Here is a 72089-nt window from a genome sequence, read left to right on the forward strand (position 1 = left end):
TATACTTAACCGAACCTTAAATCTCACCCTAACCCTAACCCTAACCGTCACCCAAACCCTAACCCTCACCCTCATCCTCACTCTCAGCCTAACCCTAAGCCTAAGCCTTACCCTAACCCTAACCTTCACACTCATCCGAACCCTTACACTAATCCTAATCCTAACCCTTAGACTAAACCTCACCCTCACCCTAACCCTCACCGTAACCCTAACTCTAGCATTAACCCTAAACCTAACCCTCAACCTTACCCTAACTCTAACCCTAACCCTAACACTAAACCTCACCCTAACCCTAACCCTATCCCTCAACCTCACAGTAACCGTAACCCTAACCCGAACAATAACCCTAACCCTAACCCTCACCCTAACCATAACCTTCACCCTAACATTAACCCTCACCCTAACACTTACCCTCACCCTATCACTAACCCTAACCCTCACACTAAATCTTACACTAACCCTAACCCTCAGCGTAATCCTAAACCTCACCCTAATCCTAACCTTAACTCTAACCCTCACCCTCACCCTAGCCCTCGCCCTAAACCTAATTCTAACCTTCACCCTCACCCTTATCTTAACCCTCAACCTCAGCCTAAACCTCACCATTACCCGTACCATCATCCTCACCCTGTCACCCTAACCCTAAACCTCATCCTAACCCTCAACCTAAACTTAAACCTCACCATCACCCTAACCCTAACCCTCACCGTCAACCTCATGCTCAGCCTAACCCTAAGCCTAAGCCTAACGCTCACTTTAATTCTCACCCTCACCCTAGCACTCACCCTAACCCCAATCCTAACCCAATCCCTCATCCTAACCCTAAACATAATAGAACCTTAACTCTCAAGCTAACACTAACCCTAACATTCACCGTAACCTTAACCCTCACCCTCACCCTCACTCTCAGCCCAAACCTAAGCCTAAGCCTAACCCTAACCATAAACATCACACTCACCCTAACCCTTGCCCTAATCCGAATCCTAACCCTAAGCCTAAGCCTAACCCTCACCCTCAAAATCACCCTAATCCTAACCCTCACCCTAACCTTAACTCAAACACTAACCCTAACCCTAACCCTCAAACTCAGCCCCACGCTTACCCTAACTCTAAACCTAAACCTCACCCTTGCCCTAACTCTAACCCTAACCCTAAACCTAAACATTACACTAAACCTAACACTAAACCTCACCCTCAACCTAGCACTCACCCTAACCCTAATCCTAACACTAACCCTCATCCTAACCCTCCCCATAACCCTAATCCTAAACCTCACCCTCAACCTAACCCTAACCCTAAACTTAACCCTAACCCTAACACTAACCCTAACCCTAACCCTAACCCTCAACTTAACCCTCACACTAACCCTAACTCTAACTCTAAACATCACCCTCTCCCTAACCCTAACTCTAACCCTTACCCAAAACCTAAACCTGACCATAACCCTAAACCCTAACGCTCACCCTTTCTCTCAACGTTACCTTAACCCAAAACCCAACACAAAAAATAACCCTAACCCTAATCCTAACCCTCACCCTAACCAAAACCCTCACCGTAACTCATAACCTAACCCAAACACTAACCCTCACAGTAACCCTAACACTAACCTCACCCTATCCCTAACTCTAACCCTAACCCTAACACTAAAAACCTCAACCTAACCCTAACCCCAACCCTCACCCTCACCCTCACCATAACGGTAACCCTAAAAATAACCCTAACCCTAACCCTAATCCTAACCCTCACCCTCACCCTAACCCTAAACCTAACCCTAACACTCACCCTAACCCTAACCCTCACCCTTACCGTAACCCTAACCCACATCCTAACACTTACCCTAACCCTAACCCTAAACCTCACCCTAACCCAAACCCTACCCCTAATCCTCAACCTAACCCTAACCCTCACACTCAACGTAAACCTAACCCTAACCCTCACCCTAACTCGAAACAACCTGAACCCTAACTCTCCCCCTAACCCTCACCCTCACGCTCACGCTCAATGTAACCCTAAGCCTAACGCTAACCCTAACCTTGACCCTCACACTCACCCTAACCCTTACCCCAATCTTAATCCGAACCCTAACGGTTACCCTCACCCTCACCCTAACCCTAACCCTAACCCTAAACCTCACCCTAACCTCACCGTAAACCTCACCCACACCCTAGCCATTACCCTAACCCTAATCCTAACACTAACCCTCATCCTAACCCTCTCCTTAACCCTAACCCTAACCCAAACAATAACCCTAAACATCAAGCTCACCCTTAGCCCAAACCTAAGCCTAACCCTAAGCCTAACCCTAAACTTAACCACAACCCTCACACTCATTCTGCACCCTCACCCTCACCATAACTCTAACCCTAACCATAAACCACAGCCTTACCCTATACCTAACCCTAACGCTAACCCTCAACCTCACCCTAACCCTAACACTAAACCTAACCCTAACCCTCACCCTAACAATCACCCTAACCCTATATCTAACCCTAAACCTCACCCTAAACCTCATCCCAACCCTAACCATAACCCTAAACCCCACCCTAACCCTAACCCTAAACCTCAACCGCACCCTCACCCTCACCATAACTCTAACCCTAACCCAAAAAATATCACTACACCTAACCCTAACCATCACCCTAACCCGAATCCTCACCCCACCCTCACCCTCAGCCTATCCTTAAGCCTAAGCCTAAACTTTACCCTAACCCTCACACTCATGCTCACCCTAACACTAATCCTAAACCTAACCCTAAACCTCAACCTAACCCTCACCCTCACCCTAACCCTAACACTAACCCTAAACCTAAACCTCATACTAACCCTCCCGCTAACCCTAACTCTAAACCTAAAGCTCAACCTCACCTTAAACCTAACCCTAAACCTTACTCTAAACCTCACCCTAACCCTAACCCAAACCCTCACCCTCAACCTCACCGTAACTCTAACCCTAACCCTAACAATAAAACTAAACCTAACGCTAACCCTAACCCTAAACATAACCATCACCCTCAGCCTCACCCTCACTGCAAACTTCACCCTAACCATAAAACTAAAAATAACGCTAACCCTAACCCTAACCCTAATCCTCAATCCCACATGAACCCTCAGCCTAAACCTAACCGTAAACCTAACCCTAACCCTCACCATAACCCTAACCCTAACCCTAACCCTAACCCTAAGACTATCCCTAACCCTAATCCTAATCCTCACCCTAACCGTAACCCTAAACCTCACCCTCAACCTAGCCCTCAGCCTAAACCCTAATCCTAACCCTAACCATCATCCTAACCCTCCCCATAACCCTAATCCTAACCCTCACCCTCAACCTAACCCTCACCCTAACCCTAACCCTAACCCTAACCCTAATCCTAACCCTCAACCTAAACATCACCCTAAGCCTAACTCTAACCCTAAACCTCACCCTCACCCTAACCCTAACTTTAAACCTTACCCAAACCCTAAACCTCACTTTAACCCTAAACCATAACCCTTACCCTTACCCTCACCGTAACTGTAACCCTAAACATAACCCTAACAATAACCATAACCCTAATCCTAACCCTCACCCTTACAAAAACCCTCACCGTAACCCATACCCTTACCAAACACTAACCCTCACACTAACCCTAACCCTAACCTCACCCTAACCCTAACTCTAACCTTAACCCTAACACTAAAAACCTCAACCTACCCCTAACCCTAATCCTCACCCTCAACCTCACCATAACTGTAACCCTAACAATAACCTTAACCTTAATCCTAACCCTCACAGTCATCCTAACCCTAAACCGAAACTTAACCCTCACCCTAACCTAACCCTCACACTTACTGTAAACCTAACCCTCATGCTAACCCTCACCCTAACCAGAACCCTCACCGTAACCCATACTCTAACCCAAACACTAACACTCACACTAACCCTAACCCTAACCTCACCCTAACCCTAACTCTAACCCTAACTCTAACATTAAAAACCTCAACGTAACCCTAACCCTCACCCTCACCCTCACCATAACCATAACCCTAACAATAACCCTAACCCTAACCCTAATCCTAACACTCACCCTCATCCTAACCTTAAACCTAACCCAAACCCTCACCCTTATCGTAACCCTTACCCTCATCCTAACACTCACTCTAACTCTACCCATGAACCTAAACCTCACCCTAACACTAACCCTAACCCTCACCCTCAACCTAGCCCTCAACCTAACCCTAATCATAAACCTAATCCTCATCCTAACCCTCACCCTAACCCTAACCCTAAACCTCACCCGAAACCTAAACCTAACACTAACCCTCAACCTAAGTCTAACCCTCACACTCAACGTAAACCTAACCCTAACCCTCAACTTAACCCTAAACTTAACCTGAACCCTAACTCTCACCATATCCCTAACCCTCACCCTCACCCTCAGTGTAAGCCTAAGCCTAACCCTAACCCTAACCCTAACATTCACACTCACCCTAACCCTTACCCTAATGCTAATTCTAAACCTAACCCTCACCCTCAGCCTCACCCTAACCCTAACCCTAACCCTAAACCTCACCCTAACCTCACCTTAAACCTCACCCACACCCTCGCCATTACACTAACCCTAATCCTAACACTAACCCTCATCCTAACCCTCCACATAACCTTAACCCTAAACCTCACCCTCACCCTAGTCCTCACCCTAACCCTAATCCTAACACTAATACTCATCCTAACCCTCAGACTAACCCTAACCTTAACTCTCACCCTCACACTCACACTAACCATAACCCTAACCCTCAACCTAACCCTAACCCTCACCCTCAATGTAACCATTACCCTAACCATCACCCTAACCCTAAACTTAACCCGAACCCTAACTCTCACCCTAACCCTGACCCTAACCGTCACACTAACCCTAACCCTCACCCTCACCCTCACCCTCAGCCTAAACCTAAGCCTAACCCTATCCTTAACCCTAACCCTCATCCTATCCCTCAACCTAAACCTAAACCTAATCCTAATCCTAACCCTAACCCTAAACCTCACCCTCACCCTAACCCTCAACTTAAGCCTAACACTAACATTAATCCTAAACCTAACCCTTACCCTATACCTCAGCCTAAACCCTAAACCTCACACTAACCCTCACACTAATCCTCAACCGAAACCTCACCCTAACCTTAATCCTAACACTAACCCTAACATTAACACTCAACCTAACCCTACAACTAACCCTAAATCTAACCCTAAACTGCCCCCCATCCTAAACCTAATCCTAACCCTAACCCTAAACCTCACTCTAACCCTAAACCTAACCCTCAACCTCACCCTCACCCTCACCATAACTCTGACCCTAACCCTAACAATAACACTAATCCTAACCCTAAAGCGAACTCTATCCCTAAACCTAAACCTAACACACACCCTCACCCTAACCATAATATTAACCCTAACCCTCAACCTAACCCTAACCCTCATCCTCACAGTAACACTAACCCTCACCTAACCCTAACCCAAATCCTAACCCTAACCCTAAACCTTATCCTAACACTAACCCTAACCCTCACCCTCACCCTAGCCCTCATTCTAACCCTAATCCTAACCCTAACCCTCACCCTACCCCTAAACATAATCTAACCCTAACTCTCACCCTAAACCTAACCCTAACTTTCACCCTAACCCTAACCCTCACCCTCACCCTCACTCTCAGCCTAACCCTAAGCCTAACACTAACCCTAACCCTAACGATCACACTGACCCTAACCCTTACCCTAATCCGAATCCTAAACCTAAGCCTAATCCTCACCCTCATCCTCATCCTAATCCTAACCCTCACCCTAAAACTAACTCTAACACTAACCCTAACCCTCAACCTCAGCCTAACCCTTAACCTAACTCCAAACCTAAACCTCACCCTTACCGTAACCTAACCCTAAACCTAAACCTAACCCTAACCCTAACACTAAACCTCACCCTCAAACTAGCACTCACCCTAACCCTAATCCTAACTCTAACCCTCATCCTAAACCTTCCCATAACCCTAAACCTAAACCTCACTCTCAACCTAACTCTCACCCTAACATTAACTCTAACCCTAACACTAACCCTAACCCAAGCCCTCAACCTAACCCTCACCCTAACCCTAACTCTAACTCTAAACCTCAACCTCACCCTAACCCTAACTATAACCCTAACCCAAAACCTAAAACTCACACTAACCCTAAACCCTAACGCTCACCCTTACCCTCAATGTTACTTAACCCAAAACCTAACCCAAATAAAAACCCTAACCCTAATCCTAACCCTCACGCTAACCACAGCCCTCACTGTAACCCATAGCCTAACCCAAACACTAAACCTCACAGTAACACTAACCCTACCTTCACCCTAACCCTAACTCTAACCCTAACCCTAACACTAAAAACCTCAACTTAACCCTAACCCTAACCCTCAAACTCACCTAAATGTAACCCTAAAAATAACCCTAACCCTAACCCAAATCCTAACCCTCACCCTCACCCTAACCCTAAACCTAACCCTAACGCTCACCCTCACCCTAACCCTAACCCTCACCCTTACCATAACCCTAACACTCATCCTAACCCTCAAAATAAACGTAACCCTAACCCTAAACCTGACCCTAACACTAACCCTAACCCTCACCCTCACACTAGCCCTCACCCTAACCCTAATTCTAAACCTAATCCTTATCCTAACCCTCACCCTAACCTTAACCATAACCATTACCCTAACCCTAAACCTAAACTTAAACTTCAACCTAACCCTAACCCTCACATTTACCTTAACCCTTAACCTCATCCTAACCCTCACCCTAACTCTAAGTCTAATCCTCATCCTAACCCTCACCCTAACCCTAACCCTAAACCTCACCCTAAACCTAACTCTAACCCTCACAATCAATGTAAACCTAACCCTAACCCTCAACCTAACCCTAAACTTAACCTGAACCCTAACTCTCATCGTAAACCTAAACCTCACCCTCACCCTCAGTGTAACCCTAAGCCTAAGCCTAAACCTAACCCTAACCCTCACAGTCACCCTAACCCTTACACTAATCCTAATCCTAACCCTAACCCTAACCCTCACCCTCAGCCTCACCTTAACCCTAACTCTAACCCTAAACCTTAACCTCACCTTAATCCTAACCTGAACCCGAACCCTAAACCTCACCCTAACCTAACCCTAAACCTCACCGTCAAACTAGCTATCACCCTAACCCTAGTCCAAACATTAACCCTCATCCTAACCCTCCACATAACCCTAACTCTAACAGTCACCCTAACCCTAAACCTCATCCTCACCCTTAACCTAACCCTATGCCTAACCGTAAGCCTCACCCTAAACCTAACCCTAAACCTCACACTCATCTGCACCCTCAACCTCACCGTAATTCTAACCTTAACCCTAACCTAAACCCTAAACCTCACACCTACCCTAACCCTAACCCTAACCCAAACCCTAACCCTCATCCTAACCCTAACCCTAACACTAAACCTAACCCTAACCCTCACCTGAACCCTCCCCCTAACAATAACCCTAACTGTCACACTAACCCTAATCCTCACCCCCACTCTCACCCTCAGCGTAACCATAAGCCTAAGCCAAACCCTCACCCTAACCCTCACACTCCCCCTCACCCTAACCATAATCCTAAATCTAACCCTATCCCTAAACCTCAAACTAACCCTCAAACTCACCCTAACCCTAACACTAACCCTAACCCTAAACCTCCCCCTAACCCTCCCCCTAACCCTAACTCTAACCCTAAATATCACCCTCACCCTAACCCTAACCAAAACCCTAAGCCTAAACCTCACCCTAACCCTAACCTCACCCTCACCCTCAAACTCACCGTAACTCTAACCCTAACCCTAACAATAACACTAACCCTAACCCTAATGCAAACTCTAAACATAACCCTCACCTTCAGCCTCACTATCACTGCAAAATTAACCCTAACTATAACACTAAAAATTACCCTAACCCTAAGCCTAACCTAACTCTAAATCTAATCCTAACCCCCACCCTCAGCCTCAGCCTAACCCTAAGCCTAACCCTAACCCTAAACCTAACCATAATCCTCAGCCTCAGCCTCACCCTAACCCAAACCCTAAACCTAACACTCACCCTAACTCTAAGCCTAACCCTAACCCTAACCCTCACACTCACCCTCAAACTAAACCTAATCCTAAACCTAACCCAATCCCTAACCCTAACCCTCACCCTAACCCTCACCCTAGCACTTACCCTAACCCTAAACCTAACCCTCACCCTCAACCTAGCCCTCAACCTAACCCTAAACCTCACCCTCACCTTAACCCTTACCCTAACCCTCACTCTAACCCTAAACTTAACCCAAACCCTAACTCTCACCCTAACCCTAACCCTAACACTCACCCTAACCCTAACCATCAACCTTACCATAACCCTCACAGTCAGCCTAACCCTCAAGTTTGCCCTTACCGTCACCCCTACCCTAACCCTCACCATAACCCTCACACTCACCCTAACCCTCACCCTAAAACTAACTCTACCCCTAAACCTCACCCTCACCCAAACCATAACTCTAACCCTAACCCTAACACTAAACCTCACCCTAAACATAACCCTATCCCTCAGAATAACCCTAACCCTCAACTTCACGCAAACCCTCAGCCTAAACCTAAGGCTAACCCTAACCCTAACCATAAGCCTCACACTCTCCATAACCGAACCCTAATCCTAATCCTAACCCTAAACCTAACCCGAACCCGAATCTACAGCCTCACCCTAAATCTAATTCTAACCATGAACCTCACACTGACCCTAACCCTAATCCTAAAACTGACCCTCACCATAACGGAAAACCTAAACCTAACCCTTAACTTAACCCTAACCCTAACCCTAACCCTAACTCTCACCCTAACCCTAACCCTAACACTAACCCTAACCCTTAACCTCACCCTAACCCTCACCCTAACTCTAACACTAACTGTAAACCTCACCATCATCCTAACCACCACTCTAACCCTAACCCAAACCATAAACCTTACCCTAACCCTAACCCTAAAAGTCACCCTCAACCTCACCGTAACCAAAACCCTAAACCTAACCCTAACAATAACCCTAACCCTAATCCTAACCCTCCCCCTAACCATAACCCTCATCCTAACCCAAACCCTCACTGTAAAACTTACCCTCACCCTAACACTAACCCTAACCGTAAAACTAACCCTCACACTAACCACAACCATAACCCTAACCCTAAACCTCAAACTAACCCTCACCCTAAGCCTAACTCTAACACTAACCCTATCCCTAACCCTCACCCTAACCCTCCTCATAACACTATATCTAACCCTAAACCTCACCCTCACACTAACCCTAACCCTAAACCTAAACCATACCCTAACCCTAACCCTACTCCACACCCCCACCCTCACCCTCACCGTAACTCTAACCCTAACCTTAACAGTAACACTAACCCTAACCCAAACCATCAGCCTAACCCTAATTCTCACCCCCACCTTCGCACTCAGCCTAAACCTAGGCCTAAGCATCATCCTCACCCTAACTGTCACACTCACCCTCACCCTACCCCTAATAATAAATCTAACCCTATCTGTAAACCTCAACCTAACCCTCCCCCTCCCCGTAACCCTAACACTAACCCTAACCCTAAACCTCACCCTAAATCTCACCCTAACCCTAACCCTCACCCTCACCCTCAATCTCACCATAACTCTAAACCTAACCCTAAACCTAACACTAACACTAACCCTAACCATAAACATAACCATAACCCTCACCTTCAGAATCACCCTCAGCTCCAACTTAACCCTAAACATAACACAAACAATAACCCTAATACTAAACCTAACCCTAATCCTCAACCCCACCCTCACCCTCAGCCGAATCCTAAGCCTAACCCTAAGCCTAAACCTAACCCTAAACCTAACTGTAACCCTAACCCTAACCGTAACCCTAACCCTAAACCTAACCATAAACCTAACCCTAATCCTCAGCCTCACCCTCACCCTAACCAAATCCCTAACCCTAACCCTCACCCTAACCCTAAGCCTAACCATAACCCTGACCCTCACACTCACCCTCAACCTAACCCTAACCCTAAACCTAATCATATCCCTAAACTTAAACCTCACCCTAACCCTCACCCTAACACTAATCCTAACCCTAAACCTCATCCTAACCCTCACCCTAACCGTAACCCTAAACCTCACCCTAACCCTAAACCTAACCCTCACCCTCATGCTTGGCCTAAGCCTAAGGCTAAGCCTAAATCTAACCCAAACATTCAACATAACGCTAACCCTAGCTCTAAACCTAATGCTCACTCTCACACTAAACCTAACTCTAACCCTTACCCTAAAACTAAACCTCATCCTAACACTAATCCTAAACCTCACCCTCACTGTAATCCTAACCCTAACCCTAACCCTAACAATAACCCTAACACTAACCCTAATCATCAACCTAACCCTAACCCTCACCCTAACCCTAACCCTCACCCTAATACTTACCCTCACCCTAAAACTAACACTAATCCTAACACTAACCCTCACACTTACCCTAACCATCACCCTAACCCTAAACCTCACCCTAAACCTAAACCTAACCCTCACCTTCACCCTAGCCCTCACAATAACCCTAATCCTCATCCTCACCCTAAACCTCACACTGACCCTAACACTAATCCTCAAGCTAACCCTCACCCACACCCTTCCCCTATCCCTAACCTTCCCTCTAACCCTAACCCTCACCCCACTGTAACCCTCATCCTCAGCCTTAACCTCACGTTTACCCTTACCATCACCCCCACGCTAAACCTTACCCTAAACCTAACCCTCACCCTAATCCTCACCCTAACCCTAATTCCACCCCAAAACCTCACGCTCACCCTAACCCTAACCCTAACCCTAACCCTATCCCTCATCCTCACCCTAAACCTCACACTAACGCTAACCCTAAACCTCAATTTAACTCTCACCCTAACCCTAATCCTAACCCTTACCCTAACCCTAAACCTAACCCTAACACTCACCATTATCTTAATCCTCATACTCAGCCTAATCTTCACCTTTACCCTTACTATCATCCTCACCCGAAACCTCCCCCTAACTCTAAACCTCATCGTAACCCTCACCCTAACCATAAACCTAACCCTCACCCTAACCCTAACCCTCAACCTCAACCTCACCCTCAGCCTAACCCTAAGCCTAAGCCTAAACCTTACCATAATCGTCACCCTCACCCTAGCCCTCACTCTAACCCTAATCCAAACCCTAACCCTCATCCTAATCCTCACCCTAAACCTAATCCTAACCCTCACCATCACCCTCACCCTAACCCTCATCCTAACCCTAAGCCTCAAACTAATCCTAACCCTCACCCTCACAGTAACTCTTTCCCTGACACGCACCCTAACCCTAAACTTAACCCAAAACCGAACTCTCACCCTAAACCTAACCCTAAACCTCACCCTAACCCTAACGCTAAACTTCATCCTCACCCTAGCACTCACCCTAACCATAATCCTAAACCTAACCCTCATCCTAACCATCCTCCTAACCCTAAAACTAACTCTCACCCTAAACCTAAACCTCACACTCAACCTCACCCTCATCCTAACCCTAACCCTAAACCTCCCCCTAACTCTCACCCTAACCCTAACACTAACACTAATCCTAACCCTCAACCTAACCATCACCCTAACTCTAACTCTAACCCTAAACCTCACCCTCACACTAAATCTCACCCTAACCCTAACCCTAACCCTCACCCTCACCCGCACCATAACCGTAACCTTAAACCGAACCCTAACAATAAACCTAAGGCTAATCCTAACCCTCACCCTAACCATAACCCTCACCCTAACCCTAAAACTAAACCTCACCCTCACCCTAACTCTCACCCTAACCCTAATCCTAAACCTAACCCTCATAATAACCCTCCCCCTAAACCTTACTCTAACCCTCACCGTAACCCTAACCCTCAACCTCAACCTCACCCTCAGCCTAACCCTAAGCCTAACCCTAAATCTAAAACTAACACACACACTCACCCTCACTCTAACCCTGATCCTGTCCCTAACCCTAACCCTAACCCTCATCCTCACTCTAAACCTCACACGAACGCTAACCCTAATCCTCAATCTAGCCCTCAACCTAAACCTAAACCAAACCCTAACCCTCACCCTTATCTTAACCCTCACCCTCGGCCTAAACCTCACCTTTACCCTTACCATCATCCTCACCTTAACCCTCACCCTAACCCTAAACCTCATCCTAACCCTCACCCTAACCGTAAAAATAACCCTCACCATAACCATAACCCTCACCCTCAAACTCACCCTCAGCCTAACCCTAAGCCTAACCCTAAACCTAACCCTAACACACAAACGCACCCTCACCCTGACCATAATCCTAACTCTAACTCCTACACTCCCCATAACTATCACCCTAACCCTAACCCTAACACTAACCCTAACCCTCAGCCTCACTCTCACCCTAAGTCTAATCCTATCCCTAACCCTCCCCCTAACCCTTACCCTAAACTTCACCCTAAACCTAACCCTCAAAGTCAACCTCAACCTTAGCCTAAACCTTAGCTTAAACCTAAACCTAAACCGAACACACTCACTCACCCTTACCCTAACCCTAATCCTAACCCTAATCTTCACCCTCAACCTCACCCTTAGTGTAAAAATAAGCCTAACCCTAACCCTAACCATCACACTCACCCTAACCCTTACACTAATCCTAATCCTAAACCTAACCCTAAGCCTCACCCTCAGCCTCACCTTTACCCTAACTCTAACCCTATACCTCACACTCACCTTAACCCTAACACTAACCCTAACCCTAAACCTCATCCTAACCCTCCCCATAACCCTAACCCTACCCCTCACCCTAACCCTAACCCTCAAACTCACCCTGAACCTCAGCCTAAGCCTAAGCCTAAACCTAAAACTAAACCTAACACCCTCAATCACCCTCATCCTAACCCTAATCCTAACCCTATCCTTCACCCTCACCCTCACCCTCAGTCTAAACCTAAGCCTAACCCTAACCCTAACCATCACACTCAACCTAACCGTTACCCTAATCCTAATCCTAACCCTAACCCTAAGCCTCACCCTCAGCCTCAACTTTACCCTAACTCTAACCCTATACCTCACACTCACCTTAACCCTAACCCTAACCCTAAACCTAAACCTCACCCTAACACTAACCCTAAACCTCAACCTCACCCTAGCACTCACCCTAACCCTAATCCTAACCCTAACCCTCATCCTAACCCCACCCATAACCCTAACCCTAACCCTCACCCTAACCCTAACCCTCAAACTCGCCCTCAACCTCAGCCTAAACCTAAGCTTAACACTAAACCTAACACTAACCCTCACACTCACCCTTACCATAAACCTAATCCTAACCCTATCCCTCACACTCACCCTAACGCTCACCCTACACCTAAACCTAAACCTAACAATACCCCTAACCCTAAACCTCAACCTCAGTCTCACCCTAACCCTAACTCTAACCCTAAACCTCAAACTCACAGTAAACCTAACCCTAACCCTAACCTTAAACCTCACACTCACACTCACCCTTGCCCTTACCCTAACCCTAATCCTAACCCTAACCCTCATCCTAACGCTCCCCCTAAACCTAACCCTCACCCTCAACCTCACCCTCAGCCTAACACTAAGGCTAACCCTAAACCTAAAACTAACACACACACTCACCCTCACTCTAACCCTGATCCTGTCCCTAACCCTAACCCTCCCCCTAACTATCACCCTAACCCTAATCCTAAAACTAACCCTTAGATTTACCCTCAACCTAAACATCACCCTAACCCTAACTCTAAACCTAAACCTCACCCTCATTCTAACCCTAACTCTAACCCTAACCCAAACCCTAAACCTCACACTAACACTAATCCTAACACTAACCCACACCCTCACCCTCATTCTAATCCAAGCCTAACCCTAACCCTAACACTCACACTCACCCTAAACCTAACCGTAAACCTCACCCTCACCCTCAAACTCAGACTAACACTAATCCTACTCCTAACCCTAAACCAAAACCTCACCCTCAACCTAACCCTCACCTTAAGCCTAACCCTAACATTAATCCTAACCCTAACCCTCACATTCAGCCTCACCCTAACTCTACTCTAACACTAAAACTAACCCTGACCCTAACCCTAACCGTAACCCTATCCCTAAACCTCATCCTAGCCCTAACCTTAACCCTAACCCTCACCATAACCTTAACCCTAACCCTAAAGCTAAAATAAACCTAACCCGAGCCCTAAACCTCACCCTAAACATAACCTCACCCTAACCCTAACCCTCACCATAGCTCACCCTAACACTAACCCTAACCCTAACACTAAACCGCACACTAACCCTAACCATCACCCTAACCCTAAACCTCACCATAACACTAACATTAAACCTCACCCTCTCCCTAGACCTCGCCCTAACCCTAACCCTCAATCTCACCCTAAACTGCACACTAACCCAAACACTAATCCTCAATCTAACCCTCACCCTTAACCTATACCTAACTCTCACCCTCACCCTAAACCTAACCCTCACCCTAACACTAACCCCCAACCTCACCCTCACCCTCAGCCTTACCCTAAGCCTAACCCTAACCCTAACGCTCACACACCCTAACCCTTACCCTAAACCTAATCCTAACCCTAAGCCTAACCCTCATCTTCAACCTAACCCTAAATCGAACACTAACCCTAAACCTCACCCTCACCCTATCCCTCACCCTTACCATTACCCTCCCCCTCAGCCTAACCCTCACCTTTACACGTATCGTCAATCCCACCCTAACCCTCACTCTACCTCTAACACTCACCCTAACCCTAACTCAAACACTAACCCTAACAATAACCCTCAACCTAACCCTAAGCCTAACCATCACCCTAACCCTAATACTCACCACCACCCTCACCCTCATCCTAACCGTAAGTAAGTCTAACCCTAACCCTAAACCTCACACTCACCCTCACCCTAACCCTAACCCTAACCCTAACCCTAACCCTAACCCTTAACCTTACCGAAACCCTCAGCCTAAACCTCAACCTTACTCTTACCGTCACCCTCAAACTAACCCTCACTCTAACGCTTACCCTCACCCTAACTATAACTCTACCCCTAAACCTCAACCTCAACCTAACCCTAACTCTAACCCTAACACTAACACTAACCCTCACCATAACCCTAACCATAACCATCACCCTAACCCTAATCCTCACCCCCACCTTCACCCTCAGCCTAATCCTAAACCTAAACCTAACCCTAACCCTAAACCTCAAACTCACACTCAGCCTAATCATAATCCTAACAATAAGCCTAACCCTAACCCTCGACCTAACCCTCCAACTAAACCTAAATCTAACCATAAACCTCACCCTCACCCTAACACTAATCCAAACACTAAACCTAACCGTAACACTAAACCTCACACTAACCGAACCCTCACCCTAATCCTAATCCTAACCCTAACCCTCATCCTAACCCTCACCCTCAGTGTAAGCCTAAGCCTAAACCTAACCCAAACACTCACACTCACCCTAACCCTTAACCTAATCCTAATCCTAACCCTAACCCTAAGCCTCACCCTCAGCCTCAGCTTAACCTTCACTCTAACCCTGTACCTCACACTCACCCTAACCCTAACCCGAAACCTCACCCTAACACTAACCCTAAACCTCAACCTCACCCTAGCCCTCACCGTAACCCTAATCCTAACACTAAAACTCATCCCAACCCTCCCCATAACCCTAACCCTAACCCTCACCCTAACCCTGAACCTCACCCTCACCCTCACCCTCAGCCTAACCCTAAGAATAACCCTAAATCTAACCCTAACACTCACACTCACCCTAACCCTAACCCTAATCCTAATCTTAAACCTCACCCTCACCCTAACTCTCCCCCTAAACCTAACCCTAAACCTAACACTAACCCAAAACCTAACACTAACCCTAACCCTAACCCTCATTCTCAGCCTCACCCTAACCCTAACACTAACCCTAAACCTCACCCTCACCCTAACCCAAACTCTAACCCTAACCCAAACCCTAAACCTCACCCTAACACTAAACCTAACCCTAACCCACACCTTCAGCCTCAGCCTAATTCTAAGCCTAACCCTAACCCTAAACCTCACACTCACCCTAATCCTAACCCTAAACTTCACCCTAACCTTAACCCTCACATTCACCTTAACACTAATCCTAATCCTACTCCTAACCCTAACCCTAAACTCACCCTCACCCTCACCCTAACCCTAACCCTAAACCTTACCCTAACACTAACCCTAAACCTCACCTTCAACATAGCCCTCACCCTAAACCTAATCGAAAACCTAATCGTCATCCTAACCCTCACCCTAAATCTAAGCCTAAGCCTAACCCTAACCCTAACCCCAACCCTCACTGTAACACTAACACTAACCCTAACACTAACACTAACCCTAAATCTAACCCTAAACCTCAGCCTCACCCTAACCCTAACCCAAAACCTAAACCTATCCCTCATCCTAACTCTAAGCCTAACCCTAACCCTAATCCTAACCCTCACACTCGTCCCCACCCTAAACCTAATCCTAAACCTAACCCTATCCCTAATCCTAACCCTCACCCTAACCCTCAGCCTAGCCCTCACCCTTACACTTATCTTAACCCTATCCCTCACCCTAACCATTACCCTCACTCTATACCTAACCCTCACCCTAACACTTACCCTCACCCTAACACTAACCTTAACCCTAACACTAACCCTCAAACTAACCCTAAACATCACGCTAACCCTAAACGACCCCCTAACACAAACTCTAACCCTCATCATCACCCTAGCCTTCATCCTAACCCTAACCTTAATCCTCACAATAAACCTCACACTAACCCTAACACTAATCCTGAATTTAACCCTCAACCTCACCCTAACACTAACACTAACCCTCACACTAACCCTAACACTCACACTTACGGTAACCTTCACCCTCAGCCTAACCCTCACCTTTACCCTTACCATCACCCCCACGCTTACACGCATCCTAACCCTAACCCTCACTCTAACCCTAAATATACCACTAAACATCACCCTCACCCTAACACTTACTCTAACCCTAACCCTAACACTAAACCTCACTGTAATTCTAACCATAACCCTCACCCTCACCGTAACCATAACCCTAACCCCAAACCTAACAATAACCCTAACCCTAACCCTAAACATAACCCGCACCCTAACCCTAACCCTCAACCTAACACTTATCCTCACCCTAACACTAACCCTCACATTAACTGTAACCCTCACCCTAATCCTAAACCTCACCCTAACCCTAAACCTAACCCTCATCCTAGCCCTCACCCTAAACCTAATTCTAACCCTCACACTCACTCTAACCCTAACCCTCATCCTCACCCTAAACCTCACACTAACCCTAACTCTAATCATCAATCTCAACCTCACCCTCACCCTAACACTAACCCTTGCCCTAAACCTAAACCTAACCCTAACACTCACCATTACCTTAACCCTCACCCTCAGCCTAAACCTCACTTTTACACTTACCACCATCCTCACCCTAACCCTCACCTTAACCCTAAACCTCATCCTAACCCTCACCCTAACTGTTAACCTAACCATCACCGTAACCTTAATCCTCACCCTCACCCTAGCCCTAAACCTAACCTTAATCCTAATGCTAACTATCATCCTAACACTCACCCTAACCCTAACACTAACACTTAACCGAAACCTAACTCTCACCCTAAACCAAAACCTAACCCTCAACATCTCCCTCATTCTCAGCCTAACCCTAAGCCTAAGCCTGAGCCTAAACCTAAACCTAACCCTCACACTCACCCTAAACCTTACCCTAATCCCAATTCTAAACCTAATCCTAACCCTCACCATCACCCTCACCCTCACCCAAACCCTCAACCTAACCCTAACCCTAACAGTAACCCTACGACTAACCCTCAAACTCAGCCTCACCCTTACCCTAACTCTAACCCTAAACCTCACCCTCACTCTAACCCTAACTCTAACACTAACCCTAACACTGAACCTCACCCTAATCCTAACCCTAACCCTCTCTCTAACTATAACCCTCACCCTAATATTAACCCACACCCTAACCCTTACCATCACTTTAACACTAACACTAACCCTAACACTAACCCTCACACTAAGACTAACCCTCCTCCTAATCTAAAACCTCACACTAACCCTAACCTTAGTCCTCAATCTAACCCTCACGCTAACTCTAACCCTAACCTTAAACCTAACCCTAACCCTCACCCTTATCTTAACCCTCACACTCACCCTAAACCTCACCTTTACCGTTCCCATCATCCTCACCCTAACCCTAAACCTCATCCTAAACTTCACCCTAACCATAAACCTAACCATCACCCTAACCCTAACCCTCACACTAAACTTCACGCTCAGCCTAACCCTACGCCTAAGCCGAACCCTTACTCTAACCCTCACCCTCACCCTAGCCCTCACTCTAACCCTAATCCTAAACCTTTCCCACATTGTAACCCTCACCCTAACCCTAACTCTAACAATCACCTTAACGATGATCCTCACCCCCACCCTCACCCTCAGCCTAACCCTAACCCTAAACCTAACCCTCACATACCCTCACCCTAAACATAACCATAAACCTTAACATCACCCAAACACTCACCCTAAACCTCACCCTCACCCTAGCCCTCATCCTAAGCCTAACCCTAACCCCAATCCTCATCCTAACCCTGATCCTAACCCTAAACCTAAACCTCACCCTAATCCTAAGCCTAATCCTAACCCTCACCCTAACCCTAACCCTCATGCTCATTGTAACCCTAACTCTAACCCTCAGCCTAGCCCTAAACTTAACCCGAACCCTAACTCTCACCCTAACCCTACCCTTAACACTCGCCCTTACCTTAACCCTCACCCTCACCCTCACCTTCAGCCTAACATTAAGCCTAACCCTAACCCTAACCCTAACCCTCACACTCAAGCTAACCCTAAACCTAATCCTAATACTAACACTAACCCTAAACCTCACCCTCACCCTAATCCTCACCTTAACCCTAACCGTAACATTAATCCTAACCCTAACCCTAACCCTAAAACCCAACCTCACCCTAAACCTCACACTAACCCTAACACTAATCCTCAATCTAACCCTCACCCTAACCCTAACCATAACCATAAACCTAACCCTAAACCTCACCCTTATTTTAACCCTCAACCTCAGTCTAAACCTCATCATTAGCCTCACCATCATCCTCACCCTAAACCTCACCCTAATCCTAAACCTCATCCTAACCCTCACCCTAACCTTAAACCTCACCCTAACCCGAACCCTCACCCTCAAGCTCATGCTCAGCCTAACCCTAAGCCTAAGCCTAATCTTATTCTAACCCTCACCCTCATGCTAGCCCTCACCCGAACCCTAATCCTAACCCTATCCCTCATGCTTACCCTCACCCTAGCCCTAACCCTAACCATCACCCTAACCATAATCCTCAGCCCCACCCTCACCCTCAGCATCACCCTAACCCTAAGCCTAACCCTAACCCTAACCCTCACATACCCTAACCTTAATCCTAACCCTAACCCTAAACATCAACCTAACCCTCAAACTAACCTTAACCCTAACACTAATCCTAACCCTAACCCTCGACCTAACCCTCCCCAACCCTAAATCTAAACCAAAAACTCACCATCACCCTAACCCAAATACTAACCCTAACCCTCACCCTAACCCTAACCCTCACACTCACTGTAACCCTCACCCTCATACTAACCCTCACCCTAACCCTAACACTAACCCTAAACCTCACCCAAACACTAACCCTAACCCTCACCCTCACCCTACCCCTAATCCTAACCCTAATCCTCATCTTAACCCTCAACCTAACCCTAACCCTAAACCTCACCCTCACTGTAACCCAAACCCTAAACCTCACCCAAACCATAAACTTAACACTCATCCTAATCCTCACCCTAACCCTTACACTAACCCTAACCCTAATCCTCACCCTAACACTAACCCTCACACTAACCCTAACCCTCACCCTAACCGTAAACCTAAACATCAACCTAACCCTATCTTCACCCTCAAACTCACACTCAGCCTAAACCTAACCCTAAGCCTAACCCTGACTCTAACAATCACCCTCAACCTAGCCCTCACCCTAACCCTAATCCTAACCCTATCCCTCATCCTAACCCTAACCATAAGCCTAACCCTAACCATCACCCTAACCCTAATCCTCACCCGCACCCTCACCCTCAGCCTAACCCTAACCCTAAGCTTAACCATAACCATTACATACTCTCACCGTTACGCTAACCCTAACCCTAACCCTAAACCTCAACCTAACCCTCACCCTAAACTTATCCCTAGCACTAAGCTTAACCCTCGACCTAACTTTCCCCCTAACACTAAATCTAACCCTAAAACTCACCCTCACCACAACTCAAATCCTAAACCTAACCCTAATCCTTACCCTAACCCTCAACCTCACTGTAACCCTAACCCTCAAAACCCTCACCCTAAACCTAACCCTAAACCTAAACCTCACCCAAACACTAACCCTAACCATCACCCTCACCCTAGCCCTCACCCTAACCCTAACGCTAATCCTCATCCTAACCATCACCCTTAGCCTAACCCTAAACCTCACCCTAATCCTAAACCTACCCTAACCCTCAACCTAACCCTATCCCTCATGCTCACTGTAAACCTAACCCTAACCCTCACCCTAACCCTAAACTTAAACAGAACCCTAACCCTCACCCTAACGATACCCCTAACTCTCACCCTAAACCTAACCCTTACCCTCACCTTCACCCTCAGCCTAACCCTAAGGGTAAACCTAAACATAACCCTAACCCTCACACTCATACTAACCCTTACCCTAATCCTATTCCTAACAATAACCCTAACCCTCACAATCACCCTAACCCTCATGGTAACCCTAACTCTAACACTAACCCTAAACCTAACCCTCAACCTCAGGCTACCCTAACCCTAAACCTAACCCTAAACCTCACCCTAATCCTCACCCTAAACCTCACCCTCAACCTAGCCCTCACCCTAACCCTAATCCTAACCCCAACCCCCATCCTAACACTAACCCTAAAACTCACCCTCACCCTCACCCTAACCCTAACCCTAACCCTAACCCTCATCCTAACCCTAACCCTCAACCTCACTGTAACCGTTACCCTAACCCTCACTTAACCCTAAACTTAACCTGAACCCTAACTCTCACCCTAACCCTAAACCTAACCCTCACCCTAACCGTAACCCTCACCCTCACCCTCACCCTCAGCCTAACACTAAGCCTAACCCTATCCCTAAACCTAACCCTCATCGCATCCCTCACCCTAACCCTAACCCTAATCATAATCCTACCCCTAACCCTAAATCTCACCCTATCCCAAACCCTCAAGTTAAGCCTAACCCTAACATTAATCCTAACCCTAACCCTAACCCTAATCCTCATCCTAAACCCTAAATTTCACTCTACCCATCACACTAATCCTCAACCTAAACCTCACGCTAACCTTAACCCTCACACTAACCCTAACATTAACGCTCAACCTAACCCTACATCTAACCCTAAATCTAATCCTACACCTCCCCCTCATCCTAACCTTAATCCTAACCCAAACCTAAACCTCACTCAAACTCTAACTCTAATCCTCACACTCAAACTAGCCTTCACCCTAACTCTAATCCTTACCCTAATCCTCATCCTAACCCTCACCATAACCCAAACTCTAACACTGACTCTAACACTAACCCTCACCCTCAGCCTCACCCTAACTTTAACTCTAACCTTAAACCTCACCCTCAACCTAACCTTAACCCTAAACCTAACACTAAATCTCACCCTAACCCTAACCCTAAACCTCACCCTAACACTAAACCTAACCCTCACACTCACCCTCACCATAACTCTAACCCTAACACTAACAATAACACTAATCCTAACCCTAAACCTAACCATAACCCTCACCATAATCCTAACACTCACCCTCACCCTAACCATAATCTTTACCCATACCCTCAACCTAACCCTAACCCTCACCCTCACCATAAACCTAAGCCTCATCCTAACCCTAACCCTAAATCTAGCCAAAACCTTACCCTAACACTAACCCTAACCCTCACCATAACCCGAGCCCTCACCCTCACACTAATCCTAGCCCTTACACTCACCCTAACCCTATACTTAACCGAACCTTAACTCTCACCCTAACCTTAACCCTAACCCTCACCTAAACCTAACCCTCACCCTCACCCTCACTCTCAGCCTAACCCTAAGCCTAAGCCTAACCCTAACCCTAACCTTCACCCTCAACCTCATGCTCAGCCTAACCCTAAGCCTAAGCTTAACACTTACTCTAACCCTGACCCTCACACTAGCCCTCAGCCTAAACCTAATCCTAATGCTATCCCTCATCCTAACCCTCACCCTAACCCTAACAATCACCCTAACCCTAATCCTCACTCCCACCCTTACCCTCAGCATAATCCTAACCCTAAGCCTAAGCCTAACCCTAACCCTCACATACCCTAACCCTAACCCTAATCCTAATCCTAAACCTAACCCTAAACATCAACCTAACCCTCACCCTAACCTTAACCCTAACATTAATCCTAACCCTAACCCTGGAACTAACCCTCCCCCTAACCCTAAATCTAACCCTAAAACTCACCATCATCCTTACCCTAATCCTAACCCTAACCTTCACCCTAACCCTAAACCTCACCTTCACTGTAACCCTAAACCTCACCCTTACCCTCACCCTAACCCTAACCCTTAGCCTAAATCTCACCCAAACACTAACCCTGATCCTCACCATCACCCTAGTGCTCACCCTAAACCTAATCCTAACACGAAGGTGAACCCTTAACCTCACCCTAACCATTGCGGTAACCCTAACTCTAACACTGACCGTAACACTAACCCTCAACCTCATTCTCAACCTAACCTTAACTCTAATCTTAAACCTCACCCTCACCCTAACCTAACCCTAAACCTGACCCTAAAGCTCACCCTAATCCTAAGCCTAAACCTCACCCTAACCCTAGCGCTCACCCTAATCCTAATACTAACCCTAAACTTCATCCTAAGCCTCACCCTAAAACTAACCCTAACCCTCACCCTCACCCTCACCCTAACCCTAACTCTAATGCTCAACCTAACCCTATCCCTCACCCTGACTGTAACCCTTACCCTAACACTAACCCTAACCCTAAAATTAACCGAACCCTAACTCACACCCTAACCCTAACTCTAAACCTCACCCAAACCCTAACCCTCAACCTCACCCTCACTCTCAACCTAACCCTAAGCCTAATCCTAAAACTAACCCTAACCCTTTCCCTAATCCTAATCCTAACCCTAACCCTAACCCTCACCCTGTTGCTCAGCTTAAGCCTAAGCCTAAGCCTAAGCCTAACTCTAACCCAAACCCTCACCCTAGCCCTAACCCTAACAGTAACCCTAACTCTAACCGTAAACCTCGCTCTCACCCTAACCCTAACTCTAACCCTAACCCTAAACCTAAACCTCATCGTAACCCTAACCCTAACCCTCACCCTCACCCTAACCGTAACCCTAACACTAACCCTAACAATAAACCTAACCCTAAACCTCAACCTAACCATAACGCTCACCCTAACCCTAACCCTCAACTTAGCATTTACCCTCAACCTAACTCTAACCCTAACCCTAACCCTCACCCTCACCATAACCCTAAACCTAAACCTCATCCTAACCCTAACCCTAACCCTCACCCTCACCCTCACCATAACCGTAACCGTAACCCTAACCCTAACAATAAACCTAACCCTAACCCTCAACCTAACCATAACGCTCACCCTCACCCTAACATTTACCCTCACCCTAACCCTAAACCTAACCCTAACACTAACCCTCACACTAACCCTAACCATCACCCTAACCCTAAACCTCACCCTAAAACTAAACCTAACCCTCACCCTCACCCTAGCCCTCACCCTAACCCTAACCCTCATCCTCACCCTAAGCCTCACACTAAAACTAACACTAATCCTCAACCTAACACTCACTCACACCCTTCCCCTAACCCTAACCCGCACCTAAACCCTAACCCTCAGCCCACTGTAACCCTCACCCTCACCCTAACCCTCACATTTACCCTTACCATCACTGCCAAGCTAAACCTTACCCTAACCCTAATCCTCACCCTAACCCTCACCCTAACCCTAATGCTAACCCTAACCCTCAACCTAAACCTAACCTTCACCCTCATCGTAACCCTTTCTCTAACCCTCAACCTAACCGTAAACTTAACCCGAACACTAACTCTGACACTCATCCTAAAACTCCCCTAACCTTAGCCCTAAACGTAACCCTAACCGGAACCCTAACCCTCAACCTCATGATCAGCCTAAGCTTAAGCCTAACCCTAAACCTAACAATCACTCTAACCCTAACACCAAACCTAACTCTAACCCTAAACGTCATCCTCAACCTAATCCTAACTCTAACTCTAACCCTAACACTAAACCTGACCCTAACCCTCACACTAACCCTCATCCTCACCGTAACCGAAACCCTAACCCTAAACCTAACAATAACCCTAACACTAACCCTAACCCTCAACCTAACCATAACGCTCACCCTAAGCCTAACCCTCATCCTAACCCTTACCCTCACCCTAACCCTAACACTAACCCTCACACTAACCCTAACCCTCACTCAAATCCTAAACCATACCCTAACCCTAACCCTGAACCTAACCCTAAACCTCATGCTCAGCCTAACCCTAAGCCTAAGCCTAACACTTACCCTAACCCTCCCCCTCACCCTAGCCCTCACTCTAATCCTAATCCTAAACCTAACCCTCATCCTAACCCTCACCCTAACCCTAACCCTAACCATCACCCTAAACCTAATCCTTACCCCCACCCTCACTCTCAGCCTAAGCCTAACCCTAATCCTAACCCTCATACTCACCCTCACCCTCACCTTATCCTAAACCTAACACTAAACATAACCCTAAACCTCAATCTAAGCCTCATTCAAACTTTAACCCTAATACTAAACCTAACCCCAACTCTCGAACTAACCCTCCAACTAACCCTAAATCTAACACTAAACCTCACCCTCATCCTAACTCTAATCCTAAACCTAACCCTAATCCTCACCCTAACCCTAACCCTAACCCTCACCCTCCCCCTCAACCTCACCATAACTCTAACCCAAACCTTAACAACAACACTAACCTAACCATAAACCTAACCCTAACCCTAAACATAACCCTAATCCTAACACTCCCCCTCACCCTAACCGTAATCCTAACCCTAACCCTCACCCTAACCCTAAACCTCACCCTCCCTGAAACCCTAACCCTCAAGCTAACCCTCACCCTAACCCTAACCCAAACCTAAACCTTAATCTAAAACTAACCCTAACCCTCACCCTCACTCTAGCCCTCATCCTAACCCTAATCCTCATCCTCACCCTCACCCTAACCCTAAACCTAACGCTAACCCTCAACCTAACCCTAACCCTCACGTTCACGATAACCCTAACCCTAACCCTCACCCTAACCCAAAACTTAACCGAACCCTAATTCTCATCCTAACCCTAACCCTAACTCAGTCGAACCCTAACCCTAACTCTCACCCTCTATGTTAGACTAACCCTAAGCCTAAACTTTACCCTAACCCATACAGTCACACTCACCCTAACCCTTACCCTAAACCTAATCCTAACCCTAAGTGTAACCATCACACTGAACCTAACCCTCATGCTAACCCTAACTCAAACAGTAACCCTAACCCTCAAACTCAGCCTCATCCTAACCCTAACTCTTACCCTAAATCTCACCCTCACTCTAACCTTAAACCTAAACCTACATTTCACCCTAACCCTAACCCTAAGCCTAAACGTAACCCTAACCCTGACCCTTACAGTAACATTCACCCTCAGCCTAAGCCTCACCTTTAACCTTACCATCATCCTCACCCTAACCCTCACCCTAACCCTAAACCTCATCCTAACACTCACCCTAACCGTAAACCTAACCATCACCCTAACCCTAACCGTCACCGTCAATCTCATGCTCAGCCTAACCCTAAGCCTAAGCTTAAGCCTAACCCTTAGCTAAGCCTCACCCTCACGTTAGCCCTCACCCTAACCCTAATCCTAACCCTAACCATCACCCTAAACCTAATCCTTACCCCCAACCTCACTCTCTGACTAATCCTAAGCCTAAACCTAACCCTAACCCTAACCCTCACACTCACCATTACCCTCACCCTAATCCTAACCCAAACCGTAATCATAACCCTAAAACTCAACTTAACCGTCACCCCAACCTTAACCCTTAAACTAACCCTAACACTAACCCTCGACCTAACCCTCCAACTAACCCTAAATCTAACCTTAAACCTCACCCTCACCATAACCCTAATCCCAACCCTAACCCTAAACCTCATTCTAACCCTAATCCTAATCCTCACCCTGACCATCACCCTCACCATCACCATAACTCTAACCCTAACCCTAACAATAACACTAATCCTAACCCTAAACCTAACCCTAACCCTAATCCTAACAGTCTCCCTCACCCAAACCCTAATCCTAACGCTTACACTAAACCTCACACTAACCCTAACCCTAACCCTTACCCTAGCCCTCACCCTAACCTTAATTCTAACTCTCACCCTCACCCTAAACCTGACCCTCATCCTCACCCTAAACCTCACACTAACACTAACACTAATCCTCAATCTAACCCTCATCCTATACCTAACACTAACCCTTACACTAACCCTAAACCTAACCCTAAACCTCACCCTTATCTTAACCCTCACCCTCAGCGTAAACCTCACCTTTACCCTTACCATCAACCTTACCCTAACCCTAACCCTCATCCTCACCGTAAACCTAACCCTCAAACTAACCCTCACCCTAAGCCTAACTCTAACCCTAACCCTTAATCTAACACTAACCCTAAACCTCACCCTCAACCTAGCCGTCACCCTATCCCTAATCCTCATCCTTACCCTCACCCTAACCCTAATCTTAACCCTTACCGTAACCCTAATCCTAACCCTAAGCCTCAACCTAACCGTAACACTCAAGCTCACCATAAATCTAACCCTAACCCTCACCCTAACCCTAAACTTAACCAAACCCTAACTCTCACCATAAACCTAACCCTGACCCTGACTCTGAACCTCACCCTCAGCCTAACCCTAAGCCTAACCCTAACCATAACCCTCACACTCACCCTAACCCTTATGCTAATCCTAATCCTAAACTTAAGCCTAACCCTCAACCTCAACCTAACCCTCACCCTAACCCTAACTCTAACACTAAACCTAAACATCAATCTCAGCCTCACCCTAACTCTAACTCTAACCGTAAACCTCACCCTCACCCTAACCCTACCCCTAACCCTAACCCTAAATCTCACCCTAACTTTAACCCTAAAGCTCAACCTCAAACTAGCCCTCACCCTAACCCTAACCATAAAACTAACCCTTAACCTAACCCTAACAATCACCCTCACTTTAACCCTTACCCTAACCCTCAACCTAACCCTAAACTTAACACGAACCCTAACTCTCACCCCAACCCTAACACTAACCCTCACCCTAACCCTAACCCTCAACCTTACCGTAACCCTAACCCTCAGCCTAACCCTCACCTTTAACCTTACCGACACCCTCACCCTAACCCTATACCTAACCCTAAACCTCAACCTAACGCTAACCCGAAACCTCAACCTCAAACCAGGCCTCACCATAACCCTAATCCTAAACCTAACCCTCATCCTAACCCTCACCCTAACACTAACCCTAACCTTCACATTCACCCTAACCCTAATCCTAACACTAACCCTCAACCTAACCCTAACCCTCATCCTCAACATAACCCTTAACCTAACCCTCAACCTAAACGTAAACTTAACCCGAACCCTAACTCTCACCCCAACCCTTACTAACGCTCAGCCTCAGCCTAACGCTCACCTTTAACCTTACCGACACGCTCACCCTAACTCTATCCATAACCCTATCCCTAACCCTAAACCTCACCTTAACCCTAAACCTCACACTCACCATCAACCTCACCATAACTCTAAACCTAACCCTAACAATAACACTTACCCTAAACCTAACCCTAACCCTAACCCTAACCAAAACCCTCACCCTCAGCCTCAACCTCAGCCTAAATGTAAGCCTAAGCCTAACCCTAACCCTAACCCTCACCATAATCCTAACTCTAACCCTAAACTTAACCTTAACCCTAACCCTAATTCTAACCCTCACCCTCACCCTAAACCTGACCCTCATCGTCACCCTAAACCTCACACTAACTCTAACACTAATGCTAAATATAACACTCTTCCTATCCCTAAACCTAACCCTTACACTAACCCTAAACCTAACCCTAACCCTCACCCTTATCTTAACCATTACCCTCAGCATAAACCTCACCTTTACCCTTAAAATCATCCTCACCCTAACCTCACCCTAACCCTAAACTTCATCCTAACCCTCACCCTAAACGTAAACCTAAACATCACCCAAACCCTAAACCTCACCCCCAACCTCACCCTCAGCCTAACCCTAAGCCTAAGCCTAAACCTAACCCTAAGCCTCACACTCAACCTCACCCTCACCCTAATCCTAACACTAACAATAACCCTAACCCTAAACCTCATCCTAACCCTCATCCTCACCCTCACCCTCAACCTCACTGTTACTCTAACCATATCCCTAACAATAACACTAATCCTAACGCTAAACGTAAACCTAACTCTAACACTAACCTTAATCCTAACACTCACCCTCACCTTAACCCTAATACTAACAATGAACAACACTCTAACCCTAACCCTCACATCACCATAACACTAACTCTCATCCTAACCCTCACTCTAAACCTAACCCTAAACCTAAACCTCATCCTAACACTAACCCGAATCCTCACCTTCACCTTAGCCCTCAACCTAACCCTAATCCTAACCCTAATCCTCATCCTAACCCTCAACCTAACCCTAATATTAACCCTAACACTCACCCTAACCCTCAACTTAACCCGAACCCTAAGTCTCACCCTAACCCTAACCCTCACTCTCATCCAAACCCTAACCCTAACCCTCACCCACACATTCAGTCTAAACGTAGCCTAACCCTAATCCTAAACCTAACCCTCACACTCACCCTAAACCTTATCCTAATCCTAATCTTTACCTTAAGCCTAAAGCTCACCCTCACCCTAACCCTCAGCCTAAACCTAAATCTAAAACTAACCCTAACCCTAACCCTCACCCTCAGCCTCACCCTAACCCTAATTCTAACCCTAAACCTCACCCTCACCCTAACCCTAACCCTAAACCTAAGCCTCACCTTAAACCTAACCCTAAACCCCACCCTCACAATAGCCCTCCCCATAACCTAATCCTAACCCTAACCCTTATCCTAACCCTCACCCTAAACCTAATCCTAAACCTCATCCTCACACTCACACTAACTCTAAACCTAACCCTAACCCTCAACATAACCCTAACCCTCACCCACACCATAACCCTTACCATAACCCTCACCCTAACCCTAAACTTAACCCAAAACCTAACCCTCACCCTAACCCTAACCCTCACCCTCAACCTAACCCTCAGCCTAACCCTAAGCTTAAACTTAAACCTAACCCTAACACACACACTCACCCTCACCCTGAACCAAATCCTAAACTTAACCCTAACCCTAACCCTAACCCTCCCCCTTACTCTCACTGTAATCCTAATGCTAACACTAACCCTAACCTTTTCCTAACCGTCACCCTAACCCTAACTAACTCTAAACCTCCAGCTCACAATAAACCTAACTCTAACACTAACCCAAACCCCTAAACCTCGCCGTAACCCTAAGCCTAAAACAAAACCTCACCCTAACCCTAACCCTAAACCTAAACCTCATCCTAACCCTAACCCGAACCCTCAACTTCACCTTCACCATAACCGTAACTCTAACCCTAACCCTAACAATAACCTCACCCTAACCCTAACCCTCACCTTAAAACTTACCCACACACTAACACTAACCCTAACCCTAACACTAACCCTCACACTAACCCTAACCATCACCCTAACCCTAACCCTCATTCTAACCTTATCCCTAACCCTCATCCTCACCCTAGCCCTCACCCTAACACTAACCCTCATCCTCACCCTAACCCTCAACCTCACCCTCACCCTAAGCCTAACCCTAACACTAAACCTAATCCTAAACCTATCCCAAACCCTCACCCTCACACTAACCCTCACCCTAACCCTAACCCTAAAACTAACACTATCCCTAAACTTAACCCTCACCATCACCCTCACCCTAACCCTAACTCTAAATCCGAACGTCAAACCTAACCCTAACCCTAAACCTCACCCTCACCCTAGCCCTTACCCTAACTCTAATCCTAACCCTAACCCTCATACTAAACCTCTCCCTAACCCTAAACCTAACCCTCACCCTAACTCTCAACCTCATGCTCACCCTCAGACTAAACCTAAGCCTAACCCTAGACCTAACCCTAACAAACACACTCACCCTCAACCTAATCCTAATCCTATCCCTAAACCTAACACTAACCATAACCATCCCCCTATCACCCTAACCCTAACCCTAAACCTCACCCGAACCTTAATTATAACCCTAAACCTCACCCTCACCCTGACCCTAACTATAACTGTAACCCCAACCTAGACTTCAACCTAACACTAACCCTAACCCTCAACCTCACATTAACCGTAACCCTAAACCTAACCCTAACAATAAACCTAAACCTAATCCTAACCCTCACCCTTACCATAACCCTCACCCTAACCCATACCTTCAACCTAACACTTACCCTCATCCTAACACTAACCGTAACCCTAACACTAACCCTCAAACTAATCCTAAACCTAACCCGAAACCTCAACCTAACCCTCACCCTCAACCTAATCCTAACATTACACCTAATCCTAACACTCACCCTAACCCTCCCCCAAACGGTAAATCGAAACCTAACCTCCACCCTAACCCTAACCCTAACCCTCACCCGCCCCCTCACCTTCACTGTAACTCTAACCCTAACCCTAAAAATAACACTAACCCTATCCCGAACCATCACCCTAACCCTAATCCTCACCCCACCCTCACCCTCAGCCTAACCCTAAGCGTAAGCATAACCCTCACCCAAACCCTCACACTCACCCTCAATCTGACCCTAATCCTCAACCCTCAACCTCAACCTAAACTTCAACCTCAAACTAACCCAAACACTAATCCTAACCCTAAACCTCACCCTAACCCACGCCCAAACAATAACTCTAACCCTCAACCTCAACCTCAACCTAACCCTAACCCTATCCCTAAACCTCACCCTAACCCTAACCCTCACCCTCACCCTCAAACTCACCATAACTCTAATCCTGACCCTAAGAATAACACTAATCCTAACCCTAACCCTAACAATAACACTCACCCTCAGCCTCACCCTCACCGCAAACTTTAACCTAAACATAACCATAACAATAACCCTAACCCTAAGCCTAACCCTAACCCTAACTCTAATCCTCACCCACAACCTCACCCTCAGCCTAACACTAAGCTTAACCCTAACCCTAACCCTCACCGGAACCCTAACCCTAACCCTAACCCTATGAGTAACCCTAAACCTAAACCTAACCCTAAACTTAACCCTAATCCTCAGCCTCACCTTCACCCTAACCCAAACCATAACATTAACACTCACCATAACTCTAAGCCTAAGCCTATCCCTAAACCTAACTCTCACACTCACTCTCACCCTAACCCTAATCCTAAACCTAACTCGATTCCTATACCTAGCCCTCACCCTAACCCTCACCATAGCCCTCACACTTACCCTAATCCTAACACTAAACCTCATCCTAAACCTCACTCTGACATTAACCCTAACCCTCACCCTCACGCTCACACTCAGCCTAAACCTAAGCCTAACCCGAACCATAAACCTAACCCTCACTGTAACCCTAACCCTAACCTTAACCATGACACTAACCCTAAACCTAAACCTAACCATAAACCTAACCCTAAACCTAACCTTAATCCTCAGCTTCACCCTCACCCTACCCCAAACCCTAACCCTAACCCTCACCCTAACCCTAAGCCTAAACTTAACCCTATCCCTAACCCTCACCCTAACCCTCCAACTAACCCTATATCTAACCCTAAACCTCACCCTCACGCTAAGTCTAATCCTAACCCTAACCCTCCCCCGCACCCTCACCCTCACCTTAATTCTAACACTAACGCTAACAATAAAACTAACCTTCTCCCTAACCATCACCCTAACACTATTACCCACCTCCACCCTCACCATCAGCCTAAACCTAAGCCTAAGCCTAACCCTCACCCTAAGCCTTACGCTCACCCTCACCCTAAACCTAATCCTAAACCTAAGCCAATCCCTAAACCTCAACTTAACCCTCACCCTCACCCTAACCCTAACACTAACCCTAACCCTAAACCTCACCCTAACCCTCCAACTAATACTAACTCTTACCCTAAACCTCACGCTCACACTAACCCTAACCCTAACCCTAAACCTCACCCTAAAACTCAACCTAACCCTAAACCTCACCCTCATGCTCAACCTCACCGTAACTCTAACCCTAATCCTAACAATAACATTAACCCTATCCCTACCCCTAACACTAATCATAACCCTCACCCTCAGCATCACCCTCATCACAAACTTAACCCTAACCATAAAACTAACAATACCCCTAATGCTAACCCTAAACCCAACCCTAATCCACACCCCACCATCACCCTTAGCCTAAGCCTAAGCCTAAGCTTAAGCCTAACCCTCAACTTAACCCTAACCATAACCATAACCCTAAACCTAAACCTAACCCTCACCCTAAACCTAACCCTAATCCTCAGCCTCACCCTCAACCTAACCCACAACCTCACCCTAAGCCTAAGCCTAACCCTAAACCTAACTCTCACACTCACCCTCACCCTAAAGCTAATCCTAAACCTAACCCTATCCCTAAACGAAACCCACACACTACCCTCATCCTAGCCCTCACCCTAACCCTAATCCTAACCCTAAAACTAATCCTAAGCCTCACCCTAACCCTAACCCTAACCTTCACCCTAACCCTAACCCTAAACCTCACCCTCATTCTCTGCCTAAGCCTAAACCTATCCTAACCCTAACCCTAACGTTAACCCTCATGGTAAAGATAACCCTAACACTAACCCTACCTGTAACCCTAAATCTCACCCTCATCCTAAACCTAACTCTAACCCTAACCCCAAACCTAAACCTCATCCTAACCTTAACCCTAAACCTCAGCCTCACTGTAACTGTAACCCTAACCCTAACCCTAACCCTAACAATAACCCTAACCCTAACCCTAACCCTCACCCTATCCCTAACCTTAAGTGAACCCTAACTCTCACCCTAACCCTAACCCTCACACTAACCCTAAACCTCACACTCACCCTCATCCTAAATCTAAGCCTAACCCTAACCCTAACCCTCACAATCACCCTAACCCTTACCCTAATACTAATCCTAACCCTAAGCCTAACCCTCACCCTCTACCTAACCCTCACCCTAACCCTAACTCTAACACTAACCCAAACCCTAACCATCAACCTCAGTCTCAACCTAACCCTAAACCTAACCCTAAACCTCACCCTCACCCTAACCCTAAACCTAACCCTAACCATAAAGCTCACCCTAACCCTAAACCTAAACCTCACCCTCACCCTAGCCCTCACCCTAACCCTAATACTAACACTAACCCTCATCCTAACCCTCACGTTAACACTAACCCTAACCCTCTCACTTACCCTAACCCTAATCCTAACCCTAACCCTCAACCTAAACCTAACTCTCACCCTCACCCTAACCCATACCCTAACCCTCACCCTAACCCTAAAATTAACCCGATCCCTAACACTCACCGTAACCCCAACCCTAAACCTCACCCTAACCCTCACACTTAGCCTAACCCTCACGTTTACCCTTACCTTCACCCCCACCCTAAACCTCACCCTTACCCTAACATTCAACCTAACACTCACCCTAACCCTAACTCTACTCCTAAACCTCACCCTCACCATAACCCTAACTCTAACACTATCCCTAACACTAATCCACAACCTAAAACTAACCTTAACACTCAAACTGACCCTAACACTCACCCTCACCCTCACCCTCAGCCTAAACCTAAGGCTAACCCTAACCCTCACACTCACCCTAACCCTAACCCTAATCCTAATCCTAACACTTACCCTAACCCTCACCCTCTGCCTCAGCCTCACCCTAACCCTAATTCTAACTCTAAACCTCAACCTCACCCTAACCCTAACGCTATTCCTAACCATAACCTTAACCCTAACCCTAACCCTACCCCTAACTTTCACCCTCACCCTGACCCTAAGCCTAAACCTAACCCTAACTCTAACCCTCACACTCCCCCTCTCCTTAAACCTAATCCTAATCCTAACCCTAACCCTAAGAGACACCCTCACCTTAAACCTCGCTCTAACACTAACACTAAGCCAAACCCTCACCCTAACACTCACCTTAAACCTATCTGTAACACTAAACCTCAAACTCACACTGACCCTAACCCTAACCCTAAACCTCACCCTAACCCTAACCCTAAACCTCACCTTCAACCTAGCCCTCACCCTAAACCTAATCCAAAACCAAACCTTCATCCTAACACTCACACTAACCCTAACCCTAACCCTCACCCGAACCCTAACCCTCCCGCTCAACCTAACCCTCAGCCTAAACCTAAGCCTAACCCAAAACCTAACTCTAACCCACACACTCACCCTCACCCTAACCCTAATCTTAACCATATCCCTAACACTTAACCTCACCCTAACCCTAAACCTAAAACTAACCCTAACCCTAACCCTCATCTTAAACCTCACCTGAACCCAAAATCTAACCTTAAACCTCACACTCACCCTAACCCTAACCCTAACCCTAACCCTAAACCTAAACCTCCCCTAACCTTAACCCTCATCCTCACCCTCACTGTACCCCTAACCCTAAACCTAAAAATAACTCTAAAACTAACCGTAAACCTCACCCTAACCATAACCCTCACCCTAACACTAACCCTCACCGTAACCCTAATTCTAACCCTAACCCTAAACCTCACCCTAACCCTAACCCTACCCCTCAGCCTCACCCTAGCCCCCACAATAAACTTAATTCTAACCCTAACCCTCACCATAACCTAACCCTCATCCTCACCCTAAACCTCACACTAACCCTAACCATAATCCTCAATCTATCCCTCACCCTCATCCTAACCCTCACCCTAACCCTTACCCTAACCATCACCCTAATCCTAACTCTGACGCTTAGGGGAACACTCACCCACAGCCTAACCCTCACCTTTACTCCTATGGTCACACTCATCCTAACACTCACCCTAACCCTAACCCTCATCCAAACACTCAACTTTAACCTAACCCTATCCATCACCCTAACCCTAACACTCACCCTCACCCTCACCCTCAGCCTAAACCTAAGCCTAAGCCTAACCCTAACCCTAACACTCACCCTCACCCAAGCCCTCAGGCTAAACCTAATCCTATCCCTACCCTCATCATAACCTTCACCCTAACCCTAATCCTAAACATCAACCAAAATATATTCCTCACCCCCACGATCACTGTCAGCCAAAACCTAAGCCTATAACTAACCCTAGCCATAACCCTCACCCTCAGCCTCACCCTCACTGCAAACTTAACCCAAAACATAACACTAAAAATAACCCTAATTTAAACCCTAACCTAACCCTAATCCTCACCCCCACCCTCACACTCAGCCTAAACCTAAGCCTAAGCCTCGGACGAACCCTAATCCTCACTGTAACCCTAAAACTATCCCTAACCCTAAACCTAAGCCTAGTCCTCAGCCTCATCCTCACCCTAACCCAAAACCTAACCCTAACCCTCAACCTAACCCTAACCCTAACCATAACGCTCACACTCAACCTCCCCCTAACCCTAATCCTAAACCTAACCCTATCCCTAACCCTAACCCTCACCCTAACCCTCACCCTAGCCCTCATCCTAACCCTAAATCTAAACCTTAACGTCAACTTAACCCTAACCCTAACACTAACCCTAACCCTCACACACATGCTCAGTCTAAGCCTAAGCTTAAGCCTAAGCCTAACCCTAACCCTAAACCTAACCCTTACACTAATCCTAACCCTAACCCTCACCCTAAACCGAACACAAACCCTAAATCTAACCCTAAACCTCACCCTCACCCTAACCCTAACCATAAACCTAATCCTAAACCTAAACCTCATCCTAACCCCAACCCTAATCCACACCCTTACCCTCACCGTAACCCTGAACCTAACCCTAACCCTAACCCTAACCCTAACCTTCAACCTAACCCTAACCCTAACCCCAACACTAACCCTCACACTAACCCTAACCATCACCCTAACCCTAAACCTCACCCTAACACTAACCCTAACCCTCACACTCATCCTAGACTTCACACTACCCCTAACTCTCATCCTCACCCTAAAACTCACACTAACCCTAACACTAATCCTCAATCCAACCCTCACCTTCACCCTAACCCTAACCCTAACCCTCACCCTAACCCAAACCCAAACCCTCACCCTTACAATAACCCTTGCCCTCAGCATAAACCTCATTTTTGGCTTACCATCACCCCCACCCTAACACTCACCCTAACCATAACCCTAACCCAAACCCTCCTCCCTAACCCTAACTCTACCCCTAAACCTCACCCTAACCCTAAGCCTAACTCTAACCCTAACCCAAACACTAAACCTCAACCTAACCCTAACCCTCACACTCACCCTCACCGTAACCATAATACTAGACCTAAATATAACCCTCACCCTAACCCTAACCCTCGACCTAATAATATCCCTAACCCTCACACTCACCGAAAAACAAACCCTAATCCTAATCCTAACCCTAAACCTAACCCTCAGCCTCAGCTTAACCCTCACCCTAACCCTAAACCTAACACTCACCCTAACCCTAGTCCTCACCCTCAGCCTCACGCTAACCCTAACTCTAACCCTAAAACTCACCCTCACCCTAACAGTAACCCTAACCGTAAACCTCAACCTAACCCTAAGCCTAAAACTCACCTTCACCCTAGCCCTTACCCTAACCCTTATCCTAACGCTAAGCCTCATCCTAAACCTCCCCCTAACCCTAACTCTAACCCTAAACCTCACCCTCACCCTAACCATAACCCTAACCCTAACCCTAAACCTCACCCTAAACCTCACCCTAACCAAAACCCTCACTCTCACCCTCAACCTCAACGTAACTCTAACCCTAAACATAACAATAACACTAACACTAACCCTAACGCAGACCCAAACCCTAACCCTAACAATAACCCTCACCCTAACCCGAACCCTCACTTTAACACTTACCCTCACACTAACACTAACTCTAACCCTAACACTAACCCTCAAACTAACCCTAAACATCACCCTAAACCTCACTCGCAATCTAACCCTTTCCCTAACCCTCATCCTCACCCTAACCCTAACCCTCACCCTCACCCTCAGCCTAACCCTAATCCTAATCCTAATCTTAAACCTATCCCTAAACCTCAACCTCACCCTAACCCTCACCCTAACACTAACTCTAAAACTAACACTAACCCTAAACCTAACCCTCACCCTCAGCCTCACCCTAAACCTAACTCTAAAATTAAACCTCAGGGTCACCCTAACCCAAACCCTAAGCCTAAACATAAACCTCACCCTAAACCTAAACATAAACCTAAACCTCACTCACCCTAGCCCTTAACCTAACCCTAATCCTAAACCCTACCTTCATTCTAATCCTCCCACTAACCCTAAACCTAACCCTCACCCTAATCCTAAAACTCAACCTCACCCTCACCCTCAGCCTAAACCTAAGCCTAACCCTAGACCTAAAGCTTACACACACACTCAGCCTCAACCTAATCCTAATCCTATCCCAAACCCTAACCCTAACCCTAAACCTCCCCCTAACTATCACCCTAACCCTAACCCTAACCCTCACCCTAACCCTAACCCTATAAACCTATAACCCTAAACCTCAACCTCAACCATACCCTAACCCTAACCCTCACCCTAACCCTCACCCTAACCCTCACCCTCACCCTCACCCTAACCCTAATCCTAAACCTAACCCTATTCCTATCCCTAGCCCTCACCCTAACCCTCACCATAGATCTCACCCTTACCCTATTGCTAACATTAAACCTCATCATAAAACTCACACTAACCCTAACCCTAAACCTCACCCTCAGCCTAACCCTAAGCCTAAGCCTAACCCTAAACCTAACCCTAACCCTAAACCTCACTGTAACCCTAACCCTAACCCTAACACTAACACTAACCTTAAACCTAAACCTAACCCTAAACCTAACCCTAAACTTAACCCCAAACCTCAGCCTCACTCTCACCCTAAACCAAACCGTAACCATAACCCTCAAACTAACTCTAAGCCTAACCCTAACCCTAACCCTAAACTTCATGTTAACCCTCACTCTAAACCTAACCCTAACACTAAACCTAACTCTATCCCTAAATCTCACCCACATCCTAAACCTAACTCTAAACATAACCTAAACCTAAACCTCATCCTAACCCTAACCCTAACCCTCACCTTCACTGTAACTGTAACCCTAACCCTAAAAATAACCCTAAACCTAATCCTAAACCTCACCCTAGCCCTCAACTTAACTGAACCCTAACTCTCACCCTAACACTAACCTTAACCCTCAACTTTACCCTAACCCTGACCCGTACCCTCACCCTCAGCCTAAACCTAAGCCTAAACCAAAACCTAACCTTAACACGCAAGTCACCCTAACCCTTACCCTAATCCTATTCCTAACTCTAAGCCTAACCCTCATCCTCAACCTAACCCTCACCCTAACACTAACTCTAACACTAACCCTAACCCTAACCCTCAACCTCAGTCTCAACCTAACCCTAAATCTAACCCTAATCCTTTCCCTCACCCTAACCCCAAACCTAACCCTAACCCTAAGCCTCACCCTAAACCTAATCCTAAACCTCACCCTCAGCCTACCCCTCACACTAACCCTAATCCTAAACATAACCCTCATCCTAACCCTCACCGTAACCCTCACCCGCAGCCTCACCCTCACCTTAACTCTAACACTAACCCTAACAATAAAACTAACCTTAACCCTAACCATCACCCTAACCCTATTCCTCACCCCCACCCTCACCCTAAGCTTAAACCTAAGCATAAGCCTAACTCTGACCCTAAGCCTTACACTCACCCTCACCCTAAACCTAATCCTAAACCTAACCCTATCGCTAAACCTCAAACTAACCCTCACCCTAACCCTAACCCTAACTCTAACCCTAAACCTCACCCTAACCCTCCCCCTAACCCTAACTCTAACCCTAAACCTCAACCTAACCCTAACCCTCACCCTCACGCTCAACCTCACCGTAACTCTAACCCTAAGTCTAAAAATAACACTAAACCTAACCCGAACCATCACCCTAACCCTAATCCTCACCCCACCCTCACCATCGGCCTAAACCTAAGCGTAAGCCTAACACTCGCCCTAACCCTCACACTCACCCTCAAACTGACCCTCATCCTAAAGGTAACCCTATCCCTCAACCTCAACATAACCTTCACCCTCACACTAACCAAAACACTAACCTAAACTCTAAACCTCACCCTAACCCTCCCCCTAACAATAACTCTAACCCGAAACCTCACACTCACCCTAACCCTCACACTCACCCTCAAACTCACCGTAACTTTAACCCTAACCCTAACAATAGCACTAACTCTAACCCTAACCCTAACGATTATCCTCACCTTCACCCTCACCCGCACCGCAAACTTAAACCTAATTATAACTCTAACAATAAACCTAACCCTATGCCTAAGCCTAACCCTAACTCTAATCCTCACCCCAACCCTCACCCTCAGCCTAACGCTAAGCCTAACCATAACCCTAACCCTACCCTCACCGTAACCCTAACCCTAACACTAACCCTAACCATAAACCTAAACCTAACGCTAAACCTAACCCTAATCCTCAGCCTCACCCTCACCCTAACCCAAACCCTAACCCTAATCCTCACCCTAACTCTAAGCCTAAACCTACCGCTAACCCTAACTCTCACACTCACCCTAACCCTAACCCTAATCCTAAACCTAACTCTATTCCTATCCATAGCCCTCAACCTAGCCCTCACCATAGCCCTCACACTTACCCTAATCCTAACACTAAACTTCAACCTAAACCTCACCGTAACCCTAACCCTAAACCTCACCCTCACCGTCACCCTCAGCCTAACCCTAAGCCTAAGCCTAAGCCTAACCCTAACCCTAAACTTAACCCTAACAGTAACCCTAACCCTAAGCCTAACACTAACATTAAACCTAAACTTAACCCTAAACCTAACTCTAAACTTAAACCTAATCCTTAGCCTCACCCTCATCCTAACCAAAACCATAACCCTAACCCTCCCCCTAACTCTAAGCCTAAACCTAACCCTAACCCTAACTCTCACACTCACCCTCACCCTAACCCTAATCCTAAACCTAACCCTATCCCTATCCCTAGCCCTCACCCTAACCCTCAAACTAGCCTTCAACCTTAGCCTAATCCTAACCCTAAAACTCATCAAAGACCTCACGCTAAACCTAACCCAAACCCTCACCCTAACCCTAACCCTAAACCTCACCCTCATGCTCAGTCTAAGCCTAAGCCTAACCCTAAACCTAACGTTAACCCTCGCCTTCAACCTAACCCTAAAACTAACCCTAACTCTAACCCTAAATCTCACCCTCATCCTAAACCTAACTCTAAACATAACCTAAACCTAAACCTCATCCTAAGCCTAAACCTAACCCTCACCCTCACTGTAACTGTAACCCTAACCCTAACAGTAACCCTAACCCTAACCCTAACCCTCACCCTAACCCTAAACTTAACCGAACCCTAATTCTCACCCTAAACCTAACCCTAACCCTCACCCTTACCCAAACCCTTACCCTTACCCAAAACCTCACCCTTACCCTCACCCTCAGCCTAAACCTATGCCTAACCCTAACTCTCACAGCCACCCTAAACTTTACCCTAATCCTAATCCTAACTCTAAGCCTAACATTCACCCTCAACCTAACCCTCACCCTAACAGTAACTCTAACACTAAACCTAACCCTAACCCTCAACCTCACACTCACCCTAACCCTAACCCAAAACCGCACACTAATCCTAATCCTAAACCTCACCCTCAGCCTAGCCCTCACCCTAACCCTAATCCTAACGCTAAACCTCATCCTAACCCTCACCCTAACCCTCACCTGCACCCTCACCCTCACCTTAACACTAACACTAACCCTAACAATAAAACTAACCTTAACCCTAAACATCACCCTAACCCTATTCCTCACCCCCACCCTCACCCTCAGCATAACCCTAAGCATAAGCCTAACCCTCACCCTAAGCCTTACATTCACCCTAACACTAAATCTAACCCTAAACCTAACCCTATCCCTAAATCTCAACCTAACCCTCACCCTCAACCTAACCCTCACACTAACCCTAACCCTAAACCTCAACCTAACCCTCCCCCTAACCCTAACTCTAACCCTAAACCTCACCCTCACCTTAACACTAACCCTAACCCTAACCCTATAATTTACCCTAAAACTCACCCTAACCCTAAACCTCACCCTCATGCTCAAACTCACCGTAACTCTAACCCTAACACTAACAATAACACTAACCCTAACCCTACCCCTAACACTAATTATAAACCTCACACTCAGCCTCACCCTCAACGCAAACTGAACCCGAACCATAACACTAACAATACCCCTAACCATAACTCTAACCCTAACCCTAATCCACACCCTCAACCTCACGCTCAGCCTAAGCCTAAGCTTAAGCCTAACCCTCAATTTAACCGTTACCCTCACCCTAACCCTAATCCTAACCCTAACCCTAACCCTAATCCTCAGCCTCACCCTCAACCTAACCCAAAACCTCACCCTAACCCTAAGCCTAACCCTAACCCTAACCCTCACACTCACCCTCACCCTAAACCTAATCCTAAATCTAACCCTACCCCTAAACGTAACTCACACCCTAACCCTCACACTAGCCCTCACCCTAACCTTAATCCTAACCCTAAAACTCATCATAAGCCTCATCCTAACCCTAACCCTAACACTCACCCTAACCTTAACCATAAACCTCACCCTCATTCTCTGCCTAAGTCTAAGCCTAAGCCTAACCCTAACCCAAACGTTAACCCTCACCCTAAACCTAACCCTAACACTAACCCTAACTCTAACCCTAAATCTCATCCTCATCCTAAACCTAACGCTAACCCTAACCCAAAACCTAAACCTCATACTAACCTTAACCCTAACCCTCACCCTCACTACAATTGTAACCCTAAATCCAACCCTAACCCTAACAATAACCTTAACCCTCACCGTAACCCTAACCCTAAACCTAAACCTAACCCTAACCCTAAACCTCACTCTAAACCTAATCCTAAACCTCACCCTCAGCCTAGCACTCACCCTAACCCTAATCCTAACCATAACCCTCATCCTAACCCTCACCGTAACCCTCAGCCGCACCCTGACCCTCACCTTAACTCTAACACTAACCCTAACAATAAAACTAACCTTATTCCTAATCATCACCCTAACCCTATTCCTCACCCCGACCCTCACCCTAAGCCTAACCCTAAGCCTAAGCCTAACCCTCACCCTAAGCCTTACACTCACTCTCAGCCTAAACCTAATCCTAAACCTAACACTATCCCTAAACCTCAACCTAACCCTCACCCTCACCTTAACCATAACACTAACCCTAACCCTATACCTCCCCCTAACCCTCCCCCTAACCCTAACTCTAACCCTAAACCTCAACCTAACCCTAACCCTCACCCTCACGCTCAACCTCACCATAACTCTCACCCTGGCCCTAAGAATAACACTAACCCTAAACCTAACCCTAACGATAACACGCACAGTCAGTCTCACCCTCACCGCAAACTTAAACCTAAACATAACCCTAACAAGAAGCCTAGCCCTAAGCCTAAGCCTAACCCTAACTCTAATCTTCAGCCCCAACGTCACCCTGAGCCTAACCCTAAGCCTAAGCCTAACCCTAACCCTAACCCTCACCTTAACCCTAACCCTAACACTAACCCTAAACCTAACCCTAACCCTAACCCTAACTCTCACACTCACCCTCACCCTAACCCTAATCCTAAACCTAAACCTATCCCTATCCCTAGCCCTCACCCTAACCCTCACCATAGCCCTCACCCATACCCTAATCCTAACACTAAACCTTATCCTAAACCTCACCCTAAACCTAACCCTAACCCTCACCCTCACCCTCATCCTCAGTCTAACCCTAAGTCTAACCGTAAACCTAACCCTAACCCTAACCCTCACCGCAGCCCTAACCATAACCATAAACCTAACACTAACCCTAAACCTAAACCTGACCCTAAACCTAAGCCTAATTCTTTGCCTCACCCTCACCCTAACCCAAACCCTAACCCTAATTCTCACCCTACCCCTAAACTTAACCGAACCCTAACTCTCACCCTAACCCTAACCCTAAACCTCACCCTTAACCTAAGCCTCAACCTCACCCTCACCCTCAGACTAAACCTAAGCCTAACCCTAACCCTAACCCTCACACTCAGCAAAACCCTTACTCTAATCCTAATCCTAATCCTAAACCTAAGCCTAACCTGAACCCTCAACCTAACTCTCACCCTAACCCTAACTCTAACACTAACCCTAATCCTAACCCTCAACCTCAGTCTCAACCTAACCCTAAATCTAACCCTAAACCTCACCCTCACCCTCACCCTCACCCTAACCCTAACGCGAAACCTCACCCTAACCCTAATCCTAAACATCACCCTCAGCCTAGCCCTCACCCTAACCCTAATCCTAACCCCAACCCTCATCCTAACCCTCACCCTAAAACTAACCCTAACCCTCACCTTCACCCTAACCCTAATCGTATCCCTAACCCTCAACCTAACCCTAACTCTCACCCTAACCGTAACCCTCACCCTAACCCTCACCATAACCCTAAACTTAACCTGAACCCAAACTCTCACCATAACCCTAACCATAACCCTCACCCTAACCCTCACTTTTACCTTAACCCTCAACCTTAGCCTAACCCTGACGTTTACTCTTACCATCACCCCCAATTTAACACTCACCCTAACACTAACACTCTACCTAAACCTTACCCTAGCCCTAACTCTACACCTAAACCTCACACTCACCCTACCCCTAACTCTAACACTAACCCTAACACTAAACCACACCCTAACCCTAACCCTAACATTCAAACTAACCTTAACACTCACCCTCACCCTCACCCTCAGCCTAAACCTAAGGCTAACACTAAACTTCACACTCACCCTAACCCTAATCCTAAGTCTAAACCTAACCCTAACCCTAACACTCACCCTCTCCTTCAGCCTCATGCTAACCCTAATTCTAACCTTAAACCTTACCCTCAACCTAATCATAATGCTAAGCCTAACCCCCAACCTAACCCTAACCCTAACCCTCACCCGCACCCTCACCCTCACTTTAACTCTAACCCTAACCCTAAAAATAACACTAACCCTAACCCGAACAATCACCCTAACCCTAATCCTCCCCCACCCTCACACTCGGCCTAACCCTAAGCGTATGGCTAACCCTCACCCTAACAATCACACTCACCCTCAAACTGACCCTCATTCTAAAGGTAACCCTATCCCTCAACCTCAACATAACATTCACCCTCACACTAAGATAAACACTAACCTTAACTCTAAAACTTACCCTAACCCTCCCCCTAACAATAACTTTAACCCTAAACCTCACCCTCACCCTAACCAAAACCCTAACCCTAATCCTCACCCTAACCCTAACCCTTACCCTCACCCTCAAACTCACCGTAACTTTAACCCTAACCCTAACAATAACACTAACCCTAACCCTAACCCTAACGATAACTCTCACCCTCAGCCTCACCCTCACCGCAAACTTAAACCTAAATATAACTCTAACAATAAACCTAACCCTAAGCCTAACCCTAAACCTAACTCTAATCATCACCCCATCCATACCCTCAGCCTAACCCTAAGCCTAACCATAACCCTAACCTTAACCCTCACCGTAAACCTAAGCCTAAACCTAACCCTAACCATAACCTTAACCCTCACCGTAACCCTAACCCTAACCCTATCACTAACCCTAAACCTAAACTTAACCCTAAACCTAACCCTAAACTTAACCCTAATCCTTAGCCTCACCCTCATCCTAACCCAAACCATAACCCTAACCCTCCCCCTAACTCTAAGCCTAAACCTAACCCTAACCCTAACTCTCACACTCACCCTCACCCTAACCCTAATCCTAAACCTAACCCTATCCCTATCCCTAGCCCTCACCCTAACCCTCAAACTAGCCCTCACCCTTAGCCTAATCCTAACCCTAAAACTCATCAATGACCTCACCCTAAACCTCACACTAACCCTAACCCAAAACCCCACCCTCATGCTCAGCCTAAGCCTAAGCCTAACCCTAACCCAAACGTTAACCCTCACCCTAAACCTAACCCTAACACTAACCCTAACTTTAACCCTAAATCTCACCCTCATCCTAAACCTAACTCTAAACATAACCTAAACCTAAACCTCATCTTAACCCTAACCCTAACAATAACCCTAACACTAACCCTAACCCTCACCCTAAACCTAAACTTAACCAAACCCTAATTCTCACCCTAAACCTAACCCTAACCCTCACCCTTACCCAAACCCTCACCCTTACCCTCATCCTCAGCCTAAACTTAAGCCTAACCGTAACCCTAACACTGAGCCTCACAGCCACCCTAACACTTACCCTAATCCTAATCCTAACTCTAAGCCTAACCCTCACCCTCAACCTAATCCACACCCTGACCCTAACTCTAACACTAACCCTAACCCTAACCCTCAACCTCAGTCTCACCCTAACCCTAAATCTAACCCTAAACCTCACCCTCACCCTAACCCTAACAAAAAACCGCACACTAATCCTAATCCTAAACCTCACCCTCAGCCTAGCCCTCACCCTAACCCTAATCCTAACCCTAACCCTCATCCTAACACTCAACCTAATCCTCACCCGCACCCTCACCATCACCTTAACTGTAACACTAGCCCTAACAATAAAACTAACCTTAACCCTAAACATCACCCTAAAACTATTCCTCACCCCCACTCTCACCCTCAGCATAACCATAAGCGTAAGCGTAACCCTCACCCTAAGCCTTACATTAACCCTAACACTAAATCTAACCCTAAACCTAACCCTATCCCTAAACCTCAACCTAACCCTCACCCTCACCCTAACCCTCACACTGACCCTAACCCTAAACCTCAACCTAACCCTCCCCCTAACCCTAACTCTAACCCTAAACCTCACCATCACCTTAACACTAACCCTAACCCTAACCCTATACCTCACCCTAAAACTCAACCTAACCCTAACCCTCACCCTCACGCTCAAAGTCACCGTAACTCTAACCCTAACACTAACAATAACACTAACCCTAACCCTACCCCTAACACTAATTATAACCCTCACCCTCAGCCTCACCCACAAGGCAAAATAAACCCTAATCATAACACTAACAATACGCCTAACCATAACCCTAACCCTAACACAAATCCACACCCCCACCCTCACTCTCAGCCTAAGCCTAAGCCTAAGCCTAACCCTCTACTTAACCCTAACCCTAACCCTAAACCTAACCCTAACCCTAACCCTAACCCTAAACCTAACCCTAACCCTAACCCTAATCCTCAGCCTCACCCTCAATCTAACCCAAAACCTCACCCTAACCCTAAGCCTAACCCTAACCCTAACCCTCACACTCACCATCACCCTAACCCTAATCCTAAATCTAACCCTACTCCTTAACGTAACCCACACCCTAACCCTCACACTAGCCCTCACACTAACCCTAATCCTAACCCTAAAACTCATCATAAGCCTCACCCTAACAATAACCCTAACACTCACCCTAACCCTAACCCTAAACCTCACCCTCATTCTCTGCCTAAGTCTAAGCCTAAGCCTAACTCTAACACAAACGTTAACCCTCACCCTAAACCCAAACCTTACACTAACCCTAACTCTTACCCTAAATCTCACCCTCATCCTAAACCTAACTCTAACCCTAACCCAAAACCTAAACCTCATCATAACCTTAACCCTAACCCTCACCCTCACTACAACTATAACCCTAACCCCAAACCTAAACCTAACAATAAACCTAACCCTCACCCTAACCTTAACACTAACACTAAAACTCACCCTAACCCTAATCCTAAACCTCACCCTCAGCCTAGCCCTCACCCTAACCTTAATCCTATCCCTAACCCTCATCCTAAAACTCACCCTAAAACTAACCCTAACCCTCACCCTCACCCTAAACCTAATCCTAACCCTAACCCTCAACCTAACCCTAACTCTCACCCTAACCATAAACCTAACCCTCACTGTAACCCTAAACCTAACCCTAACCCTAAACCTAAACCTAGTCCTCAGCCTCACCCTCACCCTACCCAAAACCTAACCCTAACTCTCACCCTAACCCTAATGCTCACACTCAACCTCACCCTAACTCTAATCCTAAACCTAACCCTATCCCTAACACTAACCCTCACCCTAACCCTAAACCTAAACCAAAACCTCAACCTACCCCTAACCCTAATCCTAACCCTCACACTCATGCTCAGTCTAAGCTTTAGCTTAAGCCTAAGCCTAACCCTAACCCTATCCCTTACCCTAATCCTAACAATAACCGGACCCTAACCCTAACACTAACCCTAACTCTAACCCTAAACCTCACCCTCATGCTAACCCTAACCCTAACCTAATGCTAAACCTGAACTTCATCCTAACCCCAACCCAAACCCACCCGCTTAGCCTCACCGTAACCCTAACCCTAACCCTACCACTAAACCTAACCCTAACCCTAACCCTAACCCTCAACCTAACACTAACCCTAACCCTAACACTAACCCTCACACTAACCCTAACCCTCACCCTCACCCTAGCCCTCACCCTAACCCTAACTCTCATCCTCATCCTAAACGTCACACTAACCCTAACACAAATCCTCAATCTAATCCTAACCTTCACCCTAAACCTAACCCTTACCCTCACCCTACCCCTAACCCTCACCCTAACCGTAACCCTCACCCTCAGCATAACCCTAAAATTTATCCTTACCATCACCCCCAACCTAACCGTCACCCTAACCATAACCCTCACCCAAACCCTCCTCCCTAACCTTAACTCTACCCCTAAATCTTACCCTAAACCTAAGCCTAACTCTATCCCTAAACCAAACACTAAACCTCAACCTAACCCTAATCTTCACACTCAACCTCAGCTTAACCGTATTCCTAGCCCTAACCATAACTCTCACGCTAACCTTCACACTCAACCTAACACTATCCCTAACCCTCACACTCACCGAAACCCTAACCCTAATCCTAATCCTAACCCTAACCCTAACCCTCACCCTCAGCTTAACCCTCACCCTACCCCAAACCCTAACACTCAACTTAACCCTAATCCTCACCCTCAGCCTCAGTCTAACCATAACTCTAACCCTAAACCTCACCCTCACCCTAAACCTAACCCTAACCCTAAACCTCAACCTAACCCTAACCCTAAAACTCACCCTCAACCTAACCCTTACCCTAACCCAAATCCTAACCCTAACCCTCATCCTAAACCTTCCCCTAACCCTAACTCTAACATTAAACCTCACCCTCACACTAACCCTAACACTAACCCTAACCCTTAACCTCACACTCAACCTCACCCTAACCAAAACCCTCAGCCTCAACCTCAACATAACTCTAACCCTAAACCAAACAATAACACTAACCCTAACCCTAACCCTGACCCTAACCCTAACACTAACAATAACCATCAGCCTAACCTTAACCATCACCTTAACACTTACCTTCACACTAACACTAACTCTAACCCTTACACTAACCCTCAAACTAACCCTAAACATCACCCAACCCTCACATTCACTCTAACCCTATCCCTAACCCTCATCCTCAGGCTAGCCCTCACCTTAACACTAACCCTCTTCCTCACCCTAACACTCACCCTCACCCTCACCCTCAGGCTAACTCTAACCCTAATCCTAATCCTAAACCTATCCCTAAACCTCACTCTCATCCTAACCCTAACCCTCATCCTAACACTAACCCTAAACCTCACCCTCACCCTCAACCTCACCCTAACCCTAACTCTAAACCTAAACCTCACTGTCACTCTAATCCTAACACTAATCCTAAACATAAACCTCACCCTAAACCTAACCCTAAACCTCACCCTCACCCTAGCCCTTACCCTAACCCTAATCCTCACCCTAACCCTCATCCTAACCCTCCCACAAACCCTAACCCTAAGCCTAACGCTAGACCTAACGCTAACACACACACCCTCAACCTAATCCTAATCCTATCCCTAACCCTAACCCTAACCATAACCCTCCCCCTAACTATCACCCTAACCCTCATCCTAACCCTAACTATATCCCTAAACCTCACCCTCACCCAAACCCTAACTCTAACCCTTACCCCAACCAAACCTCAACCTAACCCTAACACTAACCCTCACCCTCACATTAACTGTAACACTAAACCTAACCAACACAATAACCCTAACACTAATCGTAACCCTCACCTTTACCATAATCCTCACCCTAACCCATACCCTCAACCTAAAACGGAACCTCATCCTAACACTAACCCTAACCCTAACACTAACCCTCACACTAACCCTAACCCTAAACCACAACCTAAACCTCACCCTCACCCTGACCCTAACCCTAACCCTAAACCCAAACCTAACCCTATCTTTAACACTCACCCGCACCCTCCCCCTCACTTTAACTCTAAACCTAACCCTAAAAATAACACTAACCCTAACCCTAACCATCACCCTAACCCTAATCCTCACCCCATCCTCACCCTCAGCCTAACCCCAAGTGTAAGCCTAACCCTCACCCTAAGCCTCACACTCACCCTCAAGCTGACCCTAATCCTAAAGTTAACCCTAACCCTCAACCTCAACCTAACCTTCAACCCCACACTAACCCAAACACTAACCTTAACTCTAAACCTCAAAGTAACCCTAACTCTAACCCTAAATCTCACACTCACCCTAACCCTAACCCTAACCCTAAACCTCACCCTAACCCAAACCCTAACCCTCCCCCTCAATCTCACCATAACTCTAACCCTAACCCTAATAATAACACTAACCCTAACCCTAACCCTAAAGATAAACCTCACCCTCAGTCTCACCTTCACCACAAACTGAAACCTAAACATAACCCTAACAATAACCCTAAACCAAACCCTATCCCTAATCCTAACTCTAATCCTCACCCCCACCCTCACCCTCACTGTAACCCTAAGCCTAACACTAACCCTAACCCTAACACTAACCCTAAACTTAAACCTAACCATAAACCTAACCCTAATCATCAGCCTCACCCTCACACCCTAACCCAAACCCTAACGCTAACCCTTACTCTAACTCTATCCCTAAACCTAACCCTAACCCTCACACTCACACTCACCCTCACCCTAACCCTAATCCAAAACCTAAACCTATTCCTACCCCTAGACCTCACCCTAACCCTCACCATAGCCCTCCACCTTACCCTAATCCTAACACAAAACTTCATCCTAAACTTCACCCTAACCCTAATCCTAACCCTCACCCTCACCCTCACCCTCAGCCTAACCCTAAGCATAAACCTTACCTTAACCCTAATCCTAACCTTAACCCTCACCATAACCCTAACCCTAAGCCTAAGCCTAACCGAGACACTAAAACTAAACCTAAACCTAACCCTAAACCTAACCCTAAACTTAACCCTAATCCTCAGCCTCACAGTCACCCTAACCTAAACCATAACCCTAACCCTCACCCTAACTCTAAGCCCAAACCTAACCCTATCCAGAACTCTCACACTCACCCTCACCCTAACCCTAATCCTAAACCTAACCCTATCCCTAGCCCTAGCCCTTACCCTAACCCTCACCCTAGCCCTCACCCTTACCCTAATCCTAACCCTAATCCTCATAAATAACCTCACCCTAACCCTTACCCTAAACCTCACCCTAACCCGAAGCCTAAAACTAACCCTCATATTCAGCCTAAGCCTAAGCCTAAGATTAACCCTAACTCTAATGTTAACCCTCACCCAAAACCTAAACCTAACACTAACCCTAATTCTAACTCTAAATCTCACCCTCATCCTAAACCTGACTCTAAACATAACCTAAACCTAAACCTCATCCTAACCCTAACCCTAACAATAACCCTAACACTAACCCTCACCCTCACCCTAACCTTAAAATTAACCGAACCCTAATTCTCACCCTAACCCTCACCCTTACCCAAAACCTCACCCTTACCCTCACCCTCAGCCTAAAGCTAAGCCTAACCCTAACCCTAACCCTCACAGCCACCCTAACCCTTACCCTAATCCTAATCCTAACTCTAAGCCTAACCCTCACCCTCAACCTAAACCTCACCCTAACCCTAACTCTAACACTAACCCTAACCCTAACCCTCAACCTCAGTCTCACCCTAACCCAAAATCTAACCCTAAACCTCACCCTCACCCTAACCCTAACAAAAAACCGCACACTAATCCTAATCCTAAACCTCACCCTCAGCCTAGCCCTCACCCTAACCCTAATCCTAACCCTAACCCTCATCCTAACCCTCACCCTAACCCTCACCCGCAACCTCACCCTCACCTTAACTCTAACCCTAACCCTAACAATAAAACTAACCTTAATCCTAAACATCACACTAACCCTATTCCTCACCCCCACCCTCACCCTCAGCATAACCATAAGCGTAAGCCTAACCCTCACCCTAAGCCTTACATTCACCCTAACACTAAACCTAACCCTAAACCTAACCCTATCCCTAAACCTCAACCTAACCCTCACCCTCACCCTAACCCTCTCACTAACCCTAAACCTAACCCTCACCCTCAGCCTCATCTTAACTCTAACCTTAACCCTAACAATAACATTAATTCTAACAATAAATCTCACCCTAACCCTAATCCTAACCCTAATTCTCCTCATAACCCTCAGCCTAAACTTAAACCTAACCCTCACCCTAACCCTAACCCTAACCATCAACCTAAACCTAACACTCACGCTCACCGTAACCCTAATCATAATGCTAACCCCAACCCTAACCCTCACCCTAACACTTACCCTCACCCTAACACTAAACCTAACACTAACACTAACCCTCACACTAACCCTAACCATCATCCTAACCCTAAACCTCACTCTAACCCTAGCCCTCATGCTATCCCTAATTCTCAATCAAACCCTAACCCTCAACCTTCCCCTGACCCTAACTCTCACCCTAACCCTAACCCTTACCCTCACCCTAAACCTAACCCTCACCCTCACCCTAACCCTAACCCTAACCCTAACCTTAACACTACCCCTAACCATAACCCTAACCCTAATCCTAAACCTAACCTTAACCCTCATCCTCAACCTAACCCTAACAGGAACCCTAAAGCTAACCCTCACCCTCAGCCTCACCCTAATACTAATTCTAACACTAAACTTCACCCACATCCTAACGCTAATGCTAACACTAACGCTAACCCTAACCCTCTCCCTAACTCTAAACCGAACCCTAACCCTAACACTAACCCAAAACCTAAACCTCAACCTAACCCTCACCCTAACCCTAACTCAATGCCTAAACCTCACCCTCACCCTAACTCTCATTCTAATACTAACCCAAACACTAAACTTCACCCTAACCCTAACCCTAAACCTCACCCTAACACTCACAGTAACTGTAACCCTAAACCTAAACCTAACAATAACCCTAACACTAATCCTAACCCTCACCTAACCATAACCCTCACCCTAAACCAAACCCTCACCCTAACACTTACCCTCACCCAAACACTAACCCTAACCCTAACACTAACCCTAAACCTCAACCTAACACTCACCCTAACCCTAACCCTAACAATAACCCAATCCCTAACCCTCACCTGAACCCTCTCCCTAACCCTATATCTAACCCTAAACCTCACCCTCACCCTCACCCTAACCCTAACCCTAACACTAAAACCCATCCTAACCCTAACCCTAACCCTCACCTGCACCGACACCCTCATCGTAACTCTATCCCTAACCCTAACAATAACACTAACCCTAACCCGAACCATCACCCTAACCCTAATCCTCACCCCCACCCTCACCCTCAGCCTAAGCCTAACCCTCACCCTCAACTTCACCCTAACCCTAGTCCTAAACCAAACCCTATCCCTAAACCTCAACCTAAGCCTCACTCTCACCCTAACCCTAACACTGACCTTAACCCTAAACCTCATCCTAACCCTGCCCCTAACCCTAATTCTAACCCTAAACCTCACCCTCACCCTAACCCTAACCCTATCCCTAACCCTAAGCCAAACCCTAACCCTAATCCTAATCCTCAATGTAACTTTAACCAGAGCAGTATCCCTAAACCTAACAATAACCCTAACCCTAAACCTAACACTAATCATAAGCTTCAACCTCACCCTAACCCAAAACCAAACCCTAACCCTGACCCTCACCGTCAGCCTAAACCTAAGCCTAAACCTAACCCTAATCCTAAGCCTCACCGTAACCCTAACCCTATCCCTAAACCTAAACCTAACCCTAACCCTAAACCTAAACCTAATCCTCATCCTCAGACTCACCCTCACCCTAACCCAAACCTAACCCTAAGCCTCACCCTAACCCTAAGCCTAACCCTGACCCTAACCCTAACCCTCAAACTCACCCTAAGCCTAACCCTAATCCTAAACCTAAGCTATCCCTAAACCTAACCCTCACCCTAACGCTCAGCCTAGCACTCACCCTAACCCTAATCCTAAACCTAAACCTCATCCTAACCCTCACCCTAACCCTAACCCTAACCCTCACCCTAACCCTAAACCTAACCCTCAACCTCATGCTTGGCCTAAGCCTAAGCCTAAGCCTAAGCCTAACCTAACCCAAACACTAACCCTCACCCTAACCCTAACCCTAACAGTAACCCTAACTCTAACCGTAAACCTCACTCTCACCCTAAGCCTAACTCTCACCCTAACCCTAAATCTAAACCTTATCCTAACTCTAACCCTAACCCTCAACATCACCCTCACCATAACCATAACCCTAACCCTAACCATAACAATAACCCTAACCCTAAACCTCACCCTCACACTTACCCTCACCTAACACTAACCCTAACGCTAACACTAACCCACACACTAACTCTAACCATCAACCTAACCCCAAACCTCAACCTAAACCTAAACCTAAACCTCACCCTCACCCTAGCCTTCACCCTAACCCTAACCCTCATCCTCACCCTAAACCTCACACTAACCCTAACACTAATCCTCATTCTAACCCTCACCCACACCGTTCCTCTAACCCTAACCCTCACCCTAATCCTAATCCTCACCCGAACGTAACCCTTACACTCAGCCTAACCCTCATGTTTACACTTACCATCACCCCACCCTAACATGTTCCCTAACCCTAACGCTCACCCTAACCCTCACCCTAACCCTAACTCTACACCTAAACCTCATCCTCACCCTAAGCCTAATCCTACCCCTAAACATAAACCTTACCCTAACCCTAACCCTAACCCTCACCCTCACCTTAACTCTAAACCTAACCCTAACAATAACACTTATTTTAACCCTAACCCTAACCCTAACCCTAACGCTTATCCTAACCCTCACCCCTCAACCTCAGCCTTACCAGAATCTAATTCTAAAACTAAACCGCACCCACATCGTAACCCTAACGCTAACCCTAACCCTAACCCTAAAACTCCCCCTAACTCTCAACCTAACCCTAACACTAAAAATAACCCTAACCCTAAAACTCAACCTAACTTTCACCCTAACCCTAAATCTATGCCTAAACCTCACCCTCACCCTAACCCTCACTCTAACCCAAACCCAAACCCTAACTATAACCCTAACCCTCACACTCACCCTCACAGTAACAGTAGGTTACCCCTAAACCTAAACCTAAAAATAGCCCTAACCCTAATATTAACCCTCACCATAACCGTAAACGTCACCATAACCCAAACACTCACCCTAACACTTAGCCTCACCCTAACACTAACCCTAACCCTAATACTAACCCTCACACTAAACCTAACCCTAACAGTAAACCTATACCTCAAACTAACCCTCACCCACACACTAACCCTAACACTAACCCTATCCCTAACCCTCACCTTAACCCTCTCCTGAACCCTATATCTAACCCTAAACCTCACCCTCTCCCTAACCCTAACCTAACCGTAACCCTAAACCCCACCCTAACCCTAAAACTAACGCTCACACGCATCCTCAACCTCACTGTAACTATAACCCTAACCATAACAATAACACTAACCCTAAACCGAACCATCATCCTAACCCTAATCCTCACACCCACCCTAACACTCAGCCTAACACTTACCCTCACAATAACACTAACCCTAAACCTTACACTAAATCTCACACTAACCCTAAACATCACCCAAACCCTAAACCTCACCTTAACCCTAAACCTAAAACTCACCCTCACCCTAGCCCTCACTCTAATGCTAATCCTCAATCTAACCCTCACCCTCACCCTCAGCCTAAACCTAAGGCTAACACTAACCTTAAACCTAACCCTCACACTCACAGTAACCCTAACCCTAATCCTAATCCTAACCCTAAACCAAACCCTCATCGTCACCCTAACCCTAACACTAAACCTAACACTAACCCTTACTCTAAACCTCACTATCAATATCAAGCTCAGCCTGTTCCTAAGACTAAACCTAACCCTTACCCTAACCCTCATCCTCACCCTAGCCCTAACCCTAAACCTAATCCTAACCCTAACGCTCATCCTAACCCTCACACTAAACCTAACCCTAACCATCACCGTAACCCTAATCTTCACTTCCACCCTCACCCTCAGCCTAACCCTAAGCCTATGCCTAACCCTAACCCTAACCCTAACCCTCACACTCACACTCACCCTAAACCTAATCCTAACCCTAACCCTAACCCTAAACCTCAACATAACCCTCACACTAATCTTAACCCATTTACCCTAAACCTAACCTGTAACCTAACCCTCCAACTAACCCTAAATCTAACACTAAACTTCACCCTCACCCTAACCCTAATCCTAACCCTATCCCTAAACCTCACCCTAACCCTAACCATAACCCTCACATGCACACTCACCCTCACCCTCACCATAACTCTAAACCTAACCCTAACAATAACACTAATTCTAACCCTAAACCGAACCCTAAGCCTAACCCTAATGCTAACAATCACTCTCACCCTAACCATAATCCTAACCCTAACCTTCATCCTAACCATCACCCTAACCATAACCCTAACCCTAAACCTTACCCTAAAACTAAACCTAAATCTAACCCTCACCCTAGCACTCACCCTAACCCTACTCTTAACAATAATCCTCAACCTAACACTCACCCTAACCCTAAACCTCAAACTCACCATCAGATTAACCCTAAGCCTAACACTAACCCTAACCCTAACCCTAACCCTCACACTCACCCTAACCCTTACCCTAATCCTAATGGTAACTCTAACCCTAACCCTCACCCTCAGCCTCAGCTTAACCCTAACTCTAACCCTAACCCAAACTCTAACCCTAAACCTCACCCTCATACTAACCCTAACTCTAACCCTAACCCTAACCCTAAACCTCACCCTCACCCCAGCCCTCACCCTAACCCTAATCCTAACCCTACACTCATCCTAACCCTACCCATAACACTAACCCTAACCCTCACCCTAACCCTAACATTCACCCTCACCCTAAGCCTAACTCTAACCCTAACCCTCACCCTCATACTCACCCTAACCCTAACCCTAATCCTCACACTAACCCTAAACCTCAACTTCACCCTCACCCTCAGCCTAAACCTAAGCCTAACCCTAATCCTCACTCGAACCTTCACACTCACCCTAACCCTAACCCTACTCCTACACTTAACCCTAATCCTAACCCTCACCCTCAACCTAACCCTCTCCTTAAGCCTAACCCTAACATTAATCCTAACCCTAACCCTCACCCTCAGCCTCACCTTAACCATATGTCTAACACTAAACCTCACCATGACCCTAACACTAAACCCAACACTATGCCTCAACCTCATTCTAAACCTAACCCTCACCCTAACCCTAACCCTCACCCTTAACATAACCCTCACCCTCAACCTAACCCTCAACTTTACTGTTACCGTCACCCCCACCTTAACCCTCAGCCTAATCCTAACCATCACCCTAACCCAAACTCTACACCTAAACCTCACCCTCACCCTAACCCTAACTCTAACCCTAACCCTAACACTAAACCTCACCGTCACCCTAAACCTCACCCTAAACCTAAGCTTAAACCTCACCCTAATCCTTACCCTAAACCTCACCCTCACCCTAGCCCTCACCCTAACCCTCACCCACACCCTCAGCCTCAACGTAACTCTAACCCTAACCCTAACAATAACCCTAACCCTAAGCCTAACCCTAAACATAACTCTAACCCTCACCCACACCCTCACCTTCAGCATAACCCTAAGCATAACTCTAAACCTAATTCTAAACCTCACAGTAACCCTAACCTTAACCCAAACCCTAATAGTAACCCTAACCCTAAACCTAACCCTAAACCTAAACCTAATCCTCAGTCTCACCGTCACTCTAAAGCAAACCCAACCCTAACCCTCACCCTAACTCTAAGCCTAACCCTAACCCTAAACCTAATCCTCACACTCACCCTAACCCTAACCCTAATCCTAAAACTACCCCTACACTTAACCTTAACCCTCACCCTAAACCTCAGCTTAGCCCTCACCCTAACCATAATTCTAACCCTAAACCTCAACCTAACCCTACCCCTAACCCTAATTCTAACCCTAAACCTCACCCTAACCCTAAACCTAACCCTAACCCTAACCCTAAACCTCACCTTAACCGTAACCCTAGCCCTAACCCTAAACCTAACACTAACCCTAACCCTAAACCTAACACTAATCCTCAACCTCACCTTCACCCTAACCCAAACACTAACCCTAACACTCACCCTCACGCTCACCCTAACCCTAAGCCTAAGCCTAACCCTAACCTCACCCTAACCCTAACCCTAACCCTAAAACTAACCCTAACCCTAACCCTAACTCTAAACCTAACCCAAATCCTCAGCCTCACCTTCACCCTAACCCAAACCCTTACCCGAACCCTCACACTAACCATAAACCTCACCCTAACCCTAACCCTCACCCTAAAACTTACCCTCAACCTAACATTTACCCTCACCCTAACACTAACCTTAACCCTAACATGAAACCTAACCCACCAACTAACCCTCCCCCTAAACCAAATATAACCCAAAACCTCACCTTCACTTTAACCATAATCCTACCTCTAACCATAAACCTCACCCTAACCTTAACTCTAACCCTCACCCTCACCCTCACCCTCACCTTAACTCTAACCTTAATGCTAACAATAACATTAATACTAACAATAAACCTAATGCTAACCGTAACCCTAATCCTAACACTCACCCTAACGCTAACCCTAATCCTAACCCTCACTCTCACCCAAACCCTAACCCTAAACCTCAGCATATAAATAACCCTCACCCTAACACTAACCCAAACCCTAAACCTCATTCTAACACTAACCCTAACCCTAACCCTCACCCTAGCCCTCACCCTAACCCTAATCCTAACCCTAATTCTCATCATAACCCTCAGCCTAAACCTAAAACTAACCCTCACCCTAACCCTAACCCTAACCATCAACCTAACCATAACCTTCACGCTAAACGTAACCCTAATCTTAAACCTCACCCTAACCCTAAACCTCACCCTAACACTTACCCTCACTCTAACCCTAACACTAACACTAACACTAACCCTCACACTAACCCTAACCATCACCCTAACCCTAAATTTCACCCTAACCCTAACCCTAAACCTCACCCTCACCCTAGCCCTAAACCTAAGCCTAATCCTCAATCAAACCCTCACCCTCAACCTTCCCCTAACCCTAACACTCAACCTTACCCTAATTCTCACCCTTACCCTACCCTCACCCTCAGCCTAACCCTCAGGGTTACCCTTTCTGTCACCCCCAACATAACCCTCACCCTAACTCTAACCCTCAACCAAACCCTCATCCTAACCCTAAAGCTAATCCTAAACCTCACCCTCACCCTAAACCTAACTCTAACCCAAAACCTAACACTAATCGTCAACATAACCATAACCCTTACCCTCACCCTAAACCTAACCCTCACCCTCACCCTAACCCTAACCCAAACCCTAACCCTAACACTACCCCTAACCCTAACCCTAATCCTAATCGTAAACCTAACCCTAACCCTCACCCTAACCCTAACCCTCTCCCTCACCCTAACCCTAATTCTAAGACTAAACCTCACCCACATGCTAACCCTAATCCTGACACTAACGCTAACCCTAACCCTCCCCCTAACTCTAAACCTAACCCTAACACTAACACTGAACCTAAACCTAAACCTCAACCTAACCTTCACCCTACCCATAACTCTATCCCTAAACCTCACCCTCACACTAACCCTCACTCTAATCCTAACCCAAACCCTAAACCTCATCCTAACCCTAAACCTAACCCTCAACCTCACCGTCCCAGTAACTGTAACCCTAAACCTAAACCTAACAATAACCCTAACCCTAATCCTAAACCTCACCCTAACCATAACCCTCACCCTAACCCAAACCCTCACCCTAACACTTACCCTCACTCTAACACTAACCCTAAACCTAACACTAACCCTCACACTAACCCTAACCCTAAACCTAACTCTAAACCTCAACCTCACCCTCACCCTCACCCTAGCCCTAACAATAGCCCTATCCCTAACCCTCACCCTAACCCTCTCCCAAACCCTATATCTAACCCTAAACTTCACCATCACCCTCACCCTAACCCTAACCCTAACCCTAAAACCCACCCTAACCCTAACCCTAACCCTCACCCGCACCCTTACCCGAACCCTCACCCTAACACTTATTTTAACCTAACACTTACCCTCACCCTAACACTAACCTTAACCCTAACGTGAACCCTAACCATAACCCACGAACGAAACCTCCCCCTAACCCAAACCTAACCCGAAACCTCACCCTCACTCTAACCCTAATCCTCCCCCTAACCCTAAACCTCACCCTAACCCTAACCCTAACCCTCAACCTCACCTTAACTCTAACCTTAACCCTAACAATAACACTAATTATAACCCTAAACCTAACGCTAACCCTAACCCTAATCCTAAAACTAACCTTAAACCTAACTGTATTCCCAAACCTAACTCTCACCCAAACCCTAACCCTCACCCTCAGCATAACTTTAACCCTCATCCAAACCCTGACCCTAACACTAACCCTAACCCTAAACTTCACTCTAACGCTAAACCTACCCCTAACCCTCACCCTAGCCTCACCCTAACCCTAATCCTAACCCTAATTCTCCTCATAACCCTCAGCCTAAACCTAAACCTAACCCTCACCCTAACCCTAACCCTAACCATCAACCTAACCCTAACTCTCACGCTCACCGTAACCCTAATCATAACCCTCACCCTAACCCTAACCCTCACCCTAGCCCTCACCCTAACCCTAATCCTAACCCTAATTCCCCTCATAACCCTCAGCCTAATCCTAAACATAACCCTCACCCTAACCCTAACCCTAACCCTAATCATCAACCTAAACCTAACTCTAACGCTCACCGTAACCCTAATCATAACCCTCACCCTAACCCTAACCTTCACCGTAGCCCTCACCCTAACCCTAATTCTCCTCATAAACCTCAGCCTAAACCTAAACCTAACCCTCACCCTAACCCTAACCCTCACCTTAACACTAATCCTAACACTAACACTAACCCTCACACTAACCCTAACCATCACCCTAACCCTAAACCTCACCCTAACTCTAACCCTAAACCTCACCCTCACCCTAGCCCTCACCCTAACCCTAATCCTCAATCAAAACCTCAAGCACAACTTTCCCCTAAACCTAACACTCACCCTAACCCTAATCCTCACCCTTACCGTAAACCTCACCCTCAGCCTAACCCTCAGGACTACCCTTACCGTAACACCCAACACAACCTAGACCCTAACTCTAAACCTCAACCTAACCCTCATGCTAACCCTAACATTACCCCTAAACCTCACCCTCACCCTAACCCTAACTCTAAACCAAACCCCAGCACTAAACCTCAACCTAACCCTAACCCTTACCCTCACCCTAAACCTAACCCTCACCCTCACCCTCACCCTAACCTAACCCTAACACTATCCCTAACCATAACCCTAATCCTAATCCTAAACCTGACACTAACCCTCACACTCACCCTAACCCTCACCCTCACCCTAACCCTAACAGTAACCCTAAACCTAAGCCTCACACTCAGCCTCACCCTAACCCTGATTCTAACACTAAACCTCACCCACATCCTAACCCTAATGCTAACACTAACGCTAACCCTAACCCTCCCCCTAACTCTAAACCTAACACTAACACTAACACTAACCGTAAACCTCAACCTCAACTTAACCCTCACCCTAACCCTAACGTAACCCTATCACTCACCCTAAACCTAACACTAACACTAACTCTATCCCTAACCCTCACCCTAACCCTAACTCTAACACTCAATCTCACCCTCACCCTAACCCTAACACTAAACCTCAAACTAACCCTAACCCTAAACCTCACCCTAACCCTAGCCAACACCCTAACCCTAATCCTAAACCTAACCCTCACTCTAACCCGAACCCTCACACTCAAACTCACTCTCAGCCTAACCCTAAGCCTAACCCTAAACCTAACCCTAACCCACACACTCACCCTCACCCTACCCTTAATAGTAAACCTAACCCTAACTCTAACCGTAACCCTCACACAAACCCACACCCTAACCCTAACCTAACACTAACCCTAACCCTCACCCTAACCTTAAAACTCACCTTAAACCTAACCCTAACCCTAGCCCTCACCCTCACCCTAGCCCTCACCCTAACAATAAACCTAACCCTAACCCTCATCCTAACCCTCACCCTAATCCTAATCCTAACCCTAACCCTCATCCTAACCCTCACCCTAATCCTAAACCTAATCATCACCCGAACCCTAATCCTCACCACCACCCTCACCCTCAGCCTAACGCTAAGCCTAAGCCTAACCTTAACCCTCACCCTCACCCTCACTCTAACCCTAATCCTAAACCTAACCCTAACTCTAACCCTGAACCTCAACCTAACCCTCACCCTAACCCTCCCCCTAACCATACCTCTAACCCTAAACCTCACCCTAACCCTCCCCCTAACCATAAATCTAACCCTAAACCTCACACTCACCCTAACACTAATCCTCACCCTAACCCTAAATCTAACCAAAACCCTAAACCTAACCCTCACCCTCACCATAACTCTAACCCTAACCTTAACAATAACACAAATCCTAACTCCAAACCTAACCCTAACCCTAATCCTAACCCTAATCCTCACCCTCAGCCTCAGCATCACAGCAAAGGTAACCTTAACCATAACAATAACAATAACACAAACCCTAATCCTATCCCTCACCCTCACCCTAATCCTAACCCTAATCGTAACCCTCACCCTCACCCTAACCCTAATCCTAACCCTAACCGTCACACTAACCCTAACCCTCACCCTCAACTTAAACCTAAACCAAATCCTAACCCTCACCCAAACAAGAATTCTAACTCTCACTGTAACCCTAACCCTCACACCTACCTACACCCTCAACCTAACCCTTATCCTAAGCCTAACCCTAACCCTCACACTCACCCTCACCCTAACCCTAATCCTAACATTAAGCCTATCCCTAAACCTCAACCTAACCCTCACCCTCACCCTAAGACTAACACTAACCCTAACCCTACCCCTCACACTAACCCTCACCCTAAACCTAATTCTAAACTTAACTCTCACCCTCAACCTAACCATAACACTAAACCTCACCGTAAACCTCACTATAACCCTAACCCTCACCCTAACACTCACTGTAACTCTAACCCTAACCCTAACAATAACACTAACCCTAACCCTAACCCTAAACCTAACCCTAACCATAAACCTCACACTGAGCCTCACCCTCACCGCAAAATTAACCCTAACCATAACACTAACAATAACCCTAACCCTAACCCTAACACTCATCCTCACCCTAAAGTTCACCCTAATCCTAACACTAATCCTCAATCTAACCCTCACCCTCACCCGACCCCTTACCCTAACACTCACCCTAACCATAATCCTAACCCTTACAGTAACTCTCAACTGCAGCCTAACCCTAACCTTTAGCCTTAACGTCACCCCCACCCTAACCATCACCCTAACCCTAACCCTCACCCTCAAAACAGGCCATAATCAAACCCTAGGCCTAAGCCTAACCCTGACCCTAACCCTTACTCTAACCCTAAACCCAACACTCACCCTAACGTTAACCCTCACCCTCACCCTCACCCAAACTCTAATCCTAATCCTAACCCTAATCCTAACCCTCACACTCACCCTCACCTTAAACCTAATCTTAATCCTAACCCTAACAGTAACCCTCACCCCCACACTAAACCTCACCCTAACCCTAATCCTAATAGTAACCCTAACCCTAACCCTAACCATCACCCTAACCCTAACTCTAACCCTAAACCTCACCCTCACCCTCACCCTAACCCTAACCCGAATTCTAAACCTCACTCTCAACCTAAACCTTACCCTAAAGCTTAACCTCACCCTAACACTAACACTAACCCTAACACTAACCCTCACACTAACGCTAACCATCACCCTAAACCTAAACTTCACCTTAACCATAACCGTAACCTTCAACTTCACCCTATCCCTCACCCTATCACTAACCCTCATACTCACCCTAAACCTCACACTAACCCTAACACTAAACCTCAATCTAACCCTCACCCTCAACCTAACCCTAACCCGAACTCTCACCCTAAACATAACTCTCACTCTCATCCTAACCCTCAACTTTACTCTTACTGTCAACCTCATCCTAATGCTCACCCCAATCCTAAACCTCATCCTAACCCTCACCCTAACCGTAACTCTAACCATCACCCTAAACCTAACCCTCATCCTCACCTTCAGCCTCAGCCTAAACCTAAGCCTAAGCCTAAACCTAACCCTTAACCTCACACTCAACCTAGCCCTCACCCTAACCCTAATCCAAAACCTAACCCTCATCCTAACCCTCAACCTAACCAAAACCGGAACCATCACTCTAAACCTAATCCTCATCCCAACCCTCACCCTCAGCCTAACCCTAAGCTAAGCCTAACTCTAACACTAACCCTCACACTCACACAAAACCTCACCCTAATCCTAACCCTAACCCTAACTCTAAACTTAAACCTAAACCCAACCCTCACCCTAACCCTAACCCTAACCTTCACCCTCTCCTTAGTCCTAACACTAACCCTCACCCCAAACCTATCCATCACCCTCACTGTAACCCGAACCCTAACGCTACCCCTAATCCTAATCCTAACCCTCACCGTAACCCTAACACTAAACCTCACCCTCAACCAAGACCTCACCCTAACCCAAATTGTAACCCTAACCCTCATACTAACCCTCACCCTAACCCTAAAACTAACCCACATCCTAACCCTAAACCAAGTTCTAACCCTCACCCTAACCCTAACCCTGACCCTCACCGTGACACTCACCCTAACCCTCACCCTAAACCTAAACATAACCCTAAACCTCACTGTAACCCTAACCCTAACACTCAGCCTCAAACTAGCACTCATCCTAACCCTAATCCTAACCCCGAACCTAATGCTAAACTTCACCTTAACCCTAAACCTCACCTTAAACCTAGACCTAATCCTAATCCTCAACCTAATCCTAACCCTCACCCTCAACATAACCCTAACCCTAACCCTCACCCTATACCTAAACCTAACCCTAACCCTAAACCTCACCCTAACCCTAACCCTCACTCTCATGCTAGCCCTCGCCCTAACTCTAATCCTAAACCTAACCCTCATCCTAACCCTCACCCTAACACTAAACCTAACCCTCACCCTAACCCTAACCCTCACCCTCACCCTCAGCCTAACCTTAAGCCTAATCCTAACCCTAAGCATAACCCTCACAACCACCCTCAACCAAAACCTAATCCTAAACCTAACCCTGTCACTAACCCTAACCCTCAACCTAACCCTCACCCTAAACCTAACCCTAATACTAACCCTCACACTAACCCTCAACTTAACACTAACTCTAACCCTAAACCGCACCCTCACCCTCACCCTCACCCTCACTCTCACCCTCACCCTCAGCCTATCCCTAAGCCTAAACCTAACCCTAACCCTCATACTCACCCTCACCCTAACCCTAATCCTAATCGTAACCCTAAACCTTACCCTCACACTAACAGTAACCCTCAAGCTAAACCTAACCCTAACACTAACCCTGATCTTGAACCTCAGCCTATCCCAAGCCCTAACGCTAACTCTAACCCTAAACCTTACCCTCACCCTAACCCTAAACCTAAATATCACCCTCATCCTAACCCTCACCCTAACCCTAACCCTAACCCTCACACTAATCCTCATCCTAACCCTCACCCTAACCCTAAACCTCACTCTAACACTAACCTTAACCCACACCCTCACTCTAGCTCTCACAATAACACTAATCCTAACCCTAATCCTCATCCTCACTCTCACCCTAAACCTAACCGGAACCCTCACCCTAACCATAATCCTAACACTAACCATCAACCTAACCCTAACCCTCAACCTCACCATAACCCTAACCCTAACCCTCACCCTAAACTTAAACTTAACCCGAACCCTAACTCTCACCCAAACGCTAAACCTAACCCAAACCCTAACGCTAAACCTCAAACTCACCCTCACCCTCAGCTTAACACTAAGCCTAACCCTAAACCTAAGCCTAACCCAAGCACTCAACCTAACACTAAATCTAATCCAAATCCTAACCCTAAAGCTAATCCAGACCCTAACCATCAACTTCATCCAAACCCTCACCTAACTCTAACCCTAACAATCACACTAACCCTCACCTTAACCCTAACACTCACCCTTACCGTAACCGTAACCCTTACCCAAACCCTCACCCTAACCCTTACCCTAACCCTAACCTAAACCTCACCCTAGCCCTAAACCTAACCCTCACCCTCATCCTCACCCTCACTGTAAATTTAAACCTAACCATAACACTAAAAATAACACTAAACCTAACTCTAACCCTCACACTCACTCTCATCCTCACCGTAACCGTAACACTAACCCTAACCCTCACACTAACCCGCACCATAACGCTAACCCTAAACCTAATCCTCACCCTCACCCTAAAGATAACCCTCACCCTCACCCTCACCCTCCGCCTAGCACTAAGCCTAACCCTAACCCAAACCCTAACCCTAATCCTCACACTCAACCTCAGCCTAACCCTAAGCCTAAGCTTAACCCTAACCCTCACCCTCAGCTTAACCGTAAGCCTAAGCCTAACCCTAACAATACCCTCACCCTCACACTAGCCCTCACCATAAACCTAACCATAGCACTAAACCTAACCCTAACACTCACACTAAACCTAACCCTAACCCTAACAATAACCCTAAACCTCACCCTCACCCTAACACTAAACCTAATCCTAACCCTAATCCTAACACTCAACATCACCCTAACCCTCACCCTTACCTTAACCTTAACCCTAACCCTAACCCTAACAATAACCATAACCCTAAACCTAAACTTAAACCTCACCCTCACCGTAACTCTAACCTTAACCCAAACCCTCACACTAACCCTAATCCTGATCATAACCCTAAAGCTAAACCTCACCCTAAACCTAAACGTTAGTGTTAGGCTAACCCTCACCCTAGGACATACACTAACCCTAATTCTAACCCTAACCCTCACCCTAACCCTCACTCTAACACTAAACCAAAAACTCAGCATAAATCTAACCCTCACCTTCACACTCAGCCTCAGCCTAACCCTAAGCCTAAAACTGACCCTAACCCTAACTGTTAAACTCACAGTCACCATAACCCTAATACTAACCCTAACACCAACCCTAACCTTAAAACTAACCCTAACCCTAACCCTCAACCTAACCCTCACCCTAACCCTAGCCCTAACCCTATTGCTCATCCTAGCACATAACCTAACGTTAATCCTAACCCTTACTCTCACCATAACCCTCACCCTAACGCTCATTCTAAACATAACCCTAACCCTAACCCTCATCCTCACCCTAACCCTAATCCTAAACCTAACACTAACCCTCACACTCACCCTCACCTTAACCCTAATCATAATCCTAAGCCTTACCCTAACACTCACCCTCACCCTAAACTTCATCCTAACCCTACCCCTAACACTAACACTAACCCTAACCCTCACCCTAACCCTCACCTAACCCTAACTCTAACCCTAACCCTCACCATCGCCCTAACAATAACCCTAACCATAACCCTAAACTACACCCTAACACTAACCCTAAACCTCATCCTCACCCTAAACCTCACCCTAACCGTAACCCTAAACCTAACTCTAACCCTCACCATAACCATAACCCTCACCTTAACCCTAACATTCTCACTAACCCTAACACTCACCCTAACCCTAAGCCTAACCCTAACCCTAAACCTAACCCTCACATTCACCCTCAATCTAAACCTAATCCTAAACCTATCCCTATCCCTAACCCTAACCCTCACACTAACCATCACCCTAGCGCTCACCCTAACCCTAATCCTAACCCTACACCTCATCCTAAGCCTCACCCTAACCCTAACCCTAACCCTCACCCTAACCCTAACTTTAACCCTATTGCTCATCCTAGCAAATAATCTAATGGTAATCCTAACCCTTACCCTCACCATAACCCTCACCCTAACCCTCACTCTAAACACAACCCTAACCCTAACCCTCACCCTCACCCTAACCCTAATCCTAAACCTAACCCTAACCCTAACACTAACCCTCACACTCACCCTCACCTTAACCCTAATCCTAATCCTAACGCTTACCCTAACCCTCACCGTCACCCTAACCTTCATCCTAACCCTACCCCTAACACTAACACTAACCCTAACCCTCACCCTAACACTCACCTAACCCTAACTCTAACCCTAACCCTCACCATCGCCCTAACAATAACCCTAAACATAACCCTAAACCACACCCTAACCCTAACCCTAAACCTCATCCTCACCCTAAACCTCACCCTAACCCTAACCCTAAACCTAACTCTAACCCTCACCATAACCATAACCCTCACAATAATCTTAACATTCACACTAACCCTAACACTCACCCTAACCCTAAGCCTAACCCTAACCCTAAACCTAACCCTCACATTCACCCTCAATCTAAACCTAATCCTAAACCTATCCCTATCCCTAACCCTAACCCTCACACTAACCATCACACTAGCGCTCACCCTAACCCTAATCCTAACCCTACACCTCATCCTAAGCCTCACCCTAACCCTAACCCTCACGTCACCCTAGCCCTCACCCTAAATCTAACCCTCATCCTCACCCTAAACCTCGCACTAACCCTAAAACTAATCCTCATTCTTAACCTCAAACTCACCCTAACCCTAACCCTAAAACTCAACCTAACCCTAATCCTCACCCTCACCCTCAGACTCAGCCTAACTCTCAGCCTAACCCTCACCCTCACCCCAGCCCTCACCCTAACCCTAATCCTAACCCTAACCATAACCCTAAACCTAACCCTAAACCTAACCATCACCCTAAAGCTAATCCTCATTCCCACCCTCTCCCTCAGCCTAACCCTAAGCCTAAGCCTAACCCTAACCCTAACCCTCACACTCACCCACACCATAACCCTAATCCTAAACCTAACCCGAAACCTAACCCTAAAACTCAACCTAACCCTCACCCTAACAATAACCCCAGCACTAACCCTAACCCCAACCCTCACCCTCACCCTCATCATCACAGTATCCGTAACCCTAAACCTAACCCTAACAATAACCCTAACCTTAACACTAAGCCTAAACCTAACCATAACCCTCACCCTAAGCTTAACCCTCATGCTAACATTTACCCTCACCCTAACAGTAACACTAATCCTAACACTTACCCTCACACTAACCCTAAAAATCACCTTAAACCTAAACCTGAACCTAACTCTATCCCTAACCCTCAACCTCACCCTAGCCCTCACCCTAACCCTAACCCTCATCCTCACCCTAAACCACACACTAACCATAACACTAATCCTCAATCTAACCCTCAACCTCACCTTAACCCTTACCCTAATCTTCACCCTAACCCTCACCCTAACCCTAATAATCACCTTTACCCTTACAGTCACCCTCAGCCTAACCCTCACCCTAACCCTAACACTCATGCTAACCCTAAGCCTAACTGTAACCCTAACCATCACGCTAACCCTAACCCTTAACTTCACCCTCAGCCTCAGCCTAACTATAAATCTAAGCCTGACTGAAACCCTAAACTTCACCCTCACCCTTGTCCTCACCCTAAACCTAATGCTAACACTAACCCTCATCCTAACACGAACACTAACCCTAACAATAACCCTAACCCTATCCCTAACCCTCATTCTAACCATAACCCTCACCCTCACCCTAACCCGAACAATAACACTTACCCTCACACTAACACTAACCCTAACTCTTACACTAACCCTCACACTAACCCTAACCATCACCCTAACCGTAACACTCACCCTAACCCTAACCCTAACCCTCACCCTCACCCTAACCCTAACCCTCATCCTCACCCTAAACCTCACACTAACCCTAAAACTAATTCTCAATCTAAACCACACCCTCACCCTAACCCTAACTCTAATCCTCACCCTAACACTAACACTCACATTTACCGTAATCCTCACTCTCAGCCTAACCCTCAACTTTACCCATACTTTCACCCTCACCCTAACCCTCACACTAAACCTCACCCTCACCCTCACCCTCAGCCTAATCCTACGCCTAACCCTAACCCTACCCCTCACAATCACACTCACCCTCAGCCTAACCCTAGCCCTAACACTAACACTAACCCTAGACCTCACCCTAACCTTAATTCTAACCCTAAACCTCACACTAATCCTCAACAAAAACTAATCCTCACCCCCACCCTCACCCTCAGCCTAAGCCTAAACCTAACCCTAACACTCACCCTCAACTTCACCCTAACCCTAATCCCGACCCAAACCCTAACGCTAACTCTAACCCTAACCCTAAACCCAACCCTAATCCTCACCTCCACTCTCACCTTCAGCCTAACCCTAAGCCCAACACTAAATCTAACCCGAACTCTAAACCTAAACATCACCCTGAACCTAACCCTATCTCCAAACCTAACTCTAAACCTCACCCTAACCCTAACCCTAACCCGGACTTGCAACCTCACCCTCACCGTAACTCTAACCCTAACCCTAACAATAACACTAACCCTAACCCTAAACCTCACCCTAACCCTAACCCTCATCCTCACCCTAAACCTCACACTAAACCTAACCATAATCCTCAATCTAACCCTCACCCTCACAATAAACCCTAACCCTCAACCTTACACTAACCCACACCCTAACCCTAACCCTCACCCTTATCTTAACCCTCACCCTCAGCGTAATCCTCAACTTTACACTTACCATCACCCTCACTCTAACCCTCACCCTATTCCTAAACCTCATGCTAACCTTCAACCTAACTGTAACCCTAACCATCACCATAAGCCTAACCCTCACCCTCAACGTCACACTCAGCCTAACCCTAAGCCTAACCCTAACCCTAATGCTCACCCTCACCCTCACTCTAGCCCTCACCCTAACACTAATCCTAACCCTAACCCTCATCCTAACCCTCACCCTAATCATAACCCTAACCATCACCCAAAAACTAATCCTCACCCCCACCCTCACCCTCAGCCTAACCCTCAGCCTAAGCCGAAGCCTAACCCTAACCCTCACAGTCACCCTCACCCTAACCCTAATCCTAAACCTAACCCCAACCCTAACCCTAAACCTCCACCTATCCCTCATCTTAACCCTCACCGTAAACCTTTCCCTAATCCTAACTCTAACCCTAACCCTAACCCTCATCCTAACACTCTCTCCCCCTAACATTAACCCTCACACTAACACTAACCCTAACCCTAACCCTATACCTCAACCTAACCCTTACCCTCACCCTCAACCTAGCCCTCAACCTAACCCTAACCCTCATCCTCACCCTAAACCTCACACTAACCCTAATCCTAAACCTCACCCTAAGCCGAACTATCACCCTCATCCTCACCCTCACCCTCACCCTCACCATAACTCTAACCATAAGCTTAACAATAACACTAATCCTAACCCTAAACCTAACCCTAACCGTAATCCTAACCCTAAATATCACCCTCAGCCTCACCATCACTGCAAAGGTAACCTTAACCATAACATTAACAATAACCCTAACCCTAACTCTAATCCTAACCCTCACCCTCACCCTAACCCTAATCCTAATGCTAACCCTCACCCTAACCCTAACCCTCACCCTCAACTTAATCCTAACCCAAATCCTAAACCTCACCCTAAACCTAATCCTCACCCTCACCATAACCCTAACACTCACACCTATCTTCATCCTCAACCTAATCCTAAACCTAATCCT

The sequence above is a fragment of the Dipodomys merriami genome, unplaced genomic scaffold (genome assembly GCF_024711535.1).
Source record: "Dipodomys merriami isolate MVZ:Mamm:240054 unplaced genomic scaffold, mDipMer1.0.p SCAF_118, whole genome shotgun sequence".
Lineage (NCBI taxonomy): Eukaryota > Metazoa > Chordata > Mammalia > Rodentia > Heteromyidae > Dipodomys > Dipodomys merriami.